The 72,089-nt window shown below is 41.7% G+C and overlaps 2 protein-coding genes and 1 long non-coding RNA gene across 5 annotated transcripts; all 3 read right to left on the bottom strand.

The window, feature by feature from the left end:
* Positions 1-24,535: 24,535 nt before the first annotated feature.
* On the bottom strand, positions 24,536-27,052 carry LOC124707557 (protein LSD1). Of its 2 annotated transcripts, none has more exons than XM_047239219.1 (6): positions 26,815-27,052; positions 26,481-26,658; positions 25,919-26,032; positions 25,572-25,721; positions 24,942-25,051; positions 24,536-24,819 (listed from the first exon to the last, which is right to left on the bottom strand). In XM_047239219.1, exons 2-6 carry the CDS (start codon positions 26,545-26,547, stop codon positions 24,784-24,786), a joined length of 477 nt encoding a protein of 158 aa, XP_047095175.1. In that variant the 5' UTR covers positions 26,548-26,658; positions 26,815-27,052; the 3' UTR covers positions 24,536-24,783. The 2 variants fall into 2 exon arrangements, with proteins under 2 accessions (XP_047095175.1, XP_047095176.1); XM_047239220.1 differs by having other exon boundaries at positions 25,572-25,685; positions 26,815-27,047.
* A 10,459-nt stretch (positions 27,053-37,511) lies between these two features.
* On the bottom strand, positions 37,512-39,457 carry LOC124650315. The gene is made up of 3 exons (XR_006986946.1): positions 39,197-39,457; positions 38,959-39,081; positions 37,512-37,795 (listed from the first exon to the last, which is right to left on the bottom strand). It is a non-coding gene; the product is annotated as an uncharacterized LOC124650315 (long non-coding RNA).
* Positions 39,458-56,379: 16,922 nt separating this feature from the next.
* LOC124650314 (serine/threonine-protein phosphatase 6 regulatory ankyrin repeat subunit B-like) lies at positions 56,380-67,357 on the bottom strand. 2 transcript variants are annotated; one of them, XM_047189855.1, is made up of 11 exons: positions 67,247-67,357; positions 67,094-67,159; positions 66,812-67,000; positions 65,909-66,052; positions 65,628-65,785; positions 64,393-64,476; positions 63,847-63,975; positions 62,649-62,756; positions 57,199-57,369; positions 57,038-57,117; positions 56,380-56,633 (listed from the first exon to the last, which is right to left on the bottom strand). In XM_047189855.1, exons 1-11 carry the CDS (start codon positions 67,278-67,280, stop codon positions 56,585-56,587), a joined length of 1,212 nt encoding a protein of 403 aa, XP_047045811.1. In that variant the 5' UTR covers positions 67,281-67,357; the 3' UTR covers positions 56,380-56,584. The 2 variants fall into 2 exon arrangements, with proteins under 2 accessions (XP_047045811.1, XP_047045812.1); XM_047189856.1 differs by having other exon boundaries at positions 65,628-65,767.
* Between the last annotated feature and the right edge of the window lie 4,732 nt (positions 67,358-72,089).

The following is a 72,089-nucleotide window of genomic DNA, read 5'->3' as shown; positions in this document are numbered from 1 at the left end:
TATGAACCTTACTATCAACGACTTTACTTGGCACAACAATGCACAAAACTAAGATAAGGAGAGGTTGCTACAGTAGTAACAACTTCCAAGACTCAAATATAAAATAAAAGTACTGTAGTAAAAACATGGGTTGTCTCTCATAAGCGCTTTTCTTTAACGCCTTTCAGCTAGGCGCAGAAAGTGTGTATCAAGTAACATCAAGAGACGAAACATCAACATCATAATTTGTTCTAATAATAGAATCAAAAGGTAACTTCATTATCTTTCTAGGGAAGTGTTCCATACCTTTCTTGAGAGGAAATTGATATTTAATATTACCTTCCTTCATATCAATGATAGCTCCAACAGTTCGAAGAAAAGGTCTTCCCAATATAATGGGACAAGATGCATTGCATTCAATATCCAAGACAACAAAATCAACGGGGACAAGGTTATTGTTAACGGTAATGCGAACATTATCAACTCTCCCCAAAGGTTTCTTTGTAGAATGATCAGCAAGATTAACATCCAAATAACAATTTTTCAATGGTCGCAAGTCAAGCATATTATAAATCTTCTTAGGCATAACAGAAATACTTGCACCAAGATCACATAAAGCATTACAATCAAAATCATTGACCTTCATCTTAATGATGGGCTCCCAACCATCCTCTAACTTTCTAGGAATAGAAGCTTCACGCTCTAGTTTCTCTTCTCTAGCTTTTATGAGAGCATTTGTAATATGTTTTGTGAAAGCCAAGTTTATAGCACTAGCATTAGGACTCTTAGCAAGTTTTTGTAAGAACTTTATAACTTCAGAGATGTGGCAATCATAAAAATCTAAACCATTATGATCTAAAGCAATGGGATCATCATCCCCAATGTTGGAAAAAATTTCAGCAGTTTTATCACAGGCAGTTTCAGTAGTTTGAGCAGTTTCCGGCAGTTTTGCAGGCTTTGCATTAGAAGTGGAAACATTGCCAACACCAATTCTTTCACCATTATTAGTAAGAGGTGCAGCAACATGTGGAGCATTAGCATTGCTAGTGGTGGTAATAGTCCAAACTTTAGCTACGTTATTCTCTTTAGCTAGTTTTTCATTTTCTTCTCTTTCCCACCAAGCATGCAATTCGGCCATCAATCTTATATTCTCATTAATTCTAACTTGGATGGCATTTGCTGTAGTAACAATTTTATTTTCAATATCCTTATTAGGCATAACTTTTGATTTTAAAAGATCAACATCAGAGGCAAGTCTATCAACCTTAGAAGCAAGAATATCAATTTTATCAAGCTTTTCCTCAACAGATTTGTTAAAAGTAGTTTGTGTACTAATAAATTCTTTAAGAATAGCTTCAAGTCCAGGGGGTGTGTTCCTATTATTGTTGTAAGAATTCCCATAAGAATTACCATAACCGTTACCATTATTATAAGGATATGGCCTATAGTTATTACTAGAATTGTTCCGATAAGCATTGTTGTTGAAATTATTATTTTTAATGAAGTTCACATCAACATGTTCTTCTTGGGCAACCAATGAAGCTAATGGAACATTATTAGGATCAACATTAGTCCTATCATTCACAAGCATAGACATAATAGCATCAATCTTATCACTCAAGGAGGAGGTTTCTTCGACGGAATTTACCTTCTTACCTTGTGGAGCTCTTTTCGTGTGCCATTCGGAGTAATTGATCATCATATTATCAAGAAGCTTTGTTGCTTCACCAAGAGTGATGGACATAAAGGTACCTCCAGCAGCTGAATCCAATAGGTTCCGCGAAGAAAAGTTCAGATCTCGCATAAAAGGTTTGGATGATCATCCAAGTAGTCGATCCATGGGTTGGGCAATTCTTTACCAAAGATTTCATTCTCTCCCATGCTTGAGCAACATGTTCATTATCTAATTGTTTAAAATTCATTATGCTACTCCTCAAAGATATAATTTTAGCGGGAGGATAATATCTACCAATAAAAGCATCCTTACATTTAGTCCATGAATCAATACTATTTCTAGGCGAGAGATAGCAACCAATCTTTAGCTCTTCCTCTTAATGAGAAAGGAAACAATTTTAATTTTATAATGTCACCATCTACATCCTTATACTTTTGCATTTCACATAGTTCAACAAAATTATTAAGATGGGCAGCAGCATCATCGGAACTAACACCGACAAATTGCTCTCTCATAACAAGATTCGAGTAAAGCGAGGTTTAATTTCAAAGAATTCTGCTGTAGTAGCAGGTGGAGCAATAGGTGTGCATAAGAAATCATTATTATTTGTGGTTGTGAACTCACACAACTTAGTATTTTCAGGAGTACCCATTTTAGCAGTAGTAAATAAAGCAAACTAGATAAAATAAATGCAAGTAACTAATTTTTTTGTGTTTTTGATATAGAGTGCAAGACAGTAAATAAAGTAAAGCTAGCAACTATTTTTTTTGTGTTTTGATATAATGCAGCAAACAAAGTAGTAAATAAAATAAAGCAAGACAAAAAACAAAGTAAAGAGATTGGATTGTGGAGAGTCCCCTTGCAACGTGTCTTGATCTCCCCGGCAACGGCGCCAGAAAAAATGCTTGATGGCGTGTACAGCACACGTCCGTTGGGAACCCCAAGAGGAAGGTATGATGCGCACAGTAGCAAGTTTTCCCTCAGAAAGAAACCAAGGTTTATCGAACCAGGAGGAGCCAAGAAGCACATTGAAGGTTGATGGCGGCGAGATGTAGTGCGGCGCAACACCAGGGATTCCGGCGCCAACGTGGAACCTGCACAACACAACCAAAGTGTAATGTCCCAGGTTTAGAGGCGATCGAGGGGTAGATTTTAGAAAGGGATGTGCATTGCATTGCAAATTCCGGGGAAATTTCGCGCTTTTAAAACAAAACTGCATCGAAGGCGGACAGGTTTCTCTCTCGACACCTTACAGGGTTAGAGTTTCGAGAGTGCGATGAACTTGTTCCTACTTGTCTAAATTAGGGTTTTGAGAAGAGAGAAGTGAAATTGCATTGAAATCATAAGTTGCATTATTGAATTACAAGTTAAGTTGTTTGAATGAATTCAAACCAACTTTGAATTTGAATTTCAAATTCAAACATCAAATGGTTATCACATAATTCAAATTTGAGTTAATTTAACAAACAATTATCATTAAGCAAGAATATAAGTAATACAACAATTACATAAATCTCATTAAGGAAAACTTGAGCTTTATTGATAATCACACACATAATACAATGTCATTACAATATCCAGAATAGATAAATAAATTTACAACACATTACAAGAATTGAAGAAATAGGAAAAGAAAAAGGAAAATTACAAGGAATTTAAATGACCTAAACTACATTGTGATCTTCATGAATTCTTTGATCAAGATGATCTTGAGTTCATCTTGAGCATCTTCTTGATCCCTGCACACACACACAACAATCAAAATATTAAGCCAAGTGGCAAAGCCACTTGGCAGGTTAGCAAATATTACATATGGTGGATAATACCAAGTCTGCCGAGCTGATCCACTCTCACAGCCAAGTGCAGAGCATCAGCAGACACACACACACAACCTGCTCACATGGCTGTGTGCATGCAGCACACACACACAGTGAGTCACCAAAGGGAAGGGTGGTGCTGTCGACCGAGGAGAGCAAGTAGAGGACCAGATAAAAGCTTTCCACCAGCAAACTTGCTTCACTCATCGACAGGCATCAGAGTAAGTGCTAGTTAGCAAGAACAGCAACTCAAGAACACAAGAACAGGAAGAACAGCTTCACTGTTCAACCTGTCCAAAATCACCACAGAATCAAACCAAGATCACAAGCTCACAAGGAGGAGCAGGGCAAGCACCAATTCATTGCTGAAGCAAAACCTCTACACCAACATCAAATTCTAGGAGCTGGAGTGAGGTATACAAATTATCATGAACAAACCAGATGGTTTTGTTCATATATAAGCATATGCACCAATCACACACAAGCAAAAGGGGGTGATACCCAATTTGTGTCATCATCTGGCTACTAAGCCATATGGTGCAAGCAAGGGTAGTAAGGCCACTAGTAAATCATCTAATGGGAACCACAACTATGAAAATCAATGCATAACTGAAGAAATCCAGCAAGAGATGAAAGCACAAGCTAGCCTAGCTACACACTTAGCACCTACATCTAGTCAGGCCATCAGACATAGACAAATCCTTGTCTATTTGATTTCAACATCAAGGGCTACTGGCAATCCAATAAATGGATCACCCAGAAAGCATTTAGAGAGCTACAGCAAACCAACAAGAGGGGAGCTATCCTAGGGCAGCATATGATTACTGCCAGGGTCACCTCAACCACTAAAACAGCCAAACCACCAAGCCAAGCACAAATATCATCACCCAGATTGGGTTCAAAGAAGAGCTAGGGTCCCCAACCACTGTTGGCATCCCTCTAGCTCAATCAAGCTAATTACAAGAATCATCACTCCAAGGAGTTCATGCATCACAGGAGGTGCCAACACATGTTGGTTTCCATCCAAATGGGTCATAAGATGCACCAGATCACTACTGCATCAGGTAGATCATGTCTGTTGTCAGAGATAGGAAGCTAAGCTTCACTGACAAGCATAGGTAAATAAAACAACAACCACACAGATGTATCCAGAGGTAGCAAATTCCTCAATCAACCACCAGTTTTACTTTCACAAGCCACAGCAACCACCAGTACTTGGTGGGAAGCTGGATCCACAAGTAACAACAGCATTTGAAATGAATCCATACAAATTTATAAGCCACAGGAAGCCCTGATGATCACAGGATAATTCAAAGCCACAAATTAACCAACCATTGCATCACAGATAATCAAATACATCAAATATAATTGTAACCAGTAGCATACCAACTAAATATGGAGTTATTTAGCCATCACACAAGCTGAACAAAGCTTTACAATGAAGAACGGCCAAGAGCACTACACAGATAGCACTGTTTCTTGCAAATTAGCAAGGACCACACACCTCAATCAAGTCAGAGCTAGTAATTGAATACACTTGATGATTCAGATGAAATAGCATCAAGAACAGAGGTACAGGGAGGTAGCAGCACAAGCACAAGCATGAATTTATAAGCAATGGCCATGATAGCGAGCATATGCATAGCAATAGAGCAAGCACCACAGCTAGCGATTCTGGCGAGCAACACAGTAGCATAACAACACCAACACAGTAGCTCATGAACAGACTAGCAAGGCACGGCAGCAGCGCATCGTCACGGCAAACATCTCAACATGGAGATGCAGGCCAGTGGCTGAGCAAGACGAAGAGGATGAGGAGATAAGTGAGCAGAGCAGAGAGGGAGAGTAGGAGGCGATGGATACTAACCGGTGAAGCGAAGCGCAGGGCACGGCCATGGCGGCCACGGCGGCACACGCCGAGGACGCAGCAGCGCCAGGCTAGGCCAAGCCATGGCGGCGCTACGGCACCAGCACCACCACGGTCAGGCACGGCGGCGCCACGGCATCTGAAGCGTCGGTGGCGACGAGATCGCCACGGCACTCCACGCCAGGCGACCAGAGACGAAGGGGGGCAGGGCGAGCAGGCGGCGCTTCACAAATCGCCATGGTGGATCTGAAGCACCGTTGAACGGTGGTTCAGATGCGCCATATCTCGCCGGCGGTGACGGCCGGAGATGGTCGGAACAATTCGGTGACAGGGGCGGCGACGCGGGGGTCGCCAGAGCCCGTAAGGGCTAGGGTTCGTGCGCGAGTGGGGGAGAAGGGGTCGGTGCGACCGACCGAGCCACGAGTGGCTCGGGTTAGGGTTAACCCGCTGGGCCACCCTGACAGGTGGGCCCAGGGGCAAATATGTCTTTTCATAATTCTATTAAATACAGAAACTTTGGAATTTTATAAGAAATGATTGATAGCTCTAAAAAAAATTAAAAATATGAAAATAGATCAGCATAAAATTCTCTATCATAATAAAATACAAAAGGGAATTTTTGAAGACAATTAAGAATAAATCTTAATTTGATGATTTAAATAATAACTTAAATCACACCTATTATTTTCAATAATGAAAATAAGGCCATTAATGCAATTGGACTTTAAAAACATCTTGACAATATTTCAAGATTGTATTTTACCCTAAATTGAGTATCTCCAAATCAATCTTAGTATCAACCTCTTACATAAAATAATAATGTCATCGGAAGGGGGGAACAAACCCTAAAACAGTAATCATGCATAATTGCTTCTTTAACCATTGCCCTTATCGGACAATGATGCTATTTTTCGAAACGAGAGGACAAGGGTCAGTCCACACCTTCCAAGCTGCAGAACTTTGCGGTGTTCGAGCAAGTTCATCACTTGCTCATGTCATTTGAGTATTTCTATCAAATTACTTGCAAAGTACTATGGTTATCACTATTGCATAAAAACCAAAACCACTACTTTCATAACTATGAATATGACTATGTGGTGGGCAATGGAACCATGGATTGTGTTGATATGGTGGAGGTTCCATTGCAAGGGTTTATATCCATCTAGGATTAAACAACAAATGTCGCCAGTGATTCTTGTGCCGTAATACCCGTGTTAACCATAAGATCCGGAGTGGGACGGAGTAGTCAAAAGTGTTTCCACCTCTCGTTCATCAACGGATGCGCTTACCGTAGCGGTTGTATCCGGCGGAACAACCGGAGGGTGGGGATCCCATTCTAATTCCCCACGGTAATGCAATGCTTACCGTAGCGGCTTGTGTCTTGCGGAACAACCGGAGGGTGGGGATCCCATTCTAATTCCCCACGGTAATGCGGTCTATGATGGGTTGCAGCTACCGGCGTAGGAGTGTATGGTAGAGCCCGAGCATCGTCGTCGTGGTCGGGGTCCACCCTGAAATCTACGGGAATAATGGGACCGGCGTGGACCCAGGGTCGGGGCATGTAACAAAGGGTGGGTGTTCGAGTTAGCGGAGGAACATGATTGGCTAGACCTTATACCGGGCCTCACACCGAAGGAAGTGTGGACGGGAAAGCTGCCCGGTTGGCACCAAGGTTAAGATCTCTTATGGGTAAAGCAACACACCTCTGCGAGTGTAAAGAACCGTGACTCGTCACTCCTCGTTCCGGGATATGGAACTATGAACGCGGCCGGAAAGGAGCTCCATGAAGTTCTAGTAAACCGGTGAAGGCTGACGGACATAGCTCTTTGAAATAAAAGCAATCTCTTGAAGAAATGTTTATCAAAACCTGCATTGGTATTAGACTTTCTGGTCTAATATCATAGCTAGTGCATTAAACACCTCTTTCCTATAATGAACTTGTTGAGTACGCTCGTACTCATCCCACTCTTAAATCCCTTGCTTAGATTGTCTGAATCGTCTGGAGGAGGACTACGACAACCCTGAAGGAGCCGAGATCATCGGCTATGAAGAACCAGACCTCTCAGGAGGTATTGAAGGCGTAGACTATCTCATAGTCTACGGAACCGGGGAGGCTTCCGGTGGAGATCAAGCCTAGAAGCACCAGGTAGTAGTTGTAGCCGAGCAGTGGGAACTCTTAGTATTTAGCTGCTCATGGTAATAAATGTATAACCTAGTGAAACTTCTATATTGTAAGTTAAGGTGGGTTCGCCTCGAACCCAGGAGTATCCCTCTTAGGACCCAAGAGGAGCTCCAAGACAATATATGTTTGATGCTTGTAATAATAAGTGAATGAGTTATGTACCCTGCTATGTTCTGTTGTACTACTCTGAGGGATGTAATATTTGCGGAATGGTACTTCGTGAATGTTATATCAACGACTGGCATACTACAACATGCAGTGGTATGCAGGGTCACCACACAAAGTACTTTGCCCCAATGAAACAGTGAGATTGTCAATCTCACCGGCTTGCAGTAACAAAGGATTAGATGTATAGTGTGGATGATGATTGTTTGCAGAAAACAGTAGAACAAGTATTGCGATGAGATTGTATTTAATGTAAAAGAATGGACCGGGGTCCACAGTTCACTAGAGGTGTCTCTCCCATAAGATAAATAGCATGTTGGGTGAACAAATTACGATCGGGCAATTGACAAATAGAGAGGGCATGACAATGCACATACATGATATGATGAGTATTGTGAGATTTAATTGGGCATTACGACAAAGTACATAGACCGCTATCCAAGCATGCATCTATGCCTAAAAAGTCCACCTTCGAGGTTATCATCCGAACCCCTTCCAGTATTAAGTTGCAAACAACAGACAATTGCATTAAGTATGGTGCGTAATGTAATCAATAACTACATCCTCGGACATAGCATCAATGTTTTATCCCTAGTGGCAACAAGACATCCACAACCTTAGAACTTTCTCGTCACTATCCTAGATTTAATGGAGGCATGAACCCACTATCGAGCATAAATACTCCCTCTTGGAGTTAAGAGTAAAAACTTGGCCGGAGCCTCTACTAATAACGGAGAGCATGCAAGATCATAAACAACACATAGGTAATAGATTGATAATCAACATAACATAGTATTCTCTATCCATCGGATCCCGACAAACACAACATATAGCATTACGGATAGATGATCTTGATCATGTTAGGCAGCTCACAAGATCCGACAATGAAGCACATAAGGAGAAGACGACCATCTAGCTACTGCTATGGACCCATAGTCCAGGGGTGAACTACTCACTCATCACTCCGGAGGCGACCATGGCGGTGAAGAGTCCTCCGGGAGATGATTCCCCTCTCCGGCAGGGTGCCGAAGGCGATCTCCAGAATCCCCCGAGATGGGATTGGCGGCGGCGGCGTCTCAGTAAGGTTTTCCGTATCGTGGCTCTCGGTACTGGGGGTTTCGCGACGAAGGCTTTAAGTAGGCGGAAGGGCAGGTCAAGAGGCGACGCGAGGGGCCCACACAACAGGGCCGCGCAGCCAAGGGCCAGGCCGCGCCGCCCTATGGTGTCGCCACCTCGTGGCCCCACTTCGTCTCTCCCTCGGACTTCTGGAAGCTTCGTGGCAAAATAGGACCCTGGGCGTTGATTTCGTCCAATTCCGAGAATATTTCCTTTGTAGGATTTCTGAAACCAAAAGTAGCAGAAAACAACAACTGGCTCTTCGGCATCTCGTTAATAGGTTAGTGCCGGAAAATGCATAAATACGACATATAATGTGTATAAAACATGTAGATATCATCAATAATGTGGCATGGAACATAAGAAATTATCGATACGTCGGAGACGTATCATTTTGCAAAATAGTTGTAGCAATGTTATTAGCATGAACTTTTTGAATACTATTATTGCTAATGCTATGGAAGAATTTAAGCTTGGGGAAGCTGGTTGTGATATTTTTATTCCCCCAAGTTTTGAGGAGAAAATTTTCTTTGATGATACTTTGCCTCCCATTTATGATGATTATAATGATAGTGGTATTTTGGTGCCACCTACTATGGAGGATAAAGTTTATTATGATTATACCATGCCTGCAATTTATGATAATTACAATGATGGTTGTGATAGTTTTACTCCCACTATTACTAATAAAATTGATTATGTTTATGTGGAGAGTAATGATACTTTTATGCACGTGAATAAGAATGCTTTATGTGATAGTTATATTGTTGAGTTTGTTCATGATGCTACTGAAAGTTATTATGAGAGAGGGAAACATGGTTATATGCATCTTAATAATATTAAGTTTCCCCTCTTTATGTTGAGAATCTTGAAGTTGCGCTTGTGTTGCCTTTCTATGCTTGTTGCATTATGCTTACATGACTTGTTTATTTACAAGATTCCTTTTCATAGGAAGTGGGTTAGACTTAAAAGTGTTTCTTATTTGCTTTTGATGCTCTCTTTTGCTTCAACTCTTATTTCTTGCACGAGCATCATTAAAATTACTGAGCCCATCTTAATGGCTATAAAGAAAGCACTTCTTGGGAGATAACCCATGTTTTTATTTTGCTACTGTTTTGTTGTGTCTTGGAAGTTGTTACTACTGTAGCAACCTCTCCTTATCATGTTTATTTCATTGTTGTGCCAAGTAAAGTCTTTGATAGTAAAGTTGATACTAGATTTGGATTTCTGCGCAGAAACAGATTTTTACCTGTCACGAATTTGAGTTGATATCTCTGTAGGAAACTCGTAAAATGCTGAAAAAATTCATGCGTGATCCTCAGATATGTACGCAAATTTCGTTCAATTTGAGCTTTTTCATCCGAGCCTGTTAAGTGCCTCGAAAAAAATTCGTCTTTACGGACTGTTCTGTTTTGACGGATTCTGCCTTTTATTTCGCATTGCCTCTTTTACTGTGTTGAGTGGATTTCTTTGTTCCATTAACTTTCAGTAGTCTTGGGTAATGTCCAGAAGTGTTGGGAATGATTGTGTCCTCGCTGAACATGTGAATTTTTGATTATGCACTAACCATCTAATGAGATTGTTTTGAGTTTGGTGTGGAGGAAGTTTTCAAGGATCAAAAGAGGAGGATGATATGATATGATCAAGAAGAGTGAAAAGTCTAAGCTTGGGGATGCCCCCGTGGTTCATCCCTGCATATTTCAAGAAGACTCAAGCGTCTAAGCTTGGGGATGCCCAAGGCATCCCCTTCTTCATCAACAACTTATCTGGTCACCTCTAGTGAAACTATATTTTAATTCCGTCACATCTTATGCACTTTACTTGGAGCGTCTGTGTGCTTTTATTTTCGTTTTGTTATTTTCATTCTCTGAATAAATCGGATCTTATCATGCTTGTGTGGGAGAAAGACATGCTCCGCTTTTTCATATTGAACACTGGTGTTCTTAGCTTTACTTTAATATTCATGGCGAAGTTGAAAGTCGCTTCATATATTGCTATTTGGTTGGAAATAGAAAATGCTTCATGTGGTAATTGGTATATTATCTTGAATAATTTGATACTTGGAAATTGTTTTGAGATCTCAAGTAGATCATGTTTAAGCTTTTGCATCATGTAGTTTAAACCTATTAGTGGAAAACTACTGTAGAGCTTGTTGAAATTTGGTTTGCATGATTGGTCTCTCTAAGGTTTAGATATTTTCTGGTAAAAGTGTTTGAGCAACAAGGAAGACAGTGTAGAGTCTTATAATGCTTGCAATATGTTCTTATGTAAGTTTTGTTGTACCGGTTCATACTTGAGTTTGCTTCAAACAACCTGATGCGTGTAGTTGACACGTCCGTTGGAAACCCCAAGAGGAAGGTGTGATGCGCACAGTAGCAAGTTTCCCTCAGTAAGAAACCAAGGTTTAATCGAACCAGTAGGAGTCAAGAAGCACGTTGAAGGTTGATGGTGGCGGAATGTAGTGCGGCGCAACACCAGGGATTCCGCGCCAACGTGGAACCTCGCACAACACAACCAAAGTACTTTGCCCCAACGAAACAGATGAGGTTGTCAATCTCACCGGCTTGCTCGTAACAAAGGATTAGATGTATAGTGTGGATGATGATTGTTTGCAGTAAAACAAGTAGAACAAGTATTGCATAGAATTGTATTCAATGTAAAATAATGGACCGGGGTCCACAGTTCACTAGAGGTGTCTCTCCCATAAGATAAATAGCATGTTGGGTGAACAAATTACAATCGGGCAATTGACAAATAGAGAGGGCATGACCATGCACATACATGATATGGTGAGTATAGTGAGATTTAATTGGGCATTACGACAAAGTACATAGACCGCTATCCAGACATGCATCTATGCCTAAAAAGTCCACCTTCAGGTTATCATCCGAACCCCTTCCAGTATTAAGTTGCAAACAACGGACAATTGCATTAAGTATGGTGCGTAATGTAATCAATAACTACATCCTCGGACATAGCATCAATGTTTTATCCCTAGTGGCAACAACACATCCACAACCTTAGAACTTTCCGTCACTCGTCCCGCATTTAATGGAGGCATGAACCCACTATCGAGCATAAATACTCCCTCTTGGAGTTACGAGTAAAAACTTGGCCGAGCCTCTACTAATAACGGAGAGCATGCAAGATCATAAACAACACATAGGTAATAGATTGATAATCAACATAACATAGTATTCTCTATCCATCGGATCCCGACAAACACAACATATAGCATTACGGATAGATGATCTTGATCATGTTAGGCAGCTCACAAGATCCGACAATGAAGCACATAAGGAGAAGACGACCATCTAGCTACTGCTATGGACCCATAGTCCAGGGGTGAACTACTCACTCATCACTCCGGAGGCGATCATGGCGATGAAGAGTCCTCCGGGAGATGATTCCCATCTCTGGCAGGGTGCCGGAGGCGATCTCCTGAATCCACCGAGATGGGATTGGCGGCGGCGGCGTCTCAGTAAGGTTTTCCGTATCGTGGCTCTCGGCATCGGGGGTTTCGCGACGAAGACTATATGTAGGCGGAAGGGCAGGTCGGGGGCCACACGAGGGCCCCACACGCCGGGGCCGCGCGGCCAAGGCCCGGGCCGCGCCGCCCTGTTGTGGCGGCGCCTCGTGGCCCCACTTCGTAAGTCCTCCGGTCTTCCGGAAGCTTCGTGGAAAAATAGGCCCCCGGGCGTTGATTTCGTCCAATTCCGAGAATATTTCCTTACTAGGATTTCGAAACCAAAAACAGCGAAAACAAGAATCGGCTCTTCGGCATCTCGTTAATAGGTTAGTGCCGGAAAATGCATAAATATGACATAAAGTATGCATAAAACATGTAGATATCATCAATAATGTGGCATGGAACATAAGAAATTATCGATACGTCGGAGACGTATCAGCATCCCTAAGCTTAGTTCTCGCTCGTCCCGAGCAGGTAAACGATAACAAAGATAATTTCTGGAGTGACATGCCATCATAACCTTGATCATACTATTGTAAGCATATGTAATGAATGCAGCGATCAAAACAATGGTAATGACATGAGTAAACAAATGAATCACAAAGCAAAGACTTTTCATAAATAGTACTTTCAAGACAAGCATCAATAAGTCTTGCATAAGAGTTAACTCATAAAGCAATAAATCAAAGTAAAGGTATTGAAGCAACACAAAGGAAGATTAAGTTTCAGCGGTTGCTTTCAACTTATAACATGTATATCTCATGGATAGTTGTCAATGCAAAGTAATATAACAAGTGCAATATGCAAGTATGTAGGAATCAATGCACAGTTCACACAAGTGTTTGCTTATTGAGGTGGAGAGAGATAGGTGAACTGACTCAACATAAAAGTAAAAGAAAGGCCCTTCGCAGAGGGAAGCATTGATTGCTATATTTGTGCTAGAGCTTTGGTTTTGAAAACAAGAAACAATTTTGTCAACGGTAGTAATAGAGCATATGTATCATGTAAATTATATCTTACAAGTTGCAAGCCTCATGCATAGTATACTAATAGTGCCCGCACCTTGTCCTAATTAGCTTGGATTACCAGGATTATCATCGCAATACACATGTTTTAACCAAGTGTCACAAAGGGGTACCTCTATGCCGCCTGTACAAAGGTCTAAGGAGAAAACTCGCATTTGGATTTCTCGCTTTTGATTATTCTCAACTTAGACATCCATACCGGGACAACATAGACAACAGATAATGGACTCCTTTTTAATGCATAAGCATGTAGCACCAATTAATGTTCTCATATGAGATTGAGGATGTATGTCCAAAACTGAAACTTCCACCATGATTCATGGCTTTAGTTAGCGGCCCAATGTTCTTCTCTAACATTATGCATGCTCTAACCATTAAATGAGTGGTAAATCTCCCTTACTTCGGACAAGACGGACATGCATAGCAACTCACATGATATTCAACAAAGAGTAGTTGATGGCGTCCCCAGGAACATGGTTATCGCACAACAAACAACTTAATAAGAGATAAAGTGCATAAGTACATATTCAATACCACGATAGTTTTTAAGCTATTTGTCCCATGAGCTATATATTGCAAAGGTAAAGAATGGAAATTTTAAAGGTAGCACTCAAGCAATTTACTTTGGAATGGCGGAGAAATACCATGTAGTAGGTAGGTATGGTGGACACAAATGGCATAGTGGTTGGCTCAAGGATTTTGGATGCATGAGAAGTATTCCCTCTCGATACAAGGTTTAGGCTAGCAAGGTTATTTGAAACAAACACAAGGATGAACCGGTGCAGCAAAACGTACATAAAAGACATATTGTAAACATTATAAGACTCTACACCGTCTTCCTTGTTGTTCAAAACTCAATACTAGAAATTATCTAGACTTTAGAGAGACCAATTATGCAAACCAAATTTTAGCAAGCTCTATGTATTTCTTCATTAATAGGTGCAAAGTATATGATGCAAGAGCTTAAACATGAGCACAACAATTGCCAAGTATTAAATTATTCAAGACATTTTAGAATTACTACATGTAGCATTTTACGATTCCAACCATATAACAATTTAACGAAGAAGATTCAACCTTCGCCATGAATACTATGAGTAAAGCCTAAGGACATATTTGTCCATATGCAACAGCGGAGCGTGTCTCTCTCCCACACAATGAATGCTAGGATCCATTTTATTCAAACAAAAACAAAAACAAAAACAAACCGACGCTCCAAGCAAAGCACATAAGATGTGATGGAATAAAAATATAGTTTCAGGGGAGGAACCTCGATAATGTTGTCGATGAAGAAGGGGATGCCTTGGGCATCCCCAAGCTTAGACGCTTGAGTCTTCTTAAAATATGCAGGGGTGAACCACCGGGGCATCCCCAAGCTTAGAGCTTTCACTCTCCTTGATCATATTGTATCATTTCCCTCTCTTGACACTTGAAAACTTCCTCCACACCAAACTCAAAACAACTCATTAGAGGGTCAGTGCACAATAAAAATTTACATGTTCAGAGGTGACATAATCATTCTTAACACTTCTGGACATTGCACAAAGCTACTGGACATTAATGGAACAAAGAAATTCATCCAACATAGCAAAAGAGGCAATGCGAAATAAAAGGCAGAATCTGTCAAAACAGAACAGTTCGTAAAGACGAATTTTAAAGTGGCACCAGAATTGCTCAAATGAAAATGCCCAAATTTAATGAAAGTTGCGTACATATCTGAGGATCACGCACGTAAATTGGCATAATTTTCTGAGTTACCTACAGAGAATTAGGCCCATATTCGTGACAGCAAAGAAATCTGTTTCTGCGCAGTAATCCAAATCTAGTATGAACCTTACTATCAACGACTTTACTTGGCACAACAATGCACAAAACTAAGATAAAGAGAGGTTGCTATAGTAGTAACAACTTCCAATACTTAAATATAAAATAAAAGTACTGTAGTAAAATAAACACATGGGTTATCTCCCATGAAGTGCTTTCTTTATAGCCATTAAGATGGGCTCAGCAGTTTTAATGATGCACTCGCAAGAAATAAGAGTTGAATCAAAAGAGAGCATCAAGAAGCAAATTCAAAACAAATTTAAGCCTAACATGCTTCCTATGCATAGGAATCTTGTAAATAAACAAATTCATGAAGCATGATGCAACAAGCATAGAAAGATAAAACAAGTGTAACTTCAAAAATTTCAGCATATAGAGAGGTGTTTTAGTAACATGAAAACTTCTACAACCATATTTTCCTCTCTCATAATAATTTCCAGTAGCATCATGAACAAACTCAACAATATAACTATCACATAAAGCATTCTTTTCATGAGTCTCATTCATAAAATAATTACTACTCCCAACATAAGCATAGTCATTCTTATTAATTGTAGTGGGAGCAAATTCAACAAAGTAGCTATCATTATTATTCTCATCACCATAATCATCAAATGTAGGAGGCATAGTATAATCATAATAAACTTTATCCTCAACAGTAGGTGGCACCAAAATACCACTATCATCATAAATGGGAGGAAAAGTGTCATCAAAGTAAATTCTCTCCTCCATGCTTGGGGGACTAAAGATATCATGCTCATCAAAACCAGCTTCCCCAAGCTTAGAATTTTCCATAGCATTAGCAACAATGGTGTTCAAAGCATTCATACTAATAACATTCCCATTAGCATGCATATAAAGTTCCATGGGTGTTTTAATTCTCTCTTCAAACACATCATGTCCTAATTCAAGATAAAGTTCATAAAGATCTCTCATATTTTTGTTGTTTTCCATTATGCCTAACTAGTGAAGTCACACAACTTAGTGTTTTCAGGAGTATTCATTTTAGCAGTAGTAAATAAAGCAAACTAAATAAAATAAATGCAAGTAACTAATTTTTTGTGTTTTTAATATGGAGAACAAGACAGTAAAATAAAGTAAAACTAGCAACTAATTTTTTTGTGTTTTTGATATAAGAGCAAACAAAGCAGTAAATAAAATAAAGCAAAACAAAGCAAGACAAAAACAAAGTAAAGAGATTGGAAGTGGAGACTCCCTTGCGGCGTGTCTTGATCTCCCCGAAACGGCGCCGTAAATTTGCTTGATGCGTGTAGTTGACACGTCCGTTGGGAACCCCAAGAGGAAGGTGTGATGCGCACGGTAGCAAGTTTCCTCAGTAAGAAACCAAGGTTTAATCGAACCAGTAGGAGTCAAGAAGCACGTTGAAGGGTGATGGTGGCGGAATGTAGTGCGGCGCAACACCAGGGATTCCGGCGCCAACGTGGAACCTGCACAACACAACCAAAGTACTTTGCCCCAACGAAACAGTGAGGTTGTCAATCTCACCGGCTTGCTGTAACAAAGGATTAGATGTATAGTGTGGATGATGATTGTTTGCGTGAAAACAGTAGAACAAGTATTGCGATAAATTGTATTCAATGTAAAAGAATGGACCGGGGTCCACAGTTCACTAGAGGTGTCTCTCCCATAAGATAAATAGCATGTTGGGTGAACAAATTACAGTCGGACAATTGACAAATAGAGAGGGCATGACCATGCACATACATGATATGGTGAGTATAGTGAGATTTAATTGGGCATTACGACAAAGTACATAGACCGCTATCCAGCATGCATCTATGCCTAAAAAGTCCACCTTCAAGTTATCATCCGAACCCCTTCCGGTATTAAGTTGCAAACAACAGACAATTGCATTAAGTATGGTGCGTAATGTAATCAATAACTACATCCTCGGACATAGCATCAATGTTTTATCCCTAGTGGCAACATCACATCCACAACCTTAGAACTTTCTGTCACTCGTCCCGCATTTAATGGAGGCATGAACCCACTATCGAGCATAAATACTCCCTCTTGGAGTTAAGAGTAAAACCTTGGCCGAGCCTCTACTAATAACGAGAGAGCATGCAAGATCATAAACAACACATAGGTAATAGATTGATAATCAACATAACATAGTATTCTCTATCCATCGGATCCCGACAAACACAACATATAGCATTACAGATAGATGATCTTGATCATGTTAGGAAGCTCACAAGATCCGACAATGAAGCACATAAGGAGAAGACGACCATCTAGCTACTGCTATGGACCGATAGTCCAGGGGTGAACTACTCACTCATCACTCCGGAGGTGATCATGGCGATGAAGAGTCCTCAGGGAGATGATTCCCCTCTCCGGCAGGGTGCCGAAGGCGATCTCCTGAATCCACCGAGATGGGATTGGCGGCGGCGTCTCAGTAAGGTTTTCCGTATCGTGGCTCTCGGTACTGGGGGTTTCACGACGAAGACTATATGTAGGCGGAAGGGCAGGTCAGGGGGCCACACGAGGGCCCCACACGCCAGGGCCGCGCGGCCAAGGCCCAGGCCGCGCGGCCCTGTTGTGGCGGCGCCTCGTGGCCCCACTTCGTAAGTCCTCCGGTCTTCCGGAAGCTTCGTGGAAAAATAGGCCCTCGGGCGTTGATTTCGTCCAATTCCGAGAATATTTCCTTCCGGAATTTCCGAAACCAAAAACAGCAGAAACAAAGAATCGGCTCTTCGGCATCTTGTTAATAGGTTAGTGCCGGAAAATGCATAAATATGACATAAAGTATGCATAAAACATGTAGATATCATCAATAATGTGGCATGGAACATAAGAAATTATCGATACGTCGGAGACGTATCACAACCTTGCTAGCCAAAGCCTTGTACTGAGAGGAAATGCTTCTCGTGCATCCAAAAACCTTGAGCCAAAACTTATGCCATTTGTGTCCACCATAACTACCTACTATGTGGTATTTTTCTGCCATTCCAAGTAAATTGCTTGCGTGCTACCTTTAAAAATTTCATTACTTGTCTTTGCAATACATAGCTCATGGGAAAGTAGCCTAAAAACTATTGTGGTAATGAATATGTCGCTTATGTATCTTAGTTCTTATAAGTTGCTTGTTGAGCGGTAACCATGTTTCTGGGGACGCCATCAACTTTTTTACTTTGTTGAATATCATGTGAGTTACTATGCATGTTCGTCTTGTCTGAAGTAAGGGAGATTTCTCGTGATTAAATGGTTTGAGTATGCATATTGTTAGAGAAGAACATTGGGCCGCCAACCAAAGCCATGTATCATGGTGGAAGTTTCATCTTGGACATTAATCCTCAATCTCTTATGAGAATATTATCTGTTGTTGAATGCTTAAAGCATAAAAGAGGAGTCCATTATCTGTTTTCTATGTTGTCCCGGTATGGATGTCCTCAAGTTGAGATCTATCAAAATCGAGAAATCAAAATGCGATTTATCTCCTTGGACCTTTGTATAGGTAGCATAGAGGTACCCCTTTGTGACACTTGGTTGAAACATATGTAATGCAATGATAATCCATGGAAGTCCGAGCTAATTAGGACAAGGTGCGGGCACTATTGGTATTCGATGCATGAGGCTTGCAACTTATAAGAGGTTTTATGCATAACACATATGAAATATTACTACCGTTGACACAATTATTTCCATGTTTTCAAAACAAAAAGCTCTAGCACATGAGTAATCCCCGCTTCCCTCTGCGAAGGGTCTTTCTTTTACTTTATGTTGAGTCAGTTTACCTACTTCTTTCTATCTTAGAAGCAAACACTTGTGTCAACTGTGTGCACTGATTTTTATATGTTTACTTATTGCACTTGTTATATTACTTTATGTTGACAACTATCCATGAGATATACATGTTACAAGTTGAAAGTAATTGCTGAAACTTAATCATCCTTTGTGTTGCTTCAAAACCTCTTATTAAGAATCTATTGCTTTATGAGTTAACTCTTATGCAAGACTTATTGATGCTTGTCTTGAAAGTACTATTCATGAAAAGTCTTTGCTATATGATTCCGTTGTTTAATCATCATCTTTACCATTGCTTTGAATCACTTCATTCATCTCATATGCTTTACAATAGTATTGATCAAGATTATGATAGTAGCATGTCACTTCAGAAATTATCCTTGTTATCGTTTACCTACTCGAGGGCGAGTAGGAACTAAGCTTGGGGATGCTTGATACGTCTCCAACGTATCTATAATTTCTTATGTTCCATACTAGTTTTATGACAATACTCACATGTTTTACTCACACTTTATATCATTTTTATGCATTTTCTGGAACTAACCTATTACCAAGATGCCGAAGCGCCGCTTCTCGTTTTCTCGCTCGTTTTTGGTTTCGTAAATCCTACACAGGAAATATTCTCGGAATTGGACGAAACAAAAGCCAAACTTCCTATTTTCCACGGAGGGTTCCAGAACATCGAAGGAGAGTCGGAGGCGGCCAGCAGGGGACCCACACCATAGGGGGGCGCGGGCCCACCCCTGGCCGCGCCGCCATGTGGTGTGGGCACCCCGTGGCCCCTCCGAGGCCGCCCTTCCGCCTATATATTCTCCCCGTCGCGAAAACCCTAAAATAACCAGTGATATTCCACGAAAAGTTCCGTAGCCGCCGCCATCGCGAAGACAAGTTTCGGGGGACAGAATCTCTGTTCCGGCACGCCGCCGGGACGGGGAATTGCCCCCGAAGTCATCTCCATCGACACCACCGCCATGTTCATCGCCGTTGCTGTCTCCCATGATAAGGAGGGAGTAGTTCTCCCCCGAGGCTGAGGGCTCTACCGGTAGCTATGTGGTTCATCTCTCTCTCCCATGGTGTGATCTTTATGTGATCATGAGCTTTGTATCACTATTAATCTATGTGCTACTGTAGTGATGTTATTAAAGTAGTCTATTCCTCCTCCATGATGTAAAGTTGATAGTGTGTGCATCATGTAGTACTTGGCGTAGGTTATGATTGTAATCTCTTGTAGATTATGAAGTTAACTATTACTATGATAGTATTGATGTGATCTATTCCCCTTTCATAGCTATTGTTGACAAGTGTGTATGCTATGTTAGTACTCGGTCTAAATTGCAACGGTCTATTATGCACTCTAGAGGTTACTTTAATATGAACTCCGGATTCACTCTCCACGGTGTGACGGTGACAGTGTGCGCATCGTGTGTGATTCCTTTATGAAGTTGTGGAGCTTGGTTACTCCGGCTTGAGGGTGGTCTTGTAGCCCTACACAATGAATGATGTTTGTTATCCAACAAGAGAGTGTTTGAGATTAGCATTTATTTATCCAATTACGTGATCATTGTTGAGAGTGTCCACTAGTGAAAGTATGATCCCTAGGCCTTGTTTCTAAGCATTGAAACACCGTTTCCAACAAGTTCTGCTACATGTTCGCTTGCTGCCATTTTTATTTCAGATTGCAATTACTACTTATAATCATCCATATTACTTGTATTTCACTATCTCTTCACCGAACTAGTGCACCTATACATCCGACAAGTGTATTAGGTGTGTTGGGGACACAAGAGACTTCTTGTGTATCTTAATTGCAGGGTTGCTTGAGAGGGATATCTCTGACCTCTACCTCCCTGAGTTCGATAAACCTTGGGTGATCCACTTAAGGGAAACTTGCTGCAGTTCTACAAACCTCTTCTCTTGGAGGCCCAACACTGTCTACAGAAATAGAAGCGTGCGTAGACATCACCGGGACAAAAACTGCGAGGATAATCCTCCTCGCAGCAACAACGACAAAGATCCAAAATCGATATGGCGAAGCAAGATCCGAAGACCCATACCTAGAAAATTGTGATGTTCAACACCACCATTAACGACGAGAAGAAGATCTCGTCGCCTAACGAAAGACCGAAGATCACTTATTGCAGACGATGGCATCTCCATCGAGGGGAAACCAGCAAGAAGGCGGCTACCAAAATCCTAACATAATCTAATGAAAACAATACTTTTATTCGAAACTCCACGCATAGATCGGATTCCCCACTCCTCCCGACGCCGGCGAAGCCGACCGGAGGATGGGGAACCAATCTATGGAGGAGGATGAACTGGAGACGGCTAGTTTAATCGAGCTAATAAATCTCCTAAAGAGCTCTTTTACTGTACCCTGCGATGAATATGAGCCCTACAATCGCTGGATCCAACCATGCAGATAACCAATACCGTTCGACTTGGGCTGGCTGACTCACTAGCAGTATAGGGGTGCACCGCTGAAAGTTGAGCCACCAGTGTACCGTCATAGGGCATTTTAGGTATAGATCAAAACTTGTAGACAGCCCAGGTTCGACCTACCAGATTGTTCACCTAGTTTCACCAGCCAAAAAGAAAAATCCCCTCCCAGCAAGGGTTCCGGCCGCTGCCGCGCGCTCGCGTAGGCCTTCCTCTTCGTCCGGCTTCAGCAGCGACACCGGCGATTGGAAGCACACCTCCACAGAGTCTCTCGTAATTGAAGGGGCCGAGGAGGCGGTGGAGCCGGCGGTACCTGCCATGCGCGGCGATGAAGGTGCGGGTGGCCGCGCGGCCCAGCTGGTTGAGCACCGGGCCAAGGCAGAGGCGGCGGAGCCAGCGGTAGACGGCGAGCACATTTATGAAGATGCGGGTGGTCAGGCATATGACTAAGGTAATGCTTCCGCCTCAGTCCTTAGCTCTATGGAGATGAAATGAAACCATCATGAACTGTAATTCAATTTCTCAATCGCATTTCCAAATCAATTGTGAGTGCAAGGTAGCCTAGTATGCCGGTTAGTTGATTTGTTTCCCATTCTGTGTGCTCATTTGGAATAGTGGTTGGCTCTGTGTTTGTTCAGAGTTAATTAGATATATGAACCAAGAACAGATCCTTGACCAAGAACCTTCAGCATTATGCAAATGCTTAAAAAGAACAAGCAATTACTGATTTTTCAACCATCTATTCGTTAAATGTATGTCCGCAATAGGGGTAGCACTAGCATTGATATTATGTACCTGAACATTGCATTAGTACTTCTTTTTGGTTCATTTAGGTTTTTAGTGTTGGTGTTGACAGCCGGGACTTGATTCTTACCTAGAGCTGCATACACAATATCTATTTGTGATATCAAGTGAATAAGAATATAGCAAGTGAATAATGCTCTGGCTAATTGGCATACTTCAGAACTTTGTGATATTTATTTCAGGTATATTGTTGTAAATCCCGATATTTCATTATAATATCTTTTGATGTTGACAGTGTTGACAAAGGGGTTCTTGATGGTCTTGTTGAATTGGAAATGTACACTAACCATTCTAAACTGAACATCTGGCCATACTCAATTTAGCAATGATTCTAACCTTGTAGAAGTAGTTGCATCACATTACAATCACTATATAAACTCAGTTTCTAGTTCTGCTCTCAACATCTAGGCAAAACGAAAAAATAAAACAATTCAGAGGGTTTGCCACAGGTCAAATTCGTAATGTATCTGCACAAGGGTTCAATCAACTTGTACATTCAGTTTATAGTTCTGCTATAAGCTGCTAAGGCAACACGAAAAAAATAATACTATTACGAGGGTTTGCTGGGCTTTGTGGGAAACTTGAAATAGAGGCTGCTTTGGTGGCTCAGATCATCTCCTGTTGAGTTGATCTGTTACATGTGTGTCTTTATTTGTTATTGGGCAGGTCTGTGGGATGCAGTAACCAGAAGCAATGTGGTTGATGGAGCTGACAGAGTACAACAAGCTGCTGTCAAGATGCACGAGATGGCGAGAGGGGCGGACACTCTGAGTTTCAGAGGAGTTGAGAGTGATGAAGATGTCGATGTGGACTGAATGATGAAAAAGATGAATAGTGGTTTCCTGAAGCTGTGAACATCTGTTGTTGGCCTTCCTTCCCCAACCAGAGAGATTGCTGCTCAGTCATTGCTCTTTATGGTCTGTAGGAGATGTCTATCTCTAGTCATCTGTTACCAGGTTGTCTTCAGATCCTAGTCTGGTCTCGTGATGTTGTGTTGCAGTACTTGTTGCAACATAGAAAAACCTTTTATGTTTTTGTCTTCTTCTTTCTGGTTGTAAGACTATTTGTTATGCTATTCTCTGGTAATGGAACCCGGCTCTCTGTTGAGGGGTGTTGAGAGCTGTATAGAGTATTGGTTGCACAGGAAACCTTTAATGTTTTTGCCTTTTTCTTTCCGGTTGTAAGACTATTTGTTTTGTTATTCTCTAGTAACGGAACCCGGCTCTCTGTTGAGAGGCATATGGAAAACAAATTACATAGATTTTCCATTGGTGAAAACTGTCAATGGAATCTGCATATGGGATTGTTGCGGGTGAAATTCACAATGAAATAGACAGAATGGACTTTTTGTTTTTTGTTGTAATTGCCAGTCATGCATTCCGCTTGATATAGAGAGAATGAACTTGCTAATCTTAACTAGGCAGCTTGCTGATATTGTCTTATTCTATCTGAGAGTATGTATTTACTTATGATGAGGTTTCACAGATGAGGACGCTGCGGCTAGGTCGATGAGCAGGCGACCGCCTAGGTCAAACACAGCAGCAGGAAGCAGGTGATGGTGGGAGAGTGCCAGGAACAGAAACAAGGATGTGGCGGACATGGCAGGGTCAGCTATGTTGGTGGTGGCGGCAAGATGCACACAGTGATCGCCTTTTTTTTTCTGAGAAAAACACAGCGATCGCCTGAGGCATAGGGCTTTTCTCGGTTGCAAATGGGCTGAGATCATGGCCCATCAGCAACTCCCTCACGTGAAAAGTTGGAAATGCCTATTCATGCCCTGAGCAAATGAACGATGAGATTTGGTATACTGCTACCTGCAGTATAGGGTACCGTAGAAACACTCCTAAAATTACTTACTAGCCCCAGCCGATAAGGAAAAACCCATGCGAGCGACCAAACACGCCCCAATACACTGGCAACTGGCAAATGATGTTTCTGTGCACCACCGATGCCTTTACATCATCGTGTTCTCTGAATTTTCCTCATACCTTTCCTGCCAATAATTAGATCTGCGCTGATAGAGTGATCATAGACTGACAGTCCTTCTCAGTCTCAGATCAGATGCATCACTGCAAATTGTTTGCTGGCTGGGACAGAGGAGGATGGTGCCGGGCGGCCATCGGAGATTCGGAGTTGGACAAGAGTCAGAGAGATGGAGCCCAGCACACACCCAATCCTGTGTCCTCGCAAGCAACACCATTTCTACTGCATAACCATCATTCAACTCTCATCTGATGTGTTTCCACACCCACCTTGTGCAGCATTTGAATTTTTATATGTTCGTGAGCGGTTCATGATCATTCTGCGGTAATACGGTTCGGTTCAAGAATTGGCACGGCAAAGCATAAAGAAACTAGTTCTTCATATAACCACAAGAAAAAAAAACTTAAATAAAACACAAGTAAAAGAAGCTAGATATGAACATAAACATGGTGGGTTTATGTATCCGTCTGATCCAGTTATACAGATGATTCGACAAATTTTGAGCACTAAGTATTAGCAAACTTCTTGTTTAGTCTGCAAGCTCGCCAGGTCTAACGAAGTGAGACGGTGAAGGGAGGAAAAGATTGCTTCTGGGAAGAACTCTATACATGTGCACTCAAAGCATCCTTATTTTGGGAAGCTGCCTTCACAATAATATTGCAGAATTTCAGTTGCTGGGCTTCTGGTCTGTACCAGGTGATGCCTGAAAACGGAAGAAACACATTTCAGGTAGAGTTGCTATGAAACTCAAGCTTCTCAACAGCAATATCAATTAGATGATGTGAAATCTAAGCAAAAGCAAGTGCTCTGATGATGAATACTTACCCCAACTGATGTCACAAAACTGCAGACTGCACATTTGACAGACCTTGCGCCGTACTGGTACATCAGCAGCATTCGGCAATTCCCGCAGTTTACATGCGCAACCTGATTCCCTGCGTTCAAGGACAAGGGAATCATGTTTCATTCAGAGTGTTTGAGATTAGATAAGCACAGATCCACTCATCCTTATGAGTTATGAGTTCTTAGCAAACGTTGAGATTATTCAGAAGTCAGGACTCAATGCTAGCCATATCATTCAATCTTTGTGTTTGTGAATCATCCAGCAACTGTAGGACATGTTTGTCAGGCTTAAAATTAGGAGATATTCATCAAACTTTGGTAGATCTAGGACATCCTTGTCAAACCTTTACTTTTCTGAATCACAACAAATGCATACATCCTACTGTCCAATTTCGATGAGTGTGACTTCAGGATAAGCCAATTTTACGATGTTAACAGTTATCGACTGATTGCTAGAGCTTTTCCCACCTCAGAATAGATTCTGTTCAGAATGAGGATTTAACATACACAAATCAACGCCAACATTGTTTCAGAAAGGCAATTGAAACCAGCGGAATACGCCACTTGCAACTGAGGAACGGAAAAAAGATAGAAAAACTTTGGCTAATGTACCTTCCATTGCCAGGTTGACCGTGTGGCAGCAAGAACATTGTACACTTGTCGCGCCACGTATGTACATTAGAAGAGTGTGGCATCCTCCGCAAACTAGCTGCGCCATCTCGGTCCCTGCACCAAATCCGGGTGGAAAATTCATTCGGGCAACTGCACTTTACGATATTGTCCAGTTAATGTTAAGCTTTTTGGGTTGGTTTAAGGGAGTACATAATCGTGAAATCTGCAGCTATATGTCTGTACACTGTACATAGAAAAGAAGCAAAATCCCCCGCCCTTGAAAAACTTCTGAAGTTAAGTGCACAGATTAACCAGAGAACCAATATGAGTTTGATTCAAGTGCATACCGGGAGCCGGCACGGTGGTCACAGTACTGCAAACTGCGCAGCATACTGACGGTGCACCAGCAGGATACATGAGCAGATTCCGGCACCCGGAGCAGACAAGTTGGCTTTGAGCCCCTGAAATTGCACAAGCATGGAACCTTAGCTCAGTGGCTGAATCTCACCTACCAATAACCGAAGGTTTCAATTTCAGTAGAGCACTGCAATGGCAAAACCAGCAGAGAAATTTCTATGGCTTAATTGATGTCCTGAGCTCAATCTTCTGTATCAGAACTTCAGAGAATAAAAAAACAGCAGAAGGAACTGCTATAGAAAACTCCACTTCCTATATTTCTAATCCAAAAATGGAATATAAACTGGAAGGCTGCTCTTTTGTGTCAAATGAAACTTCAATTCCTATACATCTAGTCCAAAAATCATGAGGAAGCCATGGACGCTTATGCCGTTTACATCTTAATTTTTCGGGTGGTTAAGAAATAAGAAACATCAAATGATTTCTCAAGGAAAATAGAGAACAATTTCCAAATCTGTCTCTGTTCTTGCAGTACCCAGTTGGAGACCATACCGGCATTGGGGGTGGGTGGTGTGAAGGGCACAGGAGGAGTTGGATAAGGGGCAAGGGGAACCGGCATTGCCGTGCCCGCGGCTGCCTTAGCCGACGTCGTCGTTGCTACCGGCGAGACTCCGCACACTCTGGTGGAAGTCGAGGGCTAAGAACTGATTGCCTTCCTCTGCATGAAATCCTGCAGAGAGCGCCGGAGATTCCGATGAGAACACTTAGATTTTACAGAAAAATATCAGCTTCACGGTAAATCGAGCGTCAAGGAAGCAATTAGGGAAACGAAGTGTTGCGTCGGTAGCAGCACACATTGCGGCAACAAAGTCAGGCACCGAATCACCTGCTCGCTGCTGGACTGTGCCACCGCTGCCGACGCTCGTCGCCACACAGCACTGCTGCCGCGGTCCGCGGACGCTAGTCACCGTTGAGCCCGAGGAAGAAGGTGGGCTTCAGAGGAAGAGCCGGGTCCGCATGGTGCCACCCCGGGCAGACGAACGCCTCCGGCTTTGGTTGCTTCGCTCGATCTGGTGCAGATTTCCGTTGAGAGAGACAAATAAGTTTTCCCCGCGTAATGAGCTGAGAATGCGGCGGATAATGTAAGCACGATACTATGGTTGAGAACGTGGATTCTCTTTCTTATCCTCTTATTATGCCATGTGGACCCATATGAACTTATCGTGCCATCCGGTTATTCGTAAAATTCATATTTTTAGAAACTTCTCTGAACATTTATGCATGGGTCTAACTATTTTTCAGTTGAACGAGAACTAACTTCAATACTTATTAAGATGATGTCATAAAATCATAGTTGCAACAGTTATGGTATAACTTATAATTAGCACAAATCACGAATTAAATATAACGGGTCGGAGCAATTTCCTTAGTTGCATTTTCACTTGTAACCGATAAAATTTCCATCCGGTTGATAAGTAGTATGCACTGTGTGTCATTTAGAAAAGAGAAAACAGCATGTTATACGATGGCTCATCTCCTAGCATTGTCTTCAACCAATAGTTTGTGTGCTTCTAAAATATTGATATGATGATAATTAAACTATTAAGAGAAGACATCTGATAATAAAGAAAATCATCTTAGCTTAATTAGATCGAAGGCACACAAGTGCCCAAACTTTAAATTAGTAAACTTCCATAGGGCTCTTCTCTTCTTCTTTTTTTTTTAAAAAAAATAAAGCTTTTCTCTTAGTTAAGAAAATACTGACCTCTTTTTTTTCCATCTCTCCTCATAATAGGGAATCATCATACATGGTACATGGTACTGTTAAGACAACATCATTGTACTTGGTAGGTTATGTTGTATGTACATAACAACAATGCTTAGGACCCGACATGTTATGTTGCATGCATCTACCCCTTCGCGTCTTTCCCCAGGCGCTAGAGGCACCCCCGCCGCCTCCTAGCAATATCCCCGCCGTTGGATCCCCTGTCGTCGCTGCCATCGGATCCCCTCGCCGCGGCGGTGGTGGCTCCCCTCGTCGCCGAATGTGACTTGGGGTAGTGCAAGACGGATCAGTCCCTGGAGCTGCTGGGGTGGCGAGAGTCGGCGAATCGCTGATTTGCGACAAGGGGGCGACCCTGCGTCGAGGTGGTGGTGGAGACCTTCTCCGATGGTGTCAAGGCCATCAGCGGATGCAGGGCTGGGGCGGGTGGTGTTTGGATGAAACGTAGATCTGATCTAAGTATATCTCCCGTGTCGCCTTCCTAGATCTTCTTTGTTGCATGGTAGGGTCGGAACTGGTGGAGGGTCGTCCATGCGCCGCCGCCTGCCTTTCCTACTGATGGCCCATGGCCGTCGGTTGGGTTCGGTGTAGAAGTTCAGGCAGGGTGTCAGCGGGTGGCATGGGGGCTGCTCGCACTGGTTGAATAAAAGTGGCGGTCCTAGGGTTCCTCTCGCGCCAAGATGAAGATCTACTTGATGCAGCTCTTTTGGTTTTGCATGGAGTGTTGAGTTCCGGAAGGCTTCACCGTCAAATGTAACAATGTACCTATGTTTGGAGTTTGTTGGGTCGGGTGGTATTCGGTTGTGCATACACATGCTTTTATTCCAACCGTTTAGTTCTGGAGGGAGCGGCGCGAAGCTCTATTTTGTGTTGCCATCAGATAACATTCTGGTCCATAGTAAAATCAGAAGCGGCGAATAGGATTAGGGCCGGATTCGAGGACTAGCGATGGAGGGTATTGCGTTGTTGTAGATGCTGAATGTAATTGGTATCTTTCGATATTAATATATTCTTTTATTAATATGTTCTAATACTTTACCAAGTCATCACCATATTTCAACTGTGTAGAAGATTAATTTCAAAATAACCTCTCAAATTAATGGATTTTCACAAAATTCCACAACTCTAAACAAAAGAATAAAATTTCCATTGGACCACTAGTCAGTCACGTAAGATGCCAATAATGCAGTATTTCGCGTTTCAGATTTAGAAAGTAGTGGGTGAGAAGATGCCACGTGAACAATAGACAAGTCACCAGACCCGTACAAACATTTCTGAGCCACGCGCATGTTGTGACACAGTGAAACTGCTCGAATATATGTAAGCTGTCCTTTAGTATACGTCATAGTGACGCCTGGCATTGCTAATGCATGTGCATAATAATTAAGAAAGAAGATAAAGTGAGGACAAGGTGTTTCTACACCTGGGTGCATATGCACCCTTTATTTGAAATGCATATTAAATATATTTCTAAATGTCAAAAAATACAAACAAAAATGCCTCGTGTATATCTTGACATGTTACATATTCACAAAGTTGTTTCAGAAAAAACCGATATGTTTTGTGTCTTGTACTAAAAAGACAAATTTTTGGTGTTAAAATAGTCTATTTCTCGAGACATTATTTGTCTTTTTTACATAGGGTACAAAAATTATCGGTTTTACGTGAAACTTTACGTGTACTCATAGAACGTATTCCTCTACATGCTAAATTTTTGTTCCTAATTTTTTACTTTTTGAAATATGTGTTATACATATATGGTGCATATATGCACCCATGATCAGTTTTGGTTTTCTGGATAAAGTGACAAAAAGTTTGTTTGGCCCTCAGGATGCTTCTATTTATTTGGGTGTGGCTAGACATCAGTCGACTGAGAAATATGTAAGTCCCAGTCGAACCTGAATCGGCTGATCGATTGTATACATAGCTAGCTGCACCGAACAACCTCAACTATTATTTCTTTAGCGAACACCATCACGTATGTACTTTGTAGATTTCCTTTTGATCTTACGTGATGAGTCTGTTTTCAACATTTGTTAGTTGGGCAGCTAGCCTGGTAGTACTCTAGACGAAAATATACATTGGTCAACAAAAAAAAGACATACAGTATTGAAGTTGCAATCATAAAATAGAAACTAGCCTAAAGGTGCTAGTTAACTGAAATAGATAGAACTGCCAAAAAAATCAAAGAAAAAAAGGAAAAAAATCTAGTTGCACATTTCTCAAAAAAAAAGTACAACTCGGATAAAAAACGATTAGAGTTCCACATTTCTTGATAAAAAAACATGCGTTGCACATTTTTTAAGAAATGTTGGAGTTGCACATTTACAAAAACGATTGAATTCCACCTTTTTTGAGTGAAGTGCAACTTGACGGTTGAAGTTACACGTTTCTTGTGGAAAGCGCAACTACTATGGAATATCGGTTAGAGTTGCACGTTTCTTGTGAAAAGTGCAACTCGATCATATTGAACATCGGTTTGTAGTTGCATATTTCTTGTGAAAAGCGCAATTACTATGGAATATCGGTTGGAGTTGCACATTTCTTGTGAAAAGTGCAACTCATATTGAACATCAGTTTGTAGTTGCATATTTCTTGTGAAAAGCGCAACTACTATGGAATATCGGTTGGAGTTGCACATTTCTTGTGAAAAGTGCAACCCATATTGAATATCGGTTTGTAGGTTTGTAGTTGCACATTTCTTGTGAAAATTGTAACTCATATTGAATATCGGTTTGTAGTTACATATTTCTTGTGAAAGGCACAACTACTATGGAATATCGGTTGGAGTTGCACATTTCTTGCGAAAAGTGCAACTCATACTGAATATCGGTTTGTAGTTGCATATTTATTGTGAAAAGTGCAACCCATATCGAATATCGGTTGCTAGTTGCACATTTCTAGCAAAAAAGTGCAACTATTCTTGAAAAGCCGATTAGAGCACATTTTTTTGCAAAAAAGTACCACCACGTTTCATAGTAACTAAATACTAGTTCGAGTTGCACATTGTCTACAAAAAAGTGCAACTCGTTTCAAAACGGGTTGTTAATTGCACGTTATTTAAGAAAAGTGCAACTCGGTAACACTGGTTAGAGCTGCACATTTCTTGTGAAAATGCAATTTGTATGAAAATACTTTTGTTACTTGCATATTTATTGAAAAAAGTGCAACTTATATTAAAAAATGATTAGAATTGTAAATTTTAAAAGTAGACACATCTAGCAACCCCTAAAATTCTCAAACATTCTTTTTGGTATCCCCACACAACCCACCTCCAAAAAAGAACAAGAAAAACATAAGAGAAAGAAGAGTGATGAAAAGCTCGACCGTAGTATGGAGTAGGAAACATAGGTGAAATGCTACACCCCATTCAAAATGAGAAAGATGAAAAAAAAAGAATAATAAGGAAGACATGGGAATACAACACAATAATCAAACATGAGATGAGAGTGAAATAAAACAAAACTAGAAAATAAAATAAAATTTCGACGTGCAACTCAACTTAGAACAACTAGAAATGCGAGAAATGCAAAAACACTACCGAACAACTAGAGCAGACTAAAGAAATAGAATAAATAACCGAAGTTTGACTAAACTAACAAAGTAACTAGTCTGGTCCACCGAACCAATCAGCTCGAATCACGAATGGGCACAATTTGTTTTTTCCACCGTCGGTCAAAATCCATCCTCACGCACGAATCTTGGTGCGAGATCGGACAGTCTTGCAGGTCAACTGAGACAATCTCAGTCGCCTGAGGATTAGCAAAACCGTATTTATTTTTAAATCGAAAAACGTATTACAAGAATGAAAAAGTTCTGATTTTTGCATGCAGTTAATCTATAAGCATGCAAAACCGCAACGCTAAATTATTTGATATACAGGACAGAACCATAAAGTCTAATTAATTTGGTGTTTCAGAATATGCACCGCTCATGCACTCATATCTTTACATTTTTTCTCTTTTTTTTGTGTAGATTAGAACACAAAATATTTCAAATTAGGATGTTGCAGGTTTGTAAGATGCATCATTGAGTACATTCAAAATTTTACGTAAACATGATTTCCAAATTTAAAAAATACAAATATGATTGTAGCTCTAGAGCCAGGATTCCCTAATCACTCGCAAAAAATTATGCCTTTTTTCCAAGAATTTAACTCCTCAAACATAGGTTCATACCAAATTCATACCAAGTTTAACTCAAACTAGAGCATTCAACATAATTTTAACTACTAAAGAAGATACCCTAAATTTAACCTAAAAATCTCCGTCGTTGCTCGAGAAGACCTCATCAATTACCCTTTCATGGAGTCATTGTTGTCGTCGGAGGCAAGGTCGACGAACGGCCTGGCTCCTGTGGTCTTCCTTACCTTGTAGCGCTCATAGGCCCGCGCTCTCGCTCGATGAGTTCTGGACGCTAGTGGCGGAGCTCCTTCATAAATGCCTCGTCGGCCCGCTACGCTTTGAGGCGCTCGCGAGCCTCCCGATCCACCCGCACCTTGTAGTGGCCGACCGCGCGACGGTCAAGGACTAGAGCATCCTCCGGCCACGGCTCCCCAACTAGAAATTAAGCTTCGCGGTGGCACCGTAGAGCGTTACCGACGCGGGCCTTCTTCGCCCATGCCACCGACCCGCGCTCTCGCGCGATGAGTTCCGGATGCTGCCGGCGGATTTCCTTCATAAACACCTCATCGGCCCGCTGCGCTTCAAGGCTCTCGCGAGCCTCCCGATCCACCTGCACCTCGTAGTGTCTGACTATGTGACGGTCGAGGACCGGAGCATCCTCCTGCCACGGCTCCCCAACCGGAAATTAAGCTCCGCGGTGGCACCGTAGAGCGTTACCTACTCGGGCCTGCTTCGCCTATGACATCGAGTGGAAGGTGTCGAGCCAATGGTGCTCATGGGTGTTGCGGTCGGTGATTTCCACCAACCAAGTGCCCCACGCTTTCTGCCATCACTTCCTCGAGCCACGACAGGACAATGAAGCGCCGCAGGAGGTGCTCCCGCCTAGATTGGCACTCCAAATCGGCAGAGGGTAGCAGCGACGCCTAGACCCAGCCATGGAGGCCATCGGAGGGAGGTAGGGTTTGCAGTGGGTGACGCAATTGGTGAGAAGAGCGGTGGAGTGAAGAAACTCGGTCGCCTCGTGGTCAATTATTAAATATAGGGGACCAGACTTCAAATAAATAAATAAATATGGGACAAGATATAATTTTCACTTTTCTTAAATTTCAGCTAAATGAAAACACAATTGGCTTCAAGTCAGATCTTTGGCCGTTCATTTGTCCTCCGGCGCGTATCTTGGCGCAGTCATTTCTTCCCGCTCGTCCCGCTCGTCCCGCGTCTGGTTCGGCCGGTTTTTTCAGTTTTGGTTTTTTCTGGTTTTTTCTGTTTGAATTTCGTGGTCCGTGCCTTCTTGTCCGTAGCGTGCGTTGCCCTCACTTTTCCTCTGTCTCGTTCTCCCCGGTGGAGGAGAAATATCCCCACAGGGTGGTCGCCGCGTAGATCTTGGTGGAGGGGCTGGCTCCCGGAGCTCCCCACCGTCGCTCACTGCCGCCCTTTGCTCCCGAAGCTCTCCGCCGTCGGTCAGCGCCGCTCTCCCCCGTAGCCGCACGTCGCCGTCGTCCTCAAGTTCTTCTCCGACCCCGGCTGTTCCCCACGTCTAGGATCCCTAGCTCCGCGCCCAGGTGAGCGACGTTTTCTCTCTAGCGCGTGAAGGGTAGGAGAGCGTTTTGGGGGCGGAGTGCACTCGTTCCTCACATCGGCGGAAGCATGGGTCCGCATCGTCATCGAGGACGTGGGTTGGTCCATGGCGAGTCCAGTGAGCGTCGATGGGCTCGCCCACGTTGTCGGAGCCGTCGGTTCCGGCGGGATGGGTACGGTTTCTCCCCGTATCGGCTCATATCTTATCATGTACCTTTATTTGTTGAAGTCATTCATAATCCCCAAGTCAGTTTGTTTGATTTGTCACTGTGATTCAGTTTGTGTTCGTCTGATTGGAGTGATTTTTCAGTTGTGTTCATCTAGTTGGTTATCTGTATAGAGCTAGTAGTTTATGTTGTATATGTGAACCCTACCATTATTTTGGTAAACTGCAACTCAGTGGTCTAATGAATCTATTGATGCTTTTTAGTTAGCCATTGTTCTCACTTTCTTAGCATGTCCCTTGTTATCCAAGGGTTTTGTAATGTATGACTTCAGTTTTTACTGCAAATATCCTGCATTGTTTGACTAGTTCTGTCTCTGCGCAGCTAGGTAGAATTTTTTGCAAGCTCCCTAGGAATTGTTTTCCATTTTTGCGGCTAGGATTGATTTTCTATCATCTTATTACACTGCTCTACTGTATACAACAGTTCTCTGTTTTTGTAGTGTGCCATTCATTCACCCAAGCAAGTGCCCAACATGGGATTTTGTGATCTGTCCATTTTCTCAGTTCATTTTTGATTCTAGACCATCACAATTGCACATTTTCTTTTGTAATTTAAAATATTTTCTACGTGTATTAATTTGGGTATCATATGTCAGCTAGTCCCATTTTGGTTAATCACTGCAATTGAGAAGGACTATCTAGTCTAGAAGCAGATTATTCTAGTTTTTTTTGTTGTTTTGTGAAATTCAGATTTACTATGTTCTACATTATATATCCACGAGTTCATTTCTCAGACTGTTTTAGAAGGTAACTCCATAATCTTGTTTTCACTCAACCGATTTTTTGTACAATTATTGGTTAATCTGACCACCCAAGTTTGTCTACTGAATTGTGATTTGGTCCTTTTTATCAGTTATTCTCACTGCTATAATTGTTCATTCATCTTCGTAGGCATCGTGTTGATCCTCTTTGTGGCGATGTTTCTCACTTTGGCTTATCAAATGCGGATAGCCATTATGACATAAGCTCAAGTTCTGATGAACTAGTAGTTAATACTCTCCCTTTTTCTCTGCATTTTTACCTTTGCTTTGTTCCTTTATTTACTTGAAGACTTTTGCAATTATATAGGATACTGCCATCCCTAGAAGGAAAAGAATATTGGATGATGCTTTGTTTAAGTTTTTCAGCAAAGAGGTGTCGTTTTTTGTTTTTGTTGGATAATTGGTTTGCATGTGTCTATTTTCACTTCTTTCTTTTTAAATTCAGATGATTTTCTGTAGTTATTTTCTTATTTCTTCCTCTTTTTTATAGGCTGTTAAATCTTTGAAGAGAGATTTCTCAAATTTCTGTAGAAGTTCTGATGTATGGAGACAGGTCTGGTAGTTTTTTGATTTTTTAGTGTCTATGAAACCATGCTTTCTTGTTTGATTACTTGACACTTGTTCATTTCCTCATTTTTTTTAGAAGAAAAGGTCAAAGGTTTCTGGGATTGACAAGTCCTCCTTTACAGTCTATTCAAGCAAGTATTTCTTTGAGGTGTTGCATCGGCTTACTCCAGAGCAGAAGTCTGTTATCGAGAACTTGGGTTTCAGTTGCTTGCTTGTTTTTAACAGTTAACTATGCTGAACAAACACCAAAACAGGATAGCAACCAATGAAATGGAGCATGACAACAAGACAGCTGAGAGGAAAAATTGCAGGACACAAGAAATTAAAGTTAAAACGCTGTATGTTAAGCAGTCTGATGGGCAGGCAGAAAATGGTATGTACTTCAACTTACATCTGCATTGTAGTCCAATAAAATCTTCATAGTACCATAACGCCCTTCACTAGCAGCAAAATGAAGTGGTGTCCCACAATCAGCTACCGGGTCAACATAAGCTCCTTTTGCAAGGAGTAGTTCTACCATTTGACAATTGTCTGGGAAAAAACACGAGAACTATTACATAAGAGAAGAGGTTTTTTCCCTCTCAAATGCTCAAGTTTTAGCTTTTGTTTGTGGTGTGATGTAAGACTTGCTAGTATTTGCTTTGAGCCTGGCTCAATTTACTTTTGTACTAGGTGTAAAATCTGTTTCTGAACATCCGTATGATGCTGCGGTTTCGTTCTAGGAATGGAACCAGGGAGACGGCTCCGTGTTGATCAGAAAATAAAATCCAGCAATCTTTTGTAAAAAGAGTCCACGAGCTTATTACGTAAGATAATAGGTATTTTTATGACTATCTCTTCCATTCATGGAGTCTCCCGGACCTGAGTTTGCCTTGATCTTGTGCTACAAACAAAACCAATAAGGACTTGTTTGTGGGTAGAAAGGAATTAAGGTCAAATCCTTCAGTGGCTAGAGAATTAAGGTAACATTTAATACCAATCTGAAGTGACTGGGACTTATCACATAGCTTTCGATCCACAGTTCATCAAGTTCTCGGTTCACTACTTCCCAAAAGAGTGATTTTGGGATATACCTCTCCAGTTCAGTAATAGGAGATTAGTGCACAAACCCAGCAACTCCTAACTGATGGATCTAATATACCCCCTCCGATCCATAATAACTGTCTCTAATACGAATGTATCTGTACATATTTTAGTTCTAGATAATGAACATTTCAAAACATTTTATTCATTTCGTTCTTGGCTTGTCGAATTCTGGTGGTGTCATTGTTGAGAACAGTGATGGTGGAGTGGATTTCATTGCTTCCTTGTTTGATTTATCAGAAGTTCCTCACATTACTTTCTTTGGCGACAAGCTAAAGTCTGGTGATCCCCTCTCTGATCAACAGATTTTCGTGTGTTCCATGCAAATTGCAATTTCATGTTTCCTTTGTCCATCTGCCAACGGTTGTTTAGACACCAAATACATATGTCAGTTAGGTGATCCTAAACGAGCCAGCAGTTTTGATTTGTGCCAGCTAGTTTATAATCATCTTATACTTGGGGTTTCAAACTATTTGAAGTTCATAAAATCAACAGGAAGGAAACCCAAGTCATTTGAGTTCTGTGCATACGCTCTTGCAGTAAGTTTGTTTTTCCTAATTGCCAAATTCTTTCTTTTTCATTTATTTTCTTTGTGTTTTTATCTGCTTTTGTTGTTTCTTTTTTAAAACCTTTTTTTGATTTCTTCTTGTAGGTATATTACCTGGATTGTCTTGATTTCGGTGTCCACATTGCTGGTAGTGGAGTTCCTAGGTCAGTTTCATGGTGTGGTGACATGATCAAAGAGTATTCGGAGCTGGATCGTGCAAGTAGAAGTGGTTTTGGGTGGAGGCGTATGAGAAATGATCTTCCTAGCTGCTACTTAAACGTAATTTTCTCATTATGGTTTTTTGTCCTTTGTTATTTTTCTATGGCAATCAATACAGCAAGACAGAGCTTTGGTAACACAGTCTTGTGTTACTACAGATTCAAAAGAGTGTTACTAGGACAAATAGTAACAGATTTTGAAATGTGTTCCATTAGGCCGTGTTACTAAGTGGTGATCCCAGTCACACATGATGATTGTTACAATATGTTAAAAACAATGTTACAATTTGTGTGGTAGTAACATGCATATTATGTGTTACGAGATGGGCCCGTAACACATTTTGTAAACATAGTAACATCGATAGTAACATATTTTTATAGACGTAGAATATTATTGGTAACATATTTTTGTACCTACAGTAACATTCCTAGTAACACCTTTTGGAGATTGATGTGTTATTAAACACAAAATCAGGTGCTCAATTTATGGAATATACATTTATTTAATAATAAAGTCATTGTACATGCTCAATTTATTAGTTCTTTTATGATGCCTTTCACCACTAAAATAGGAGAGAAATTGAAGTACGAGACATCGACAAATTGAATAAATTAAGATATTTATTATGAAGATACAAGAGTATAGGATAGATAAGCAGTACGATAAATAAATAACCTTATTATTGGTGCAAAATTGCACGTTGATGTAAGTAAAAGTTATAATGGGCATTGTTGACAACAAAATCAAATCGGAACGAAAAAATACATGAACATGGTTTCAATCTCAGTATACATTTTCTTGGAGATGTAATATTCTATGTATATATTGATATCTTCCAAAAAAAAGAATATTAATTAGCTTCCTCTGCCATCAAGAATTTCGAGTCCACATAATTCACTTGGTTGCTTGTACTATCTGATTACTGCCACCTCTTGAAAATTTCTCAAACCATCGATCCTTCACGTTGTTATAATATTTCCTATTAGAGCAACCCAATACACAAATGAAACTGTGAAAACATATTGAAAAGACTGAATTATCATGAACTAGAACAACGAACCATGCTTTTCTTGGAATACTCACGGCAATAACAAGTTCACGTGCACAGGAATGGAGAAAAATACATATACAAGTTTCATAGCTAAAAATTGCAAAGTTTATGTTATTGATTAAGATGCAAATAAGTAACACCTTTAAATATGAGCATTTCATTTTGAAGGCTGCCAACATGCTTATGCTAGTAAACTTCATTTTCTACTGGCAGAAGAGATGAAAGGGGAAAACACGATGCTATTCAACGTCAATCTACAAACTGAAGCTGATTCCAGAGAATACCACTACATAAATTTTTGGAAGAGTTAATTTGTGTTAGCTACCAAATAGAAAAAGTGTGCATAATAATGCAGAAGAACATGTCCAACAATAGCTATGGGAACAACCAACATCTATAGAAGGATTAGATGTATATGCCTTTTCATTAGTTTTCCTGTGAACCAGAAAAGGTAGAAGCTTGAAGTTGTTTTCCTAACATTCATGAAGAAATTCTAAGTTCAGTTAGGATTGTTCCAACTGGTGTGATGCAACAACATAGAAATGAAACAACCAACTTAAGTACCCGATAGAATACTAAACATGCATATCCTGGTAAATATTTACATAAATTAGCTTTCCTTCACTAAGTACAAACAACTTCATGTATTGTTTTATTTCTGAAAAAATACAAACAGTTCATCGTACATTAAGAGACCATTCTACAATCTACAGTGGTAATCACCGCTGCTAGTAAATTGATTTAGAGATGTGCAGATGTGAGCGAGCCTACGCGCTGGCTTGCCTGAGTAGACTGACTACAGTCAGTAACTCCGATAGTCAATGGGTCGTTTGTTCAGTAATCAGAAGACGCAAATGCTAGTAGACGCATTGAGAATATATGAACTGCAAACTTGGTGGGATGCTGTGTGCACGTGGAGTTGCTGAAACCTTGTTTTCAGATTTCCTACCTGTAACTAACATCTAGGGTGCCAAAGACACATTAATTACTCAATGTCCTGATCAATGAAATTAATATCTTCTATGTTTCGCAAAAAAAGTTATCATCTACCAAAATTGTAAAAGCAACAGGCGGTGCACGGAGATACTGACCTAGCGACCCATCTTGACATCCATATCCTTAAGGTTAGAATGGAGATTATGCCACACCAGGATGAAAAACATCTAGCGTCCTATACCGAGAGGATCTGGCATCCCATCAGGCCATCAGCATAACTTTGGAGGAAAACAGATATTAATAGTCTGCAGATTCGAGACAGTAGGCTTGCAATGGCAGATGGAATACAAGGCAAAAAAAAAAAAAAAAAAAAAAAACCCGAATATGACTCACCGTATTTCATTACTGAAAGATTTGATGGAGATCTGAATCCCCGTGAAAACTTGCCATGGATGAAGGCGATCGCCGCCACGCAACCGTTGCCGCCTTCCTCGCCGAGATCCCCGAGACCAGTGCGCCGCATCTGGAGATCTAGACCACGTATGTCGACAATGAGAACGAAGAGCTTGGCGGCGCTGCGCTGCTAGGAGAGAAGGGCCCCATCGACTTTGACGGATCCGGACTGCATCGTGCAAGTAAGCGGTGGAGGCGGCTCGGTGACGAGTGGAGACGTGGGGCGGCGCACGGGCTGGGAGATGAGAGCGTTAGCCTGTGAGGCCTTTGGAGGCATATATGCGGGGTTAAATTAAGCGCCAGGCCTATCTAAAATATTCACATCCCGCGTGCAGGACTGGAAATTTTAACTTCCCCGCGCACTCCGTCATCGCTGATGTTTTGACACTGGGAGTTTGGGACGTACTTTATGTTGGCCCCACGTGACATATTTTCTGTATTTTTTTTAGAAATCCGAGTTTTACGTATACTTATAGTAAAATAAACACAACACTTAAATGAATCTTGAAAACACATAGAAAATTCAGAGGCGTAATTTTTTTGGGGCGACAAACAATAGAATTTTCAGCTGCCTTGTGTTTTCTTCCTCCATTCCAAATCAATAGACTCAGATTGTTTTCCTCAAAAAAAATCTAATTGGCTAATTTCTCATGTGTTTACACCTAATTAATTTGAAACAGGAAAGTATGACCTAGCTTGTACATAAATTGTAAAGTATAATTATTTTATATAATTTTTAAATTATATTTGAGTTAGTATTCGTGTTATTGTAGAAGCGACGGCTAACTAGGGGTATATTTTCACACCTAGTCTCGCCCCAAAACTATATTGTGCAATCTAGATGGTGGGAAGGTATTAAGGTTAGACTTGTGCGGTGATAATGTTTGCTCCTGCGATTCGACCTCGGTGCACAACAAATTTTACTACGTGGCGGGGTCGTAGAATCAACACATTTATTTACAATTATTCTCCTTTTATATAAGACTTGAAACACTAGGTACCAACCATGATTCTGTGTTACTATTATATAAGACTTGTAACACTAGGTACCAACCATGATTCCGTGTTACTATAATCTACAATTTGTAACATGTTTGCAGTAACACAAATTCATGAGTTACTGCAGTAATATCCTTGTAACACCTTTTCCGATCTTAATAATGATGTGTTACTGGCCAAACTTGTAACACAGATCATTTGTTACTGCAATTTTACTTGTAACATAATTGTTCATCTGTTACATGATTGTGTTACCAAAACTATGTTCTCCTGTAGTGTGAGTGTTTATAATACTTTTTATTATGTTTTCGATGTATAGAGAGTCCATATGAGTAGCAAATCTCGCATGAAGGGAGGTGCACAGTTAGAATATATGTTGGCGCAACAAAAGCAAACTTTGCACAAGGAATTTGGGATGATTTTGTCTAGCAAGGTGAGATCCTTTTTATTTTTTTTAAGTTGTGCTCTGGTGCATAAGCAGAAGCTGCTCTTTTTCTTCTGTCTATAGTGCTTTGTCTAATGTTTCTTTTTATTCTATCTGGCAGACAATTGATGGTATCATTGAGATTATTCAGTGCTATAATTCTTCTGAGATTGACATCACCAACAAGTTGGCACATGATGTTCTGCAATTCTTGTCAAATGCTCGCCCTTTGTATAGGAGTATCAATTCAACTCTGACAGATGTTCACTGTTTGGGTACTGTGTTCTCTGAGTTTTGATCTTTTTTTTTGAGTTTGTGTATATATGTTTATATCCACTTCTTTTTCTTTTTTGGTACAGACACTCCAGTGGCCATTCTAGGTGATGCAGGTGTTAAAAATTCGAATATAACAGGTTATAATTCATTAGATTTTTTCAAGGAAGAAACATCTAGTTATTGTTATTATTTATTCTTCTATCTATAATGTTATGACTTTTTCTCTTTCACTTCTTTTTTGTTTTCTAAATGAATTTCAGCTCCATAAATGCATCCTGTTGCTAAAGTCAAGTCAAGACTAAGTTTACATGTACCTGATAATGCCGATACCGTTTTCTGTCAATCTGATCTGATATCTCTAATTGGCCGTATGAATTTGTCACCCTGTCCTGGTGGCAAGGTTAGTTTCATGCTGTTAAGTGTTTATTATTTGCTTTCTTTTCACTACTATTTTTTTCTTCTTCCTTTTCTGATTGTTCTATATGTTGCAGGAAGGTACCAAGGTAGAAGGGATTCCTTTAGTTAATAAACGTGCAGCTAACAAATTGAAAGGAAGCAAGCAAGCTCCAATCCCTGTCGCTGATACTTCGCCGAAGGCCGAATTGGTATTTTTTATAGTTTCTAATACTTATTTGATCTCACTTTTCTGGTCTTTTTTTATCTCTGAATTTTGTTTGTTTTCTCATTTCTGCACTTGTTGAAACTATAGCCGGATAATTCACCTGAAGTTTCTATCACTGGTGCTATCAACTTCAAGGACCGTCAAAGTGAACTAGCTATGGAAGCTGATGCAGTTTACAATAGGAGTGTGCACCAAAAATATAGTGAGGTTAGGAATTCAGTTAGAAATCCAGCAACCACTTTGCCAGATCTCGCTGATGTTGCAGAGGTAGTAGATCTGGATAATTTCATTCCTAAAAGGAAATCTTCTGTCAATGGTCTTATCATTCTCTAGCCAAAGAATACTTTAGTATGTCCTTTAGCAGAGAATTCACGCTTCCCCGTTTCAGTTGATGATATCATGCACTACTCTGCTATTGTCGAATTGGCTTACACTGACCGCATTCAGAAGTATGTATTTACTTTCTTATTTTTTCTGATTCTATACTTTTGTTTTTGCATATGATTTTTCTCTTTCTCCTTTTTATAATGGTTTTACTTATGTTTTCAATGCAGGAACTATGCCCTCATATACCATGGAGTTCACTGTAGCTATGTATCTCTTGGACAGACGCTAATGCCCGATGGTCACGTCGACAACTTCCTGATTCCTTGTTTTTGCCGAAAGCTATTTGAAGATAACCATCCTTCAAAATTTGGGAGGCACTATTTCTTTTCATACATTGGGTATGTAATTTCCTATTGTTTTTTCACATGTGTTTACTGGTTAGTCTTCATTTCTTTTTTCACTTGGTTTGCTGTATTCTTAGCTCCTCCTTTTAATGGCAGGAAAGCATTTTGCTATTATCAACTGAAATGCATGAGAGCCTTGTCCGCACTTCATTTCTTGGTGCTGCTAGCGCGAGTAAAGGGAAACGGCTTGATTTCTCTGACAAAGTATGTTTTTAGTTGGTTTATCAAATGTTCTGTCCAATTTTTTTATATTCATTGGTGTCCTTATTCATGTTGTTTTGTCCACATGATTGTTGCAGTTATTTTTTCCAATATGCCATTTGGATCATTGTTTTTCGTTTGTGGTTGATTTCAAGTTCAAGCTTTTTGCGTTTATTGATTCCTTCTACGGTCCAGATTCTGATTACCAGCGTTCAGTTCGTGGTCCTCTAGTAAGTAATTCTTGATTCCATGTTTTTTTCATCTTCTTCATACGTCTTCTGCATAATGTTTTTTTAAGTTACTATCTTTTTGTTTATGGAACCTAGATTAAAAACTTCATTCTTCTATGGGAAAAGATCTTTCACACTAATGAGCCCAATTTCAATGTTTTCAAAGTTATGACTCCTCACATGCCATGGCAGGGGAATGCGTAAGTAATCCCATATTTTTTCATGAATTTTTATCTAGTCTGGTTCCTATCTATTTCAGTTTAATAGATATTCTCATAGTTTAGATGCTATGTAATCTTTTTTCATGCTAGTTGTACTACAGTCAATGACAACCTGCATTCTATGTAATCTTTTGATCAGTCATGATTGCGGCATTTTTCTGATGAAGTCTCTGGAACTTTTTGTTCCCACCAAGGACCTACGGAAAGAATTCAGTAAAAAAGACATCTTGCATCTTCGTATTCAGTTTGCAAATCTTCTATTCTTCCATGCTGGCAATAAAGCGGATCGCAGCTTAGTTACCAACTATTATGTTAAGGTACATTTCGTGTATATTTTTGCAAAATTTCTAGGGTTATAGCATCCCTTTTTAAAATTTTCTTTTCTCTATCTGTTTTTGTGGTTGCCAGGATGATTTCGTGCGCCAACTCCGTTGACTGAACTTTGTCTCAGTGTCAACCTAGCTCACTTTGGTCATTATGATTCTATATTGTTGTATTACAATGTTATATCATACTGTTTTGTTTCCACTCAGTTTGTATTCTAAATTTTACGAACATTTTAGTACTGTGAACATTTAGTACTGTTAATTTTAGCACATTTGTCTATTTCTTTCAGTCCATTTTCTTTTTCACTTGCAGTGTAGTTGTGTTTAGTATCTGGGCGGGGTTTTGTTTGGTGTGTTAGGGGGGTGGGTAACTCCGCCTACGCCAATCTTTTGAAGTGTAATCTTTATTTTATAAGTTGGCTAGCCGGTTCCAAGCCCGGGTTAAAGGAGGAGGATCCACTTTTGTTGTATATTTTTGCATGCTTTAATTATAATTCAGTTTTCGGTTTTCTTCAACCTTTTCTGCTTTTTTGTTCTTTTTGGTTGAAACCCTTGTCATTTTTTCGAAAAAGTGTTTGAATGACAATGTTAGTGGTGCATTGCTGAGTCGCTCATGTGCTAAGTGGCGGCCCCTTTTTGTGATTGTTCTCTGTTCTTTTTGTATTTTTAATTCCATCTTTTTTCAAAATTGATTACCTCAACTCAGTTTTACTAAGTATTTATGTACTTTCTACATTATCCTCGATCCCCTGGACATCTAAGCTAGGTCCATGTAGCGTGCAAGTGGATACATGCCTCTTGGGTGAGTTTCAGTGTTAGTGTTGCTATCGTGTTCGTTTTCATTTTAAGTATGACGATTTCCTCATACATATCAAACTGAAGTAAGTTGCTGCTGCAGGGTCAGAAGGTGGACCAAATTCATTTTAAGTATGACGATTTCCTCATACATATCAGTGCAGTAGGAGATGTTGCTGCAGGGTCAGAAGGTGGACTCCCAGGTTGTGCTTATTCTGCTCATTTTTCATCAGTTTTTTGTTCAATTATGGTTCAGAGAAGGCTTTTCTTATTTTTTAGCACTAAAGAAACTAGTTTCCTTTTATTTTTGTTCTAGGTTCAGTATCGGGAGAACTTTGCAATGGTTGCTTACTTAACTGGCCAGATGCGCAACGATCCCATAAACCCATAAATATTCATTATACATATCTTAAACAGCGAGGAATAACAAGTAGATACAGATATCTTCTCAATCATCATGTTGTTTTTCATAAGATGATTCTGCCACACATAAATCCATGTTTTTACATATGAATAATACTATAAATAGTAGTAGGACACATATAATTTGTAGGATGTATAGTACATCTCAACACAATGAAGTACAAGTGTTTTTTTTGTCATATCGCATGTTTCTTTGTATCCTCTTTTTTAGCAACTTGGTGTAGGTTGGTTCACCGAAGAAGACATCGTGGGACGAATCATTTGTTGGTCTAACCCACTTTCTTGTGCATCACGCTTTGTCTTTTTTGATTTACCTTGATCTCCTTGAGTGTATGTACCTACAAGAATGTCATTTTGATTGTTATGTCATAGTTATTGTTCTCTTATTCACGCAACAACAATTTATGCTTACTATCATTACCATTTTCTTTCTTCTTCCTTACTCTTTTCTTATTTGGTAAATTGAATGTCAAATGCAGTTTATCACAATTTTTCTTTGTATGTTTAGTAGAACCACAGTGGTTGCATGTGTAAAACTTGTTCTGCTTGATTCTTTCCTTTATAGTTAGCAATCTAGGTCGGCCCTTTGTATCAACAACATCTGGGTCTAATAGTTGTATTGTCGGTGCACTTTCAGCTGTTGGGTCCAAGTTAACAACTGTTCTTACTGAACTATTCTGTCCCACTGTTGAAACTTGTTCAGTTTCAGTGTCCATTCTTGCCATTTCTGCTTCTATCCTTGGAATTTCTTGTAGCAAGTACTGGTACTTTCTCTTATTCTTAGAACCATTAGATGTCGTGTGTCCCAACAGCCGTGAAAGTACATTAAATCTCAAAACTATGCTATCCTCATTTGGCGCTACCACAGTATCATTGAATAGCTTTTTTTCTCTCTTGCGCCACCTCTCTATAATGTACTTATCAGGTATCTTTTCTACTTGTAGGTGCAGCATTATTTTCAATATATGAGAGCAGAGAAGACCGTCTTTTTGAAATTTACAACATATGCATGAGTATTTGTTATCACCAGAATTTGACCGAGTCAGAGGTGGGCCGCGATCAAGATGGACTTGAAGATATATACATGGAAGAAATACGTGAATCGGCCTTTTATACCAAGTTGGGCTAAATTGCCCGTGTATCTGTAATATATTAGATCGCATCTTAGTTTAGAGATTAGAGTTTTGCCCGTGCACGGTTTAGTGCACGCCCACATTAGAAAGTCCCCTGGACTATAAATATGTATCTAGGGTTTATGGAATAAACAACAACCAACGTTCAACACAAACAAATCTCGGCGCATCGCCAACTCCTTCGTCTCGAGGGTTTCTCCGGTAAGCACCATGCTGCCTAGATCGCATCTTGCGATCTAGGCAGCGTAAGCCTATCCCCGTTGTTCATGCGTTGCTCGTGCCGAAGCCTTTTTGATGGCGAGCAACGTAGTTATCTTAGATATGTTAGGGTTAGCATTGTTCTTCGTATCATATGCTATCGTAGTGCGACCCTTGCATGTCTAGCCGCCCTTACACCTATTTTAGGTGTAGGGGCGGCACCCCGCTTGATCATGGTTTAGTAGATTCGATCCGTTACAGTTGCTCATTGATTCTTCAAGGATTAGTTTAATATCCGCAATAGTTAGGCCTTACAAAGGGTTGGAGGATCCAGCGGCGTGTAGGGTGTAGTTTGCTGGCCCTAGACAGGACGTTCCGAGGATCAACCTCGTGTTGGTTTTTAGGCCCTGTCTAGGATCGGCTTACGATCACCGTACGCGAGCGCGAGGCCCAATCGTGAGTAGGATGATCCGATTATGCGGTGAAAACCCTAAATCGTCGTAGATCATATTAGCTTTATCTTGATCAAGCAGGACCACCATATATTCGGACACCTTGTACGAATCATGGGTGGATCGGCTCTTTGAGCCGATTCACAGGATAACCCGAGAGCCGATCGAGGCTCGTATTTAACGTTTACGTGTGTGCCCTGCAGGAAACTAAGCGAGGCATCATCCACACCTTCCTGACCAGGTATAGGTCAGGTGGCACGCCCTTGCGACAACATCGGGCGTGTGACCAGAAGGCTTTGCGGGCCGTCGCTCAGAGGGACTGGGGCCAGCCGCAGCCCTAGTTGTTCCCGGCTCTACGGTGTTGCCAGTCGTTGCTCGACGGTGGGTTTCTGACCGCAACACATTCTGGCACGCCCGGTGGGACAATCTTCGACCTCCACCGCATCGCCAGTTACATCTGAGATGGCGGAAGGCACTCCGGTCAAGTACGAGGATCTGATTGACGAGCTCAAGAAGAAGCATGACGAGATCAAGGCAGTCCTCGAAGCCGACCTCATCGGCTCTTTTCACAGAACCCGTCCACCGCTGCCGTTCGCATTGGCAGCACCAGAAGTGCCGAATTCATCGGCATCCGCCGTTAACATGGTGGAGCGCACCTACCCTGGAGGGTGCCAGCCAAGATTTTCGTTCAATATCAACATGATAGGGCTCGGGCACCACCCTAGTAAGGTCAGAGACGAGGGCGGCTGCTCTCACAGCGAAGACACGGAGGGAGCTGTTCCACCCGATCGGCCCCGGCACCTCCAAAAGGTCCTGGTTACAATCAAGGTGAAGGCCGATTCCAGCGATCGGCCCACATTAGCCGTACCACACGCTCTCCCTGTGTTTGGTGTCGACCTCACAGGTGACGGAAAGCTAGGATACGGGTTTACATCGGCTGATGAGCTAGAAGAAGTACGATGAGCTCAAGGCTCTCTTTGAAGCCGATCTAATCGGCTCTTTCTCGAAGACCCGTTCTCATGGCATCAGGTGGAACGGCTTTACAGCCGAGGGTGCCCTCGACCAAGTAGATCTGTTCACCCCTTCAGAAGGACGGACCAGAGCTCTGCGCCGGGAAGTTAACTACATGGTAGCTCATTCTGTTTACCGCCATGGCAAAGACAAAAAAGAGAGCAGTCACTCTGGTGGCAAGGACAAGGAGGAGGCTGGTTCAAGCGATCGGCTTCGGTATAATGATAAAAGGTACAACAATGAAGACGGTATAGAGTCTTATAATGCTTTCAATATGTCTTTTATGTGAGTTTTGCTGTACCGGTTCATACTTGTGTTTGCTTTAAACAACCTTGCTAGCCTAAACCTTGTATCGAGAGGGAATACTTCTCATGCATCCAAAATCTTTGAGCCAAACACTATGCCACTTGTGTCCACCATACCTACCTACTACGTAGTATTTCTCCGCTATTCCAAAGTAAATTGCTTGAGTGCTACCTTTGAAATTTCTATTCTTTATCTTTGCAATATATAGCTCATGGGACAAATAGCTTAAAACCTATTGTGGTATTGAATATGTACTTATGCATATTATTTCTTATTAAGTTGCTTGTTGGGCGATAACCATGTTCCCGGGGACGCCATCAACTATTTCTTTGTTGAATATCATGTGAGTCGCTATGCATGTTCGTCTTGTCTGAAGTAAGGGTGATTTATCATGATCAAATGGTTTGAGTATGCATATTGTTAGAGAAGAACATTGGGCCGCTAACTAAAGCCATGATCCATGGCGGAAGTTTAGTTTGGACAACAAACCTCAATCTCTTATGAGAATTTTATCTGTTGTTGAATGCTTATGCATTAAATAGGAGTCCACTATCTGTTGTCTATGTTGTCCCGGTATGGATGTCTAAGTTGAGAATAATCAAAAGCGAGAAATCCAATGCGAGCTTTCTCTTTAGACCTTTGTACAGGCGGCATAGAGGTACCCCTTTGTGACACTTGGTTAAAACGTATGCTATGCTATGATAATCCATGTAAATCTAAGCTGATTAGGACAAGGTGCGGGCACTATTGGTATACTATGCATGAGGCTTGCAACTTGTAGGATATAATTTACATAACTCATATGATTTATTACTACCGTTGACAAAGTTGTTTCTTATTTTCAAAATAAAAGCTCTAGCACGAATATAGCAATCCATGCTTCCCTCTGCGAAGGGCCTTTCTTCTACTTTTATTGTTGAGTTAGTGTACCCATTTCCTTCTATCTAAAAAAGTAAACACTTGTGTTAACTGTGCATTGATTCCTACATACTTGCATGTTGCACTTGTTATATTACTTTATGTTGACAATATCCAGAAGATATACACAAGACTGCATTCCGAGTACCAGGTTCAGTGGGCTTGTTTGAATATGTAGTCGTGACATTTGGACTGAAGAAAGCTGGTGCAACGTACCAAAGAGCCAGGAACTACATATTTTATGATCTGATCGGCAAACTGGTTGAGATCTACATTGGCGATGTGGTGGTCAAGTCTGTCTCCGTAGAGGGACACTTGGAGGATTTACGACGCATCCGGGACCGAACTAGGAAATTCGGACTAAGGATGAATCCAAAGAAGTGTGCATTTGGAGTGATGGCCGGTCAATTCTTGGGCTTCTTGGTTCATGAACGCGGAATTGAGATCGGCCTAAAAAGTCAGGAGGAAGTGCGCACAATGAAGCCGCCTATCACGAAAAAGGAACTACAGTGTCAAATCGTGCAGAGAAGTTGAGAAGGCAAGGCGATATGATGAAAAGCTCTGCGGCAGTTCTGCTCTGCCACGACATGACCCGATGAAAGAAAAGCGTAATGATTTTGGAAATGTCATTTCCAAAACCAGGGGGGCATGTGTTATCACCAGAATTTGACCGAGTCAGAGGTGGGCCGCGATCAAGATGGACTTGAAGATATATACATGGAAAAAATACGTGAATCGGCCTTTTATACCAAGTTGGGCTAAATTGCCCGTGTATCTGTAATATATTAGATCGCATCTTAGTTTAGAGATTAGAGTTTTGCCCGTGCACGGTTTGGTGCACGCCCACATTAGAAAGTCCCCTGGACTATAAATATGTATCTAGGGTTTATGGAATAAACAACAACCAACGTTCAACACAAACAAATCTCGGCGCATCGCCAACTCCTTCGTCTCGAGGGTTTCTCCGGTAAGCACCATGCTGCCTAGATCGCATCTTGCGATCTAGGCAGCAGAAGCCTATCCCCGTTGTTCATGCGTTGCTCGTGCTGAAGCCTTTTTGATGGTGAGCAACGTAGTTATCTTAGATATGTTAGGGTTAGCATTGTTCTTCGTATCATATGCTATCGTAGTGCGACCCTTGCATGTCTAGCCGCCCTTACACCTATTTTAGGTGTAGGGGCGGCACCCCGCTTGATCATGGTTTAGTAGATTCGATCCGTTACGGTTGCTCCTTGATTCTTCAAGGATTAGTTTAATATCCGCAATAGTTAGGCCTTACAAAGGGTTGGAGGATCCAGCGGCGTGTAGGGTGTAGTTTGCTGGTCCTAGACAGGACGTTCCGAGGATCAACCTCGTGTTGGTTTTTAGGCCCCGTCTAGGATCGGCTTACGATCACCGTACGCGAGCGCGAGGCCCAATCGTGAGTAGGATGATCCGATTATGCGGTGAAAACCCTAAATCGTCGTAGATCATATTAGCTTTATCTTGATCAAGCAGGACCACCATATATTCGGACACCTTGTACGAATCATGGGTGGATCGGCTCTTTGAGCCGATTCACGGGATAACCCGAGAGCCGATCGAGGCTCGTATTTAACGTTTACGTGTGTGCCCTGCAGAAACTAAGCGAGGCATCATCCACACCTTCCCGACCGGGTATAGGTCAGGTGGCACGCCCTTGCGACAGCATCGGGCGTGTGACCAGAAGGCTTTGCGGACCGTCGCTCAGAGGGACTGGGGCCAGCCGCAGCCCTAGTTGTTCCCGGCTCTACGGTGTTGCCAGTCGTTGCTCGACGGTGGGTTTCTGACCGCAACAGTATTCTTCTGTTTGTTCATTCACTTGAACCAGGTAATCTCTCTGTCTGTGCTCCTTTATTGGGTAATTTTTTGCCTGAAACACCCAGTATATTTTGCCTTTTGATTCTTCCCTAAGTTGTAGTCTTGTAACATCCTTTAGGAGTTTCTGGAATTTCCTAAATATGGATACATTGTATAGCTTATGTGCCTGCCTCTCAATGTAGTAATAAGTGATGAACTTTTTTCATTCACTTTCTTGTTTATTGCATTATGATCCAGCTCATCCTCATTGGCATGCATGTTATCCATTATGCGTTGGTATTCCCTTAGGAAGCTTGTCATGCTGAATTGCGGACCTACTCCTTTTTTGAACAACGCATTTGTTCCCTCACTTCTAGCTGTTGTTTGGATGAATGGGAAGAACTTATCCTTGAAGTAAACAGGTACCCACCTGTGCTTACTTTTCCAAAGATCCTGAAATATTTTGACATGCTCTACATTATGCTCCTTTATCATTGCCTGCCATAGTGTTTCAAATTCATGGATTGTTAATGATTGTCTATCACGTCCTGTAATTCCTCATATAGTCCTTCATTTGCTTGGAACACTGTCCCGCCTTTATCATCGATTTTCTTCTTGACATGGAACAAGCAACATCTGTGCACTGCTTCTTTGAAAATTGCTTTCATAGCATTCTCCATTCCTTTATCTTGGTCAGTTATAATAGTTTCTGGGCACTTTCCGCCCATTGCTTCCTTGAACTGTCTGAAACACCACTCGAAACTTTCCGCACTTTCATTTATTATGAATGCACATGCAAAAAGGTATGTTTTTCCATGTGGTGACACACCAACAAACGGGGCAAATGGGAGATTGTACTTGTTAGTATGGAATGTAGTGTCAAAGCTGACACAATCTCCACATATGTCATAGTACAGTCTGGCCCTAGCATCTGCCCAAAATATACTCCGCACTTTGTTTTCACCATCCAAGTCAATGGCATGATGGAATCCTGGATTTTCTGCTTTTTTCTTTGAAAACCAATCAAGTACCTCCGTCATATCATTGTTACTGACTTCCCTGTTTATACTTGAGCTGTAGTTGCTGACCTTTCTTTTATTTTATGGCAATTGTGCCATGCCTCCTCTGATGAATGCCAAAACTGCTACCATGTCCCGTGTAGGCATATTGCAATGTTTCATTGTTCTAATCATTTCCTTTTCACCATCCGACATGTATATGTGTGACCTGTAGAATCTGCTTTGAGGGCATAGTTCATGGTTGTGCAATAGATTGAGGCTTGTTATTGTCCACATCCCATGTTTCTCGCTGGCCACCATTTCAACCTTGCAGTTTGACTTGGCTATAACTGTGCTTTGTCTCTGTGCTACAATGTTGTCAGCCTCTGCCTGATTGTTTACCCCATATTTGTTGCATTTCATTGTGAACCTTATGACCTCATTGTTTCTTTTTTTGCTTGTAGTACGATAAGATGATACACAACTGACGGAGAAGCCAACTACGTAAGCATACAAGTTGAAGAACTTTTGTGCTTCCTCTCTTGTCTGGAACTCCATGCCAACCTCAGGTATCAATTTGCTTGCACTGTCATTTTCGGTATCTTCATTTCTGGGAACTCCTTCTGCAGCTAGCGCTTCATTTGACATGAAATTGTTAATGTCTTCTTCAGTTAAATTTTCATTTTCTTCCGGATTATGTTGGTTGTCATTGCTTGCACTTGTGGATGCTTTGTCATGTGATCCCCCAACTTTAGTTTGTTGTTGATCGTCTATTGTTCCAGCATCATATACCTGCATGTAATGTATTTTTTTCAATAAATATAAATTGAAAGTGTACAATGTATATATGATTTGGTTCTTTTTTTTGTACCTCGTCTAGCTGTATGTCGTTGAACATGCTGACATCCCATGGATTATCCTCTTCGTCTCCGAGCATTGTAGCAGAAGAATCTTTAATGTTATCCTTCATATTCAGCATACACAGAAATATGACAGATTAGATTTTATTAGAAGCAACTATGAATTTTTTGAAACTTGTGTTTTTCCTGATTAGTATTGTAATACCTGCTCATCTTGTTTTTCATACACTGCAGGATGTGTTATATCACCAAGTAGCAGACCTGTGTAAGTGAATCCTTCCTGTAAGAAGAAGTCGTCGTTCATAGCAATTGATGTTTTGTAGCTTCCCGATCCCGTCATAGATTCATTCTGCATATAGACATATTTATATATAATATCAATTGAGTAGAAACAAAGGAAACAAAGAAATAGAAACAGATATAATTTTTAGTCTCTGTCCTTCAGAATTCAGTCTTCAGTTTCATTTGCTTAGCTCAGTCCTCAGTCTTCATTTTTAAGTATATTTTCTTATCTCAGTCCTCAGTCTTCAGTTACTCGCTGATTCTTCATTCTCTGTTCGTCATTCTTCATTTGCTTAGCTCAGTCCTTAGTATATTATTTATCCGTGAATCTCAGTCTTCATTTTTAAGTCTATTTTCTTATCTCAGTCTTCAGTCTTCAGTTACTCGTTGATTCTTCATTCTCTGTTCCTCATTCTTCATGCCTCATTACTTGTCACTTATTCATGAATTATTTGCTTTTCTCAATTTTAGTCTAAGTTTTATTCTTCAGTTTCTCGCTCATTCTCCGTTTCTCAGTTTTGCAGTTTCATTATCCAGTCTTTGTTTAAGATCAGTGTCAAGTCTTCATTTACTCGCTCATTCTCCGTTTCTCGGTTTTTCTTGTCACTTATTCTTTAATTCTTCAGTTTGTCGCTCATTCTTTAGGTCATTCTCCATCCCTCAGTTTTGCATTGTCATTCTTCATTCTTTGTTAGTTTTATTCAGTTTTATCTCAGTTTTATTCCTCATTTAGAGCAGTGGCATACTGTCTATTCAGTTTCTAGTCCCTGAGTTTCTCAGTCCCTCAGTTTTAGTCTAAGTTTTATTCTTCAGTTTCTCACTCATTCTCCGTTTCTCAGTTTTGCAGTTTCATTATTCAGTCTTTGTTTAAGATCAGTGTCAAGTCTTCATTTACTCGCTCATTCTCCGTTTCTCGGTTTTTCTTGTCACTTATTCTTTAATTCTTCAGTTTGTCGCTCATTCTTTAGGTCATTCTCCATCCCTCAGTTTTGCATTGTCATTCTTCATTCTTTGTTAGTTTTATTCAGTTTTATTCCTCATTTAGAGCAGCGGCATACTGTCTATTCAGTTTTCAATCATCTTCAGTTTCTAGTCCCTGAGTTTCTCAGTCCCTCATTTAGAGCAGCGGCATTCTCTCGGTCCCTCAGTTTTCAGTCTTTCAGTCTTCTTTGTTTAGTATTTTATTTCCTCAGCTTCATGCCTTTCAGTTTTCTTCGCCACGTTTTTTTATTTCCTCAGCTACTTAGCTGCTTGAGCAGTGGCATTGTATCTTTTTATTGTCTCAAACTCTATGTTTACATTTCGTACCAGATCCACTCCGACCTACGGCTGCAGTTGCTCGTCTCCATCCGTGCGCCAACAGGACCCATTGCAACCCTCCTCAAGGTAGCTCTCTCTCTGATGCTCTCAGTCTCTGTTTTTGTCTATCATTCTCCACTACAGACATGCATCCAGACAACATGTTATGTCTCAGTACACTAGTTATTTTGGTTTCAGTTTTTTCTTTGTCTCAGTACGCTACCTCCATCTTTGATTTCTCCATCTATAATTTCTAGATCAGCTTACTAAGCGTAGAAGACAAGGAGAGAATTTATTTTTCTCAGTCCTATCTATATTAAGTGTTTCTCTCTTTCGGTGTATTTATCTCAGTTCTTAGTCTGTCATTATTCGTTAATCAGTCATTATTCATTAGAATAGCAACACTTCTTTGTTTAGCTTCTACCAAGACCAGGCGACATTATTCTTCGATTTTTAAGCTAAATTTTTTTTGACCTCTGCTTATTTTGCATTCAGATGAAACAGAGCAGAGAAGACGAAGAACTGGCTCATAGGCAGGAAAGGCTTGATCATCGCTATTATCATGCTGATCTTGGCCTTCATTCTCATTACTTTTTAATCTACAGATAAGAGAGTTGTGAATTTAGCTTCAGTTTGTTTCACTCCTTATTCTGCTTCTTCTATCTAAGTCTTTTCCTCCTTTTCCATAGACGAATAAGTTAGTCTTTAACCATAGTTTTTCTCCTTTTCCAAATTTCTCTGTAAATATTCTTACTCTTTTATTCTTTTGCAGGGACAAGGAGTATTCCTAGGAAAAGGAGAAGCATGAAGAAGACGTAGCGCCTGCTCCTAGTCCATCTAGTAGACACCAATGGCTTTTTTTCTCCGTCCCTCTGTTTTTTGCAGTGTCATTCTTGAGTCATGTTGGCCAGGTACGTTAGATGTAGCACAACACAAAGGTGAGAGGTTCATCCTAGGCCTGTTGTTTTGGTTGTAAGTCCTATTGAAGTCCTTCAGTTCAGCCCCCTGGTTAACTAAAATGAGAATGTCCCTGTACACACAACATATGGGATATCCCTGTACACACAACAGATGGTGGTTTTATCTCTGCCATCTCATTTCCTATTTCTTATCTAAACTCTCTCCGTTTTGTCTTTGTGCACACAGTTCATCTTTTCTTAAGTTTATTTTCATTTTTTCTTGCAGAAAATGCAGGGCATTACAAGATGCTAGAGTGCAAAGAAAATTCACCAATGTTTTTCCTTTTTGGCAATGGTTTTCAGGTGAGAAAGTGCTTCGCCCTTATCTACTATCAGTCAAGTTTCCGGTTGTTCCTAGCCTCAACACGGTTGTTTCTCAGTGTTGGTTTATTAGCCTTAGATTTTTTATTAATGTAGCTGCTGTTTGTGTGTTGTTTTGGAGATTTCTACAAGCTGGCCGGAGCGCACTGGACCTGCTGTGCCGAGAACCTGGGCCTGGAGAAGGGATACGTCAAACACATACACGGTAGTCTCTTCTTTTGTTTCTTTCTTTCCCGCACCGTCAAACACATATGCGGGAGGAGATCCAAAGGGCTCCCCAGCATCATTTTTGTTCTTCAGTTTAATCATTGTTCTCCAAAGTCTAAATAGGCTTTCTGTTTATTCAGTTTTCCTTTTCTTAGTTTGCAATTCACTTATTTTCAGATATTGGAAGGCTTTCATTGTTGCCAGAGAACGGAGAATGTGCAGTATGATAACCAAAGTGAGTGGTCCTATGCTTTTTGTTGTTTTTTTTAATCATGTCATTCAGTGCATTGGACAAAATGGTAATCAGATATGTCTTGAGTTCAGTTTCCATGAGGATATGGCCGCCACGATTTGAATCTTGAACTAGTTAGTTGTCAACCCCATGTGCTGACTTGTGTTATCTTTCAATTTTGATTTGAGCAAGTCAGTTTCTGGTTTGGTCAGGTACATGATTTTGATCAAGAAACACAGTTGCACTAAAAGAGGAGATGGATAAAGAGGAGGTGGAGACACACCTGTGCTGAGGCGGGAGGAGATCCAAAGGCCTTCCCAGCAGCATCATTCTCCATGTCCACGTAGGTCCCTCCCTGCTCGTTGCCATCCATGTTTCTTTCGACCTATCTTGTTCTTGCCCTCTATTCTTCCAGATCTCTTTTTTCCTCCTTCCTTTTCTTGATCGCGTTTTCCCGGCGGCCTGGGCGTCGCCACTGTATTTTCCAAATACTTTACGTGAGGAGGAAGAAGGAGAAGAAAGGTGACGTGGAGACGTAGTTTTTAGATTTGTTCTACAAGGCCTAGTTCTGGCCGTAGTTGTAAGGCCCAGGAAGCTACAGCCGGACTGAAAAAACCAGAAAAAAACCGGACTGATGGTTTTGGGCCAGACTGAGTGGTGAATGAAAATGGACTGAAAGGGACTGAACGTGGGAACGCAATTGGGCTGGAGGAAATCTGACTTGAACCCAATTGCATTTTCAGCTAGATGATGATTAGACACTCCCATAATTTTTTACTTCTCTATCCAATTTAGGAGTCCGGCTAGAGATGTAAAACCAAAATATAATTCCTCTAACTGTTTATAAGGGATTGGTTAGATATGCCCTTTAAACCAGTCTGGGAGATTAAATACACATTATATATCAACTGCACCAGGCATTACAGCATCAATAGTATGCGAACATGCCACAATACTACTTCATCGGACAAATGTACTTGGTTTCCTAAAGGGTAACAGAATTACTCAGTTGACGAAACAAGTCGGCGCACAAAATGAGAAATACATGCCAAAAGCCTTCGACTGATCCCTGCGACGCCCGAACAGTCACTTAGCTTTGGTGCTCCCAGATGTCCTCATCGACTCCATAGCTTCCCTGCAAATTCCAAGGAGAACTATCAGAGATCTGGAATTGCAAATTGTGTTAATCATTAGTAATTCTTTAGGCGCCACTGCACGACAGCATATTAAAAAAAACTGAGACTACACTGAAGGAACTAGTCTATTTTCTTTGATAGAAGATTAGATTGGTATATTATGAGTACAAATTTTGTACATACAAGGCGTAGTTGAATGGTAGGTTGATGTGTTTAAGTTACCAATGGCACCGGTACTATGCAGTGACTGTCCAAAGTACCCTTATCTTCACAATTTCTCTAGGGAAGGGAATGGAAGTTTTCTAGATGGGATGAAACTGGGACCATATATCCACTTAGCCACCAACACAAGGTTATCATCAAAAGGCCATTTAACCAAAGTCCAAAGTGGCAGATGGCATACCGTAATGCATCCTCAATCTCGGCATTCATGGGGTCCAACTTGAGTCCATCCAAGAATCGTTCGCTTGCACCCTCGTAGTCCTGATGATACAAAACAAGTGAAGTGTAAAAAATAATTTACAGGAGCGAGAGAAGAACTGCCAACCATATCTTCTATGTAACCTTCAGTGACATCAGAACTGTGCCCTGCCGGTAACAGGCCTTTGGCCAGTCAGGCCGCAGTTTTCTACATTGGTTAGCATCTGCCAAGGCCTTGCCTCCGTCGCCCATGAGAAGCCAGCAAAGGCTCCTGTTTGAGAACAAGGTTGCATCATCAGGATTAAACAGTATGGCCTACAAACAACAAGGAAAATCAGCAGTGACCATAGATTAGTAAACTGTTAGGAGTTTGCGTACACTGAAATAGGAAATTTGAACATTGATGAACATTGATGCAGGAAGATTTCGCAAGAGTAATTAGTTGAGCCAGTATATGTCTAAACTTTGAAATAACAAGTCTGGAAAAGAAAGCCTATTATAAACATAAAAAACAAAATATCGCACAATGCGTAAATTATTTTCTAGGCAGGTTCATTTAAAAAGTGGGATTTCCGGGGGTTTTATTTATAAAGGGAATATATTAGTACCACGAAGATACCTATTAAACCCAGCTTCTCCACCAACAAGATGTACAAAAAAATCAGGGACGCACATAGCCAAAAAAAGAGATGGAAACAAAGACCCCGCCACGGTGTTGAACTACTTGCAACAGTAGTATTCTAACCACCACCGAAAACAACACCCGGACTACAAACGAGATTCTCCAAAAGCAACGGATCCAAGTATGAAACAATGCACAAGTGTTGTCGTTGCCCGATCGATGATCTTTGGTTTTCACCCTGTAGAGTGGAGAAAATCCGAGTTTCCAAACAATGCCTTCACAACCAATGAAGATCACACCCCAAGGCATTAATCCGAATTATTAGTAGATGAGGCCTATCAATGATGACACGATTTGTTTTGAAAAGCAAGATTTTTTCCTTGACTTCAGAATTTAAATATCAAAAATAAATGATTTCTGAGTAAAGGCTCTTCAACTTGTTAATGGAGGATGGGGTTGGCAATCACTTTTGTGAAATAAATGCTTGGGGTGGTACAAAATACCGTTGCCTTTGGTAAGAGCCAACCTATGGACTCTCATCTCAGGAAGGGCCTTACGAGAGTTTATTTTTATAAAGGAGGATGACCTGGCATCTGCATCCATTGATGCCCACAACCATATTTTATTAATTATTTAACAATACCACAAAGCCAGGCATTGATAACGAGCAAACTGGCTGAGGAAAAGTAAACATTATCCGAGGACATCCAAAATGAACTCCATCCCGACGGTATCTCCAAAATGCTACAACAAAGCCAATGACATGTAACCAAGCAATGAAAAATATAGAACCCCTAGACAAAGCCTTTGCCGATATTGAAGAATCAAACCAAAGGTCAAACTCGGAATTTTCGTTCCCAGGAGCCGAGCTTTGAGCCACCACCTTCAACAAAAGCATGTGCTTGCTACAAGGTGAGATCTTATATTTCCACCAAAAATATGTGCTTGCTTGTCATCAAAACCATCGCGACCAGCAACCTCTCTACCGGCTGATGACTTCTTGCTAGCAATTTCCCAGCGCTGAGAGAGGGAGAGAGAGAGATCCCAAGGCCCTTACACGTCGCGAGATAAGAAGCCGCGGAAACATGATGAGAACCTTTCCTTCCCACTTTCGGTAGCTGCCGCACCACCTTCGATCAATGTTGATGGGAGAGGGTGTTGGAATAGGTTACGACCAGATCCAGCAGCCCGTTGCAGCCATCTCGCAGATCCACCGACCACATCTCGGGGCTGCTGCCCCAACGTCCGTCGTGGTACCGAAGCCAGCGTTGGCACTGGCATCGACTTCAAGTGTGCCTATTCCTGCTTTCCGGCCCTTCGACGGAAGGCATTGTCGTTTGACGACGACAACATGACCCAGGTTGGCCGTCGCATGTTCGACGGAATGCCACATGGTGGCTTTAACGCTGAGGAGGTTCGCATACGCAACAATTCTCATAAAATAGAGTGAGGGTATTGATTTATTATGATTTTGTGTGTGAATGAGGGTAACACCATCTTGTTTGGAATTATCCATGATGGTGGCCATTCCGAGGCTGAAGCAAAGGCCGTCGTCGCCACACAAAATGAAAACGGAGGAAGATCATATCGATGTTGAGACCACCAACAAAGTCAAGACGAGGAATGGGAACCGAGGCCTGAAGTGGAACACTACGGAAGAAGTGATAAAGTGATGTTGACCCCATTACCCGTGCCTAGCGAACTTATGGCAAATATTGGGGGATCAAAGTTAAATTCGATGAACCAAAAATGGTAATGAACCACAATGAGTCGACAGGGAGGTTCACATGCAACATGGTGGCGGGGCTCGCCCCCAAAGGTGCGTGAATGGTTCCCGACCGCGGGCGAGGCCCTGGGGCGGCATATCCAGATCTCGGCAACACAACTTGGCAGCTGACGACGCCCATTGCTACTAAGCCTCCTGCGGCGTCCGTGGTGGTGGGTCCCTCCCAGCCATGTCCGCATTGTCCCAGCCAAGGAAGGAAGAGCCCCAAAGGCTTCTCACGTGGTGTCCCTAGTGGTCTTCTTCCGTCCAACTTTCTGCTCTCTTATTGGTTGTTCCTATGTGGCCACCGACGAGTTCCAGATTTCTATGCAGACGGTCTTCACGGCTTGGCACTTTGCGGTCCTAGACCTCTGGATTGGATGGGATCTGGTCCGTCACGTCCGCAGTTATCAGCCCATGGGGTTTCAAGGGGACATGTTGAGAAGCTCCGTTTTCCATTGACACCATGGGACATGTCGACGTCTACGATTTTCATGGTGTTCGTAGAGGCGGGAAATGTCAAGAAGGCTATGATTGAAAGACCAGAAGGTCTCGATGGGTCATGTCGAGTTAGTGACTACTACGTAGAGGGGGGGGGCTTTGATGCAATGAAGACATGCTTGCTTCAGAGGCTGTTGTGCGGGCATGGCTGAGGAATTGTTCCTGTCATAACCACACACGTGTTGCCTATGAGCCTAGTGATTGGTGCTCTGCAGCGGCAAGTGGGGGCTGCAACACATGCGGACTTCATTTTTGGTGATGCTCTTCGAGTACGGAGTCTCGATATCCAGGGTGAAAACCATAGGTCTAGCCTTCATTGGTCGTACCTGGCAATGGCGAAAACTTCCTTTTGAAGGCATTGTGTGGAGGTCTCAGATTTTCTCCTATGTGAAAACCTACAATCTTTGATTGGACGGCGACGGTGTTTGAGCATTGTTCCCTTCTTAGAGGGGTCATTTTTGGAGAACCTCTTGTGTAGTCCGGGTGTATTATTTGGTGGTGGTTTGTGTCCTCCTAGTGCGAGTGATTGATCATTGTGGCGGGGTCATTTTTTTTCTTTCTTCTTATTCTTTTTTGGTTGTGTGCATCCTTGTGTCTCGACTATTTCTCTTTGGTGTCTCATAAAAGATGGTATATTCTTTCAATGGGAGGCCAAGTTTCCGTCAACAGCAAGGTGCTTGTGGTAACTTCATCAATCTCAAGATAGAGTGTGCTTATGTACATTCATAGGGGTGAGTGTATGTACGTATTTTTGAGCGTGTGTACTAACCCACCGGTTTAGTCTCTCGGACACTATGTCTCGGAGGTGCTCGTAGGGGTGAGTGTATGTACGTATTTGCGAGTGTCTGTGTTTGTGTCTCTAGAAAAATGGTATCTTCGTGATATTAATATATCCCATTTCTCAAAAAAAAAAAAATTGGTGATGAACAAGAATGTCTTAGGATCTGTTGGTAGGTAATTTGTCATCTTGTGACCAAGCAGAACAAATTGTGGACTTCAGTATCGGTGATCATACTCCTGAAACTGAAATTGTTGCACGTATCATTCAATTGTACCCCTCCCCTCCCCTCCCGTGGTGCTCCCCAAGGTGCCACCAGGGGGCCAGATCCAACAGCCGACCTTCTCTCCCTCGAGCTGCCTCCCTCCCGCCGCTTCCACCGGCGTCGGCCGCGGTGGTGACAGCCCCCTGGTACCTAAGGTGCTGGGGGTGGAGGATCGCGGCAGCTGTTCGTAGGTGCGGCTGGGGCGGCGTCGACGGGATGGTCGTGGGCGGCGTTCCCGGCTAGGTGGTGGCTGTCTTGCCCGACGGTGGAGGCACGCCGCGGGTCAAGGTCCCCCACCTAGGCCCGCCGTCATGTGGCGGCGCGGTGGGGCGTGCGGTGGTGCGGCTAGTGGTGGGGTGCGGAGGCGGCCGGCAGATAGGGCAGCGGCAGCCCTCGGTAGATGTTGTCGACGGTGACCTCTGGTTGCTGCTGGCGGAGGTGTGGCCAGGGCCCAATCTGGGCCCGGATGGGCTTGGCGGGCCATGGTTTTGCGTCTGTCAAGGGTTGTTGTGTAGCCTGCTGGCTCCCGCCCGCATCCCAGGGTCGTTTGTTTTGCCGGTTTCGGTGTGACGGCGGTGAGGATGGCCGGTTGCGTGGGGGCTTGTCCTCAATAAAGCGTAGGTCCTAGGTTTCCTCTCGCGTCAAGACGAAGATCTGCTTGATGCATGTCCTACTGGATTTGGCTGGAGTGTCGAGTTCCAGAAGGCTCCGCCGGTGAACGTACCAGTGCACGTTACGCCTCGAGTTTGCTGGATCGGGTGGTATTCAGTCATGCGCACGCATGCTTTTATTCCGACTGTCTGGTTCTGGAGGGAGAGGCGCGAAGCTCTGCTTTGTGTTGCCATCATTGTGAAATCACAAACGGGGTATATCATGAAGGCTGGATTGGAGGACTACCAATGGAGGTTCGAGTCTTTGCGATGTTGAGGGAGTTGCTTGGTATTTTGGGTGTCGCAGCAGCATATGCAAGTGGGGGCGGCAACACAGGTGAAGTTTAGAGTCTTATCTTTCAAGATGAAAATTCAAGGTCTAGCCTTAATTGGTTGTGCCTGGAAATGGCCTTGTTGAAGGCATTGTTTTGAGAGCGGGGACTATCTTCAAGGTGAAAACCTAAGGTCTTTTGATCGGACGACGACGGCGCTTGTGCACTGTCCCCTTCTTGGAGGCGTCGCTTTTGGAGAGCCTGGAGTTTAGGTATTGTCTTGGTGGTGGATGTTTTGTTGCTGCTAGGGCCGAAATACCGTAGCGGGGGACCTTTTATTTCTTAGTTTTCTTTCTTCTTTTTTGGCTGTTTATTTCTTAGGTTTCTTTTTTCTTCTTTTGGATGTGTGCATCCGTACTACCATTAGGGTATTGCATTGTTGCAAAGGTTGGGTGTATTTGTTATCTCTCGATATTAATATATTTCCTTTATTGAAAAAAGTATCGAGTGAATTATTGAGCCAAATAATACTTTTTAGATTTAAATGTATTTAGATTCGATAATAATGTAAAACCAGGTAATAAATTCCTGAAATCTTATATGAAATAGGAACCTTGCCTCCTTCAGGTTCAGAGCTATGCAAACAAAAACAAAAGGGTTATGCAAGGCATTAATAAAAAATGCAAAATGAATGAAATGTTAGAAAAATGAACATTTTGAGATATATACGATGTAATATACCATACTGTAGGATGCTTCTGCAGCAATATAGTCCTTTTCCTTGAAAGAGTAACTCCCAAGTTTCTTAAACCCCCTCTCTCTAATTTTCTTTGTAGATGCCGGCTCGTCCTGGTTCAGCAAAATATTAAAATAACTGAAGACTTCCCAGACGTGCATTAGATATGTATAAGTTCAAAACAAATTACCTAGAGTTGTGTTGTAAATATTTGAAATATATGGATCTGATTAAAAAATAACTGTTTTCTCGCATTTCTATGATTGAATATTGTGATGATCTCTAAGCATCCACATGTACTGTTGTAACAAAGAATTTATTGCCTAAGTTGTCAACTAAATTCGCACAATTTGATTTGTACCAGCTTAGCCTACCCTATTTCCCAAGAAAAAGGACAATACGTTCTCCAAAAGTTTTGTACTATTCTACTCATTGGCTAAGTACCTGGTCTACACTTCAGCGATCAGAACACCGCTAGCTAGTGATGGTAGTGTGTACGCAGCTACAGATGTTCATCAAAGACTCATTTACCTGCATGGGTGTCTGCATAGTCTTCTCAAGGCTGCCTGCTTGCCATGCTTCTGATTTTCTGTTGCATCTTTCTTTTAGCAAGACCTATGTCACTAGCGGCTTTGTTTCTGTCCTTATTTTGAGTGTATTCATTTTGAAAGTGTGCATCTTGGATGCAGAGGCCGGGGGATTGAATTATTTTGTGGTTGCATATCAGTTTGATACTTTTGCAGAAATCAATAGAAGACTTCCATTTCCAAAAGCAAGAAGACATGCATCAATTAGAAGTTTAGAACACGTCGACCGACTACCGAGTTGTATTATTTGATATCGTTAATCAACCAACCCTAAAGGCCTGGACTTTAATTTAGAGTACGTCTAACTGTACAATACTAGTATCAAAGCCACGACGGATTATCTTTTTTCTATTTTTGGCAGAAATAATCGCAGTATGTCATGTATGTACCAGAGTATTATCGGTATCTGATAAATATCTGGATCTGAGGGACAGAGTGTTCTTTTCTCACGGATTCCTGATGTATGCAAGGGTAAACTTGCATGGGTAAAGTTTATGAATGCAGAGTTCTATAAACCAGCGCATATGCTACTATGTACGGCATACTACAATTCTATATGCACGATTCATAAAGAAAACACTATACAATCATGAAGTGTCAACGTGGTAAATCTTACATCATCAGGAACAGCACCATTGGCAGACACGTCCTCCCGTATGCAGTCCATGAATTCCTTTGAAACCAAATTTGAAAAATCAGAAGTTTCCGTCATATAGGTGAAAGCTCCCATGGCATCAGCACCAGCCTACAGAGAAAAACACATCTATACTCAAGATGATCTGGGTAACAATTCAATATTCTGCACTTTCAGGAAATAATAACCTTAATGCCACTCCCACAGCATTACATTTTTACGAGGTCATTTGCTTGGCTTTCACCATCATCATGCTTGCGCAACTAAATTTCTCATTATAGCTTCCATAATCGAGAAGAAGAACAAATTGCTCACAAGTTCAGACAAAAGTTGTTTACAAAGTATCTATGACGTACAAAATGGTACCATAGTTGCAGACTTGCAGTGCCCCACAACTGTGGTCAATGTTCACAAAGCAAATCCAACAAAGGAACTGATATATTCCAAACTTCAGTGTGGATAATCTCAATACACATAGCAAAATGGACGCATCAAGTATAAGGACTAGCTAAGAGAAAGGTCCAATACCTTAATCAGGAGAACCATACATTCTCTTGACCTAGCACCAATAGCTGCAATGAGAGGTGTCTTGCCATTTGCCTTCTTGTTGTACTGGCGAGAAACATTAAGATATAAGCTCCTATAGTCAAATAAATAAATATAAAATAAATAGTCAATACACATAACCAAACTGATGCACCATTTCACCAAGCTTTTAGCTGAACATCTTTTATGCCTTACAGAAAACGTAAAACCATTGTAAACAAATAGAATATCTTGTGTCTTACTAACATGTTAGTCAATCCTTGGCTAGTAGATTTCATTAAATTTTAGATGGAACTGAAATATGAGTGACAATACAAGATAGATAATAATAATCTATGATGGAAATGCGGAAAAGGCACCCAAAAAGTTACTTATCATTTAATATATGGCCATTGGCATTTAAGGGACCATAAATGACAAAAGATGTTTGCATGCATAGAAAATGCCAGTATATTTGCTATACAAGTAGACCAGGTTTTGTAGCACAGTCTCATGAGAAGTGGATGAAGTATGCCGATATTAGTTACGACTCATGTTACCAAGGAAAATCTTCAAAAATGCTAGATCAACTATTATATAACTAGGAGGTGATCAAAGAAAGAAAAATGTAATGAAGAGTGCAAAGTTTATCTATGATGAGAAGTTAGCGAACTATACTCACAGTTGAGCTCAAGGGTTTCGTGATTTGAAATACAGAAAACAACAAAACAGAATCAAGAAACCAGACAACAATTCCTTAAATAGAACATGACAACTGGACAGCTACAAGACTTTTTTTGCAACTATAGATGTTGTGGACTTCAGTGAACTGTATCATGCAGGCTGGTTGGCAAGAAGGCCAATGTCATGGACGTGTTGCAGCAGCAGGAGACCATGGAGCAGCAAAGAAAACATAACGAAAGTCTTTTAAGGAAACATTACTGTATTAGGACGGGAGTCAAACACATTAAGAGTTCATATATTGTGTTAGGAAAGATCAGTGGCCACCATATAAGGATGCCATGAATTTATGTCTGAGGCAAGGAAGATCAATCAATCAGTTCTTCACAGTTATTTTCTTATCTCATCCTATGTCTAACAAATCCCTGGCTAACTTCACCATGTACCTATCCATTACAAATCAAGGATCAAAATAACAAATAACTACGGTTGATAAGAATCTGTACTGACAGTCCGATAGGCAACTTAAGCAAGAAATGGCATGTATTTAAACTTACATCTGCATTGTGGTCCAGTAAAATCTTCATAGCACCATCCTGCCCTTTAGCTGCAGCAGCATGAAGTGGTGTCCCAACAGGCGATATTGGGTCAACATAAGCTCCTTTAGTAAGCAATAGTTCCACCATGTTAGAATCTCCTGGGAAGAAACCATGAACTTATATACTCAGTGCCACTGTGCCACACAATAACACAGTTTTCACACTGAAAAGACAACTTAAGAAAATTTGGAGCAATGCAAAAGTAAAACAGAGATATTTGTTTATACAGAGAGGCAGACCTGATCCAGCAGCATAATGTAAAGGGAAAAACCAATCATAACTGGCTTTGTCTGGATTAGCACCATGATCAAGAAGATACTTGGCAGTAGCAAAATGGGCCACATCCTTGGAGCACATTACAAGAAACAACAGAGGCGTTCTACCTATCAAGGAGACAAGCACACAATAATGAAGCTTACTGATGCAAATCACTGTTGGGCTTAGCAAAGAAATAAGAAACTTCTTCATCAGAGCATATTATCTCCAGACATATACAGCAACAGAAGTTCTGCAACAGTGCTATGTGTTTTCAGAGAGGATCACCTCTCAAGATATACAAAGTAGAAACGTGGAGTTCAGATATAACATGAAAAGGATGTCTGCAGTTTTTCAGATAATGATGATTTAAAATGCAGTGAACTAAAACAAAAACAAAAAAGAAAGTCCCGTCATGACTTATTTATACGAACCATGTTTTTTGACTCCTTAGAAGGCTACAATATCATAATTGAGCCTGCCCTATTAAAATACGAAGCTATAAACTATATTATCATTAGTCAGAAAACCAGCATGACAGATTGTGAGAAACCATCAATTTATTTTGCGAGGTAGGTATTGATGTCTATGATCCCCTGCTTCATGATATAACCACTTAACAAGCATAATCTTAGCAAAGCAGAAAAAAAAATCAGTCACCATGAAATCATAATTGAGACCTGCGGATTCAGCAATCCATTATAAAAATAAAGTTAGGTGCATGAAAATCGATATATAAAGTTCCAGTATTACCATACCACAGTGTAAATTAGCACTTGCTGGTGAAATCTGTCAAAACTATTTTACTACAGCTGAACTAAGGAGTAGAACCGCATGTGTGCACAGAATCCTACATCGATAATTTATGGTTGGGAGGAGAAATCGACCTCTCTTGTCAACGCAATCCACATCTACCCGCAGCTCATCCACGAGGTACCTGCACACCTCTAGCCTACCTCCGGAGGCGGCGACGTGCAGCGCAGTGAAACCTTCGATATCCCCTGCATCTTCCACTCTCAGTGCCTCAATCGCCTCCTTGGGGCGGCCCCTGCCCCTGTCCAGCATGTTCACCAGGCCTGCAACGGATCGGAGCCCAATAAATCAGACCTCGAGAACCAAGACAGCACCAAGACCGGAATCTGGAACGGAGGAGAGCGCGGCTGGCATACTCTTCAAGAGGGGGATGTTGCCTTCGAACGCCGCCTGGAATACCATGTTCAGCACTGGGCCGCCGACTGTGCGACAGGAGGGGCAGAGTTAGGATTCAGGATTCGGGTCAGGGTTAGGGATGGTGGGCTGTAGACAGAGACGGGAGCGCTTACCGATGAACGGAGCAGCAAAGCCAGCCGACGCCATGGCGTCGGTAGAGGGCAGGGAGATGGTAAGGTATTTGGGGTTTGGAGGAGAGGGTGATTTGAGTTTTGAAATGAAAAAAGAAAAATTATAAGCGGGCGAGGAAGACGAAGAGAAACGACAGACGAGTCGTACGCGTGAAGGAAGGGAGGCGTGTGTGCAGTGAAAATGGGCAGAGCACCCTTGTCAGAACAGTAACTGTCAACCCTTCAATTCCAGATGAAAAATATGTCTCACTAGTCACTTCGGCACAAGGAAAATACAATTGAGGAGACCAAAGAAAATTTGGAGGATTAGAGCATCTCCAGTCGCGTCCCCCAAACGACGTCCGGCAATAGCGCCGAATTTTCGTTTGGGGGACGTCCGGACGAAATTTTCGTTTGGAGAAGGTCCCTTTCCTAGCCACGTCCCCCAAACGCGACCTCCAAACAAAAAGCAAGTGTAAAAACTGTGTCGGGCGTCCCCGATGGAGGCTCTATACACAGGGGATGGGCTAGGGACGCCGGACAAGATTTGAGGGACGTCCGGAGCGAAGCGGCCTTTGGGGCATGCGACTGGGACGGTTTTTTGTCCGGCGTCCCCCAAATCCCTTTGGGGGACGCTTTGGGGGACGCGACTGGAGATGCTCTTAGAGCATCTTTAGAGCGCGGATCGAGGCAAAACAGAGGTTTAAATTGACCGATTACATCCATTTGCGTTACTGACCGATTACATTCATTTGCGTCCATTTGCGTTATTGACCGATTGCGTCCATTTGCGTTGGTCCGGGAAGACTATACGGGCCATAGTGGCCATTTGTGTCGGAGGTATCCCAGCGGTGCAGATGTATTTTTCCCAATGACACTATAATGACAGTTTAACGTCCTATTGAGCCTACCGATTACCGGTTCCCGCGCGGCCAACAGATTGATGCGTTTCACTGATGTTTCACTCACGCAGAAAACGACCTGCGCGCGGACGCCGTTTTCCACCCCGTTGTGGATATATACATAAATAGATCGTGAAAAATAATGCATAAATAGAGGAAATATAGTACGTGGCAAACTCGTTATTGCACGTAATAGAGGGGTGGTACTGTCCACCGACAGAGAGAGAAAGGGGTGGCCACGAAGAGAGAGAGAGAGAGAGAGTGGTGGCCACGAAGAGACGGAGAGGGGTATACTGCCTGTTAGATTAGGAGTCGATCCGTGTGACAACGGCTCAACCAATCAGGATAAATTTCGGCTTCTGTGAGCATTTGTGACAGTACTTGAGGGCAAAACTGAATACTACTAATAAACCAAGAGCACGTAAATAGTAAATAGACTAAGGGATTCAAACAAAAGAATTACAAAATGAAAAATGCGTGTTTTGTATAATATAATTCATATTGGGCTACATCAAATTATTTGCAATTCAAATATACATGAGTGTGACAATTATGGCCTCATTTAGACAAACTATGTTTTGAGAAAGATGTTTTGCAAAGGGGTTTAAGTGGGAAACCATGCATCTTCATAGCTACTAGTGATTCTGAGAAGTGGCAATTTGTGGTAAACTTGATTTATCTATGTTTGTTAAGGTTTCCTAGGGGGCAGTTTGCGTATGAAGACTCCATGAGTAGGTGTCACTATGTTTTTATTTTTTGGAATTTTTTACGCATGAAATGACTCAATTAGCTATGTTAATCTCATTTCTTGACTCTCTGTTGACCAGCTACTTGAAGGTAATACTGAGTATATTGCACTTGCCAGTCTAAGTACTCGAGGGGAAAACTGAGTACATATAAAATTTCTGTATAAGGCCCGAGGTTATAACTGAGTACACCAAACGTCTCAGGGTTAGACTCGTGTCGTGGTGCATGCTGCAGCCGTGCATAGCGGACGCGTGTTGCGGTACACGCCACCTTCGTCTTTATAGAACCCCTCTTTCTCTCCCTCGACGCTCGCCCACTCTCTCATTTTCACTTCAACCGCCTCTCCTGTCACATCATCTTCTCCACAACCGAAGATAAAAACCCGAAGAAAACCGCCGGCGATGGAGAAGAATGAGATGCTCATTATCGGTGCATCAGCCGCCACTGCCCCCGTCCAGGACACCGTCGCTGCTTCCAACATAGCCGCCGGCGCATCGGCCGCCGCCCCCGTCCAGGCCCCCGTCGCTGCTTCCAACGTAGCCGCTGGCGCCTCGGCCGCCGCCCCCATCCAGGCCCCCATCGCTTGGGACCCGTATGCACCAGTGCCGCACGTCGCGTCGGAGAACCCCTACGACACCAGTATCATCGACAATGAGCCGGAGGTAACCCTTTGTTCCCTTGTTTTTATCCCATTTCAATCATTTGCGTTAGATCTTGCGTTATTAGGGTCCATCTGTTCCTAGTTCAATCCTTTTGTGTTAGATCTTGCGTTATTAGGGTTCGTCTGTTCCTAGTTCTAGATCTTGCGTTATTAGTGTTTGTGATTTACTTTTGTTTAAGATTCGGTTAACTTATGTGAGTAACCAATCCCATCTGGTTAATTTGTGCCGATGATGATGAATATTTGGGCACAAATTGATTCAGGGTTTGGTCAGTGAACAATTGGTGTGTACAAATTTGTTGTGCATGCTTGGTTCACTAACTCAAATCCTGGATATAAATGTGTCCAATGTAACCGAGGCTACTGATGTCTACGGGAGCTTCTATTCTTGTAGACTGTGTTGGGCCTCCAAGAGCAGAGGTTTGTAGAACAGCAGCAAGTTTCCCTTAAGTGGATCACCCAAGGTTTATCGATCTCAGGGAGGAAGAGGTCAAAGATATCCCTCTCATGCAACCCTGCAACCACAAAGTAAGAAGTCTCTTGTGTCCCCAACACACCTAATAGGTGCACTAGTTCGGCGAAGAGATAGTGAAATACAGGTGGTATGAATAAGTATAAGCAGTAGTAACAGCGTGTAGTTGATGGTGGTAATATGGTAGCAGCAGTAACGCAGTAGTAGTAACGCAGTAAAACAGTAAACAAGCAGCGATAGCAGTATTTAGGAACAAGGCCTAGGGATTAGACTTTCACTAGTGGACACTCTCAACATTGATCACATAACAGAATAGATAAATGCATACTCTACACTCTTGTTGGATGATGAACACATTGCGTAGGATTACACGAACCCTCAATGCCGGAGTTAACAAGCTCCACAATTCAATGTTCATATTTAAATAACCTTAGAGTGCAAGAAAGATCAACACGACTAAACCAAGTACTAACACAGACATGCACACTTGTCACCTTCACACTATGTAGGAGGAATAGATCACATCAATACTATCATAGCAATAGTTAACTTCACAATCTACAAGAGATCATGATCATAGCATACGCCAAGTACTAACACGGATGCACACACTGTCACCATTACACCGTGTAGGAGGAATAAAACTACTTTAATAACATTGCTAGAGTAGCACATAGATAAATTGTGATACAAAACACATTGCAATCATAAAGAGATATAAATAAGCACTTCACTACGCCATTCATAACGGTGAGTAAGTATTCTGTGAAATATAGCCTAAGAGACCCACACGGTGCACACACTCGTCACCTTTACACACGTGGGACAAGGAGTCTCCGGAGATCACATAAGTAAAACTCACTTGACTAGCACAATGACATCTAGATTACAAGCATCATCATATGAATCTCAATCATGTAAGGCAGCTCATGAGATTATTGTATTGAAGTACATAGGAGAGAGATGAACCACATAGCTACCGGTACAGCCCCGAGCCTCGATGGAGAACTACTCCCTCCTCATGGGAGCAAGCAGCGGTGATGAAGATGGCGGTGGAGATGGCAGCGGTGTCGATGGAGAAGCCTTCCGGGGGCACTTCCCCGCTCCGGCAGGGTGCCGGAACAGAGACTCCTGTCCCCCAGATCTTGGCTTCGCGATGGCGGCGGCTCTGGAAGGTTTTCCGTATCGTCGTTCTTCGTAATAGGGTTTTCGCGACGGAGGCTTCAAATAGGCGGAAGGGCAGCCTCGGAGGGGGCATGGGGCCACCACACCATAGGGCGGCGCGGCCCCCCCTCTGGTCGCGCCAGGGTGTGGTGTGGGGCCCCCAGGGCTTCCCTCTGGCGGCTCTCGGGTGTTCTGGATGGTTCCGGGAAAAATAGGAACCTGGGTCTTGATTTCGTCCGATTCCGAGAATATTTCGTTACTAGGATTTCTGAAACCAAAAACAGCAGAAAACAGGAACTGGCTCTTCGGCATCTTGTTAATAGGTTAGTTCCAGAAAATGCACGAATATGACACAAAGTGTGCATAAAACATGTAGATAACATCAATCATGTGGCATGGAACATAAGAAATTATCGATACGTCGGAGACGTATCAGCATCCCCAAGCTTAGTTCTCGCTCGTCCCGAGCGGGTAAAATGATAACAAAGATAATTTCTGAAGTGACATGCCATCATAAACTTGATCATATTGTAAACATATGTAATGAATGCAGCGATCAAAACAATGGTAATGACATGAGTAAACAACTGAATCATAAAGCAAAGACTTTTCATGAATAGTACTTCAAGACAAGCATCAATAAGTCTTGCATAAGAGTTAACTCATAAAGCAATAAATCAAAGTAAAGGTATTGAAGCAACACAAAGGAAGATTAAGTTTCAGCGGTTGCTTTCAACTTGTAACATGTATATCTCATGGATAATTGTCAACATAGAGTAATATAACAAGTGCAATATGCAAGTATGTAGGAATCAATGCACAGTTCACACAAGTGTTTGCTTCTTGAGGTGGAGAGAGATAGGTGAACTGACTCAACATAAAAGTAAAAAGAATGATCCT

This window comes from Lolium rigidum, chromosome 4 (genome assembly GCF_022539505.1).
Source record: "Lolium rigidum isolate FL_2022 chromosome 4, APGP_CSIRO_Lrig_0.1, whole genome shotgun sequence".
Classification (NCBI taxonomy): Eukaryota; Viridiplantae; Streptophyta; class Magnoliopsida; order Poales; family Poaceae; genus Lolium; species Lolium rigidum.
The sequence above is the reverse complement of the archived record's forward strand: the minus strand, read 5'-3'. Positions and strand labels throughout refer to the sequence as shown.

Coding starts and splice junctions, on each gene's coding strand:
- LOC124650314 (XM_047189855.1), bottom strand. CDS start 67,280: ATGGCGTCGGCTGGCTTTGCTGCTCCGTTCATCG. Junction 67,001..67,093: donor CAACATCCCCCTCTTGAAGA/GTATGCCAGCCG, acceptor GATCCGTTGCAG/GCCTGGTGAACATGCTGGAC. Junction 66,053..66,811: donor GGATTGCGTTGACAAGAGAG/GTCGATTTCTCC, acceptor TCTCCTTGATAG/GTAGAACGCCTCTGTTGTTT.
- LOC124707557 (XM_047239219.1), bottom strand. CDS start 26,547: ATGCCGGTTCCCCTTGCCCCTTATCCAACTCCTCCTGTGCCCTTCACA. Junction 25,052..25,571: donor GGTCAACCTGGCAATGGAAG/GTACATTAGCCA, acceptor CCTTGAACGCAG/GGAATCAGGTTGCGCATGTA. Junction 24,820..24,941: donor GTTTTGTGACATCAGTTGGG/GTAAGTATTCAT, acceptor TTCCGTTTTCAG/GCATCACCTGGTACAGACCA.